This window comes from Rhipicephalus microplus, chromosome 4, assembly GCF_043290135.1.
Source record: "Rhipicephalus microplus isolate Deutch F79 chromosome 4, USDA_Rmic, whole genome shotgun sequence".
Lineage (NCBI taxonomy): Eukaryota > Metazoa > Arthropoda > Arachnida > Ixodida > Ixodidae > Rhipicephalus > Rhipicephalus microplus.
The window spans coordinates 185,726,206-185,798,294 of record NC_134703.1 but is presented as its reverse complement, the minus strand read 5'-3'; the positions used below and the strand labels follow the sequence as shown (position 1 = coordinate 185,798,294).

The 72,089-nt window shown below is 46.2% G+C and overlaps 1 protein-coding gene across 1 annotated transcript; it reads left to right on the top strand.

Moving 5' to 3' along the window:
* The first annotated feature begins 37,089 nt into the window (after window positions 1-37,089).
* Window positions 37,090-64,403, top strand: LOC119173010 (uncharacterized). Its single transcript, XM_075893220.1, has 3 exons — window positions 37,090-37,211; window positions 63,267-64,006; window positions 64,120-64,403. Exons 1-3 carry the CDS (start codon window positions 37,090-37,092, stop codon window positions 64,401-64,403), a joined length of 1,146 nt encoding a protein of 381 aa, XP_075749335.1.
* The last annotated feature ends 7,686 nt before the right edge of the window (window positions 64,404-72,089 follow it).

Below are 72,089 nucleotides of genomic sequence, written 5' to 3'. Positions count from 1 at the left end.
ACGGAAGTCCAACGTTCCTACGTGGTTCAAGGTATAGAAGCTGCCTTGACCTGGCCTTTGTCTCACGAGGCCTCGTCAGGCATGCTGAGTGGTTTACAGACAGAAACGCATGGAAGTGACCACATTCCAACTTACGTAAAAATCGAAGGATTGTCCCATGCTAAGATACGTGATAGCATTCAAAGAGTGCACTAGTTAAAATTTCAGTCTCGCATGGAAGAGCAATGTGAAGCAAACAGGTCCCTCGACATAGAGGATATAATTAAAAGCACAATACACGACACTACGTGTACCCTCTCGTGCTCTCCCAATGTAACGAAATTTGACTTTGAGTTAGAACGATTTCGAGCAATCCGACGGCGTGCTGAACAAAGATACCGACGCACAGAGGCAATGAAAGACTTACGGATCGCTCGACGTATGCAAAAGAAGACTAAGCGCCGAATAAACAAACTCGAGTAACAACGTTGGACTGCTTTTTGTGAGTTGCTTGACCCACGAAAACCTTTATCCTTATTGTGGAATATGGTACGAGGTCTCCGCACAAAACCCTTTAATTATTCACCGTTCAGGGTTCTCGCACTTTCTGAACAGAGACGCGGCATTGACGTGGCAGAAGACTTCTGTGCCAGAGTATCTGGGTCACTCGCAGTGCCCAAAAGCCTATTGTCCTCGACCAACTATTCACAAACACTGTATTCCCGCATCGATGTGCCTTTTTTCTATCGTTGAGCTAAGAGCAGCACTAGCTTTGTGTGGACGCACGTCGGCACCAGGGCCCGATGGAATTTCTTATAAGGCCCTGTGTAATCTGGGTTACCGCGCGAGAATTCTGCTCCTGGAGTTGTACAACAAATCCTGGCAAGATCGAACGCTCTCGACAAGCTGGTAGACAAGTCGCCTAGTTCCACTTCTGAAGCCAGGCAAGCCACCGTTGGAGCTCTCATCTTATCGCCCGAACGCATTTATTTATTAGAATACCCTCAGGGCCCGTAGGGCATTACAGAGGGGGTGGGTACAACATTTATAACACACAAGAAAAAAAAGACAAAATAAAGAAACAAGTGTCAGATGCGCAAATCAGGAAGGCAACATAAGTCAACTAAAAATGTATAAGAATTCAAGCACATACAAGACAAAGATAGATAATGGAAACTGCGTATAGTTACAAGCATTGCTGAGAAATTGCAGTCTTGAATAACAAAGGGTCTGTTATTGTTACAACAGAAGAGGGAAGGTGGTTCCAATCGGCGGCTGTTTTCGGTAAGAAGGCTGCTGAAAAGAATTTGGTGCGGCAAAACGGAATGGCAACCTTATGCTGATGATCAATGTGCGATGAGTGGTATGACGGTTGTGAAATGAGGTCTCGCTTCATTGATGGATTATGAAAAAATATCTTATGAAAAAAATGCAGTCGCGCCAGTTTCCTCCGGACAGTTAAATTGGGTAGGTCAAGGTTAGATTTCATTTCTGATATGCTAGCAGTACGGCAATAATTAGAACAAATGAACCGAACTGAGCGGTTCTGAACAGATTCTAACGCGTTAATTAAATTTTGCTGCACGGGATCCCATATAGCGGACGCGTACTCAAGCTTTGGGCGAATTAGTGATCGGTATATTAGAATTTTGAGGGACAGCGGAGCGCCTACACAACTGGCATTGGCCAGTTGTGTAGGCAAAGTTATGGAGAAGATGGTCTGGCGACGCCTGGAGTGGTATTTGGAGTGTAACAACATCTACCCAGATACCAAGGCAGGATTTCAGCGTGGTCAATCATCGATTGACAACGTAGTCGACCAGGTCACTTACGTCTAACACGAGAAAGGCCGTAAGCGTCTCTGTGTGTCTTTGTCCTTAGACGTCAAAAGGGCATATGACAACGTTACGCATGAGGCTGTTCTCACCGCTCTCGAAGATGTAGGAGTAGGTGGTCGGATGTATCGCTGAATACGTAGTTATTTGTCAATGCTCCTTCTTTGTGAACACTGAAGACGGTGAAACCGCTCCACATTACAGCCACCGTGACGTCCCCCAGGGTGGTGTACTCAGCCCTGTGCGGTTCAATCTTACGTTAATTGCTCTCACTGAGCATCTGCCAAGCACAGTCAGGCTATCAAGGTACGCAGATGATATCTGCGTTTGGGCATCGGCTGTAGCACGCCTGCAGTTACGAGGGAGAATTCAAAAAGCTGCCACTGAAACATTACGTTACCTCAAAATTGAGGCTTGGAAATTTCTTCCGCGAAAGGAGCTCTCGTAGCTTTTACACGAAGCCTATGAATAAGTACACTATAAGCAACAATGGTCAAACTATATCATACGTTCGATCGCACAAATCCTTGGGCGTCATAATTGACAGGAATCTATCATGGAGTGATCTCGTTTCGTACATGAAGAAATGGTTAATAGACATCTGTAATATACTGAAAATATTTGCATGGAAGACTTGGGGAATGTCTCCCAGTGTAATGCTACAGCTGTACAAGGTACGTTTTCTTGGTTTCCTGTGGTACAGCTTACCGGCATTTACCAATGCAAGCAAAACAAGCCTTCGAGCGCTACAGAGTGTTCAGTCCCAGGAAATCTGGATTTGCCTCGGCTTGCCTCGGAGTGCGTCGACAATGGCTACTATAGCAATCACCGGTGACCACCTCATCACGACACATATCGACGTTGAGGCACTCAGGACACATATAAGGCATATTGCTCAGACACCTTGCCACCACTTAGCTTCTTTACCAGTAGATAGACCACGTTCGTCATTTTGCCAAACGGTAACCACATATCGCGATTCCTTGCCAACATGCTTCACACCCGCCTCCAAGCCTTCGACTCCTCCTTGGTGCCTGACTCAGGCTATCATCAGGCTAACTCTACCTGGCATCTAGAAAAAAAGCAGATATGTTGTCACCTGCTCTTAGGCAGCTTGCTCTGCTCTTGTTATACGAGACGTATCAAGGTTGTATGCACGTATACACCGACGGCACTGTTTTACAGAAGCGTTCAACGGCATTATTTGTTATGCCAATAACAGACACGACCGGAAAATTCAAGACGTCCCACCTTACATCAACGGGAGCAGAGCTCACAGCTCTTTGTGCCGCATAGCCATTCATCAGCGATGAACAGCAACAAATAAATTGGCAGCATATCCACGGAGTGAATGATGGTGAGCAGGGCAAAGCATTCGTCCGTCCATTCGTTCGTGCTTTCATCCGTCCATGCGTCCATCCGCCCGTCCGCGCGTGCGTCTGTTCGTACATAAGTCCCTGCGTTCGTCCATGCATCCTCCCCTGCGTCCGTTTATGCGTCCATCCATGCATCTGTCTGCGTGTCCGTTCATCCATCTATTCAACATTACAAGTACCTCCATTTGCCATCTTTTCATCGTATATTTTCCATACCGAAGGGCCGCCATCCAGCGGACATTCCAAGAACTAAACTAGAGGTGGCACACGCACACTTTCATAAAGCTTGCGCTTCGGGTCTACTTCCCACCTTTAACCACCTGGTGTTCATGGTATATACTAGTTCACTGTATTCATGGCACTGCGGCCCAACGCTCGCTAAACCTTTCTGAAACCAAGGAGGTTACGTCTAGCGAGTATAACGTAGCAACCTTTTCCTGTCAGATAGTGCTGAATGTACATGCCAATGGCTGCTAATGCGAAATGAGAGACAGGAGAATTCGGCTTTTACTTTCTTACGGCTTGCGCTTCGTATCTACTTCGCACCTTTTACCACCTCTGAATCATTCAAGGTATATACTAGTTCAATGTATTCATGGCGCTGCGGCTCAAGGCTCACTAAACGTTTCTAAAACTAAGGAGGTTACACCCAGCGAGTGTAACATAGCAACCCTTGCTTGTCAGATAGTGCTTAATGTACATGCCAATGGCTGCTAATGGGGATCGCAGCATGCGCGTTAACTTAAAGCCGAATGCTCCTGTCTCTCATTCCCCATTAGCAGTCATTGGCATGTACAATGAGCACTATTTTTTATAGTGCAACAACGCACAGAAGAAATCTCTCACCGGCTCCACCTTGGAGGTCAAAATGTTATATTTGTTACATACCACAACGGCTACGAGGGATGAACGGGTGCCGCTATAAGAGGCTTCGCCCCTTAAAGTACGATTTTCAGTGACTCAAGTTGGCACTGCAATCCCTTTCATCACCTTTACGCCACGGCCCATACGAAGAGCTGGTACTCGAGATTACAGACAAGACTCACCAATTCTTTAAAAAAGGACATGAAATAACCTTTCAATGGCTTCCAAGTCATTGTGGAATGACTGGCAATGAAGGGGGCAATCGAGATGCCCATTCTGCCCGTACTGAAAGCGATCAAATATCCATTTCGCTTTCCAGAACTGATGCTGTACGGAAACTCCGCATGCTTACTCACAAGCGCACAACGTCACAATGGGACGAGTAACACTTCATCCGTGCACTGTTATGTACCTTAGATCCAACTCTCAGTCTTCAAATTCCTCCGTAATTACGCCAACGAGACGCTGCTATGCTGTGCTGATTATGTTTGGGCGTCGCATTGACCAATGCGTACGGGTTCCGCATAGGAATGGCTGGCACTGCTGCATTGTGGCAGTGACGAAACAACTTGGCACATTCTGTGTGAATGGCCTCAACACTGCAATGTACTAGATGAACTGGACAACCAGCCCCTTTCGGAAGAAAGAATCCTGTGCTACCGACAGGACTTCATGTTGCGAAAGAAGGCTGTGAAGGCACTCCTGCGCTTCTTGCGTTCAAGCGGCCTGTCCAAACGACTGTGATTGGAACTCCCTGATCGTGTGTGCATGTGATTTTTTTTTCTAATTTATTTTATATCTCTGTATCTCTAACTTTTTTCGACCCTTTTATTCACTCCCATATAGGGTAGCGAACCTGTTCTTCTAGGTTAACCTCCATGTCTCTTCCTTTTATTTCCTTCTCTTTCTTTCTTTGGAACTGAAAAGTTCTTGCAGAAGCTCAGAATTCGGCCAAATGTGAACTCCCCAGCACCTAAGTCCCACCTTGTGTCCCCTCTTTGGTCACATCGAGACCTACAAACAGAAAGATTTTTTGTGTGTGGAATGATGCCCTGTGACCTCCTTTGAAGCCCCTGTATGATGGTCTAAGTTAATCAGCAGCACAACTAAAAACTTCCGCTTGCAGATCAAGCACCCGCAAGATAGAGTTTTCACCAACGATCTCAAGCCTGCGCATTTGCACACTGACATATTAGAGTCACATCTTACAAAACTTCGAATTTTGATAGTCCCCGCGTGCATTTTGCGGCTCAGCAGTTGCGGCTGCTGCAAATGCTGCCGCTCAGCCTTTTGCGGCTTAGCTTCTAAACACCTGCAACATATGCGCGGCTTCGTCGCTCGATTGAGAACTCTGTAGCGCCCTAGCGCTGGCTACGAGTATTTGACCAGAAGAGGAGGAGGACCACGCATCAAGCACAAGATAGATATAAAACTGTTTTAACGCCGCGCTTTCTTCATTGATAGGATGCGTCGGACAGCAACGAGCTGCTTCAGTAGTAGCGTGTCTAAGTGACTCTGTTCAGCCGGCAGAGTTTTCAAACGGCAGCACACCATCAAATTCCACTTGGTGGAATGAAGACTGTACGCTTGCGTATAGGCGAAGTCAGGCTGCTTGGAAACGTGACTCCGAAAAATTGGGTTGACTGGTTGACCACAACCATACTCCGAAAAATTGTGTTGACTATCAATTTCACGCAGCGCTGTTCAAACGTACAGTTGATATAGCTAAAGATAAATACAATTCTGAGTTACATTTGCGTTTATCAAAACCTGATAAAAGATCTCCCAGTACAGGTTTCTACGGAACAAAAAGTAGACGCAGGTACCAGCATACTCGCATTAAGCAGTGCGGTCTTCTAAAGATTCAACAGATTTGTTAAAGGGCATCGCGAAAGGACTTGAAGCGAGTTTCGCTTCGTCATGTTTGAGACCTGTGACATTCAAAAGCGCCACCTCGGACTTCCGGGAAGTCACTATGGCGGAACTGGCAGATGTCATACTAACAGTAAATCAACCGGCTCTCGGTCCAGATCAGATTACAAACTCTAAGATTAAAATGATATATAATTCCCATCCCGATGAGCTTTTCAATATTGTTAACTGCTCCTTACAGCACACAATGATTCTAAGTTCATAGAAAAATGCTAAATTTGTGTTGTTGAGAAAAAATTCAAGCCTCGTATATGTCCTGGATAACATTGGGCCGATTTCGCTCACTTGAAACCTAGTTAAAATATTTCAAAAATTCTTCATAGAAGGCTCTGTGAATTCATTGCTCGGCAGGACATCCTTTCACCAAAGCATGTAGGATTTAGATAGGGGTGCTCTGTATGGTCGGCTCATGTTGATTTGGAAAGCCGAATTCGCCTTGCAAAAGTATCTGGTGAGCTTTCTGCATTAGTCACGTTAGATATTGCAAACGCATACAATAGTGTAAAAAACAGTTCATTAGTTTCAAGATTAGTGGACTGTGAGGTGCCCAAGTACATTATACCTTGGCTTCAGGAGTTTCTCTCTGAGAGACAATTCTTTTATTTCCACGAGGGAATTACTTCTGCCTCATATAAGCAAACAAGAGGTGTTCTGCAAGGATCAGTCCTGTCACCTCTTTTATTTATTATCTTATTATCATCTATTCCCGTTCCTAAAAATGTTCTTCTTTACGTCTATGCCGATGATATTGCTTTTTTTTCGTCGTAGCAAGATATCAATAGTTTTTATCAAATCTTAGTCATATTTGAGTGAGCTTATGTATGGCTTCACGGGCTGTTTTTTTTTCACTTAGTGTTTGCAAATGGGCTCTGCTTGTATTCCTTCTATCCGTTCCCGTATTTCTTTCACTGTTTTATCGAAATGATCCGATTACACAAGTAACAGCACTAAAATAACTCGGCATTGTTTACGTTGACAGTTTGCATTGGCAGCAACAAATAGAATCAAACGCCCGTAAAGCAGAAAGCGCTCTAGGATCACTACGCCAGTTTTGCAATAAGAATTCAGTGATGCGCAGGGATACGTTGCTTATGATACACAAACTTTACGTACGCCCAATTCACGAGTTTGGTTGCGTTCTGTTTTCCGGAAGTGCTGAGGACAAATTAAGACCTCTTACATTGCTAGAAAGATAACCTCTGCGGCTGTGTCTCGGGCTACCTAAGTGTGTCGCGAATAGCGTGCTTTATTTGGAAGCTCAAATCATCCCACATGATGCTAGATTTCGACCGCTTACTCTGCAAACATTTTTAGAACTTTACAATGCGCCCCTCTTGTGTTCACAGACAATTTTCATCAAATATCCAGTTTCTTTTGTTAAGCGCCCGTGGTTTCGTTATCAAACACCCCAAGTCATTTTTGTCAAGTCTCTGTTATCAAATCTTCACGTTTCTCTCCAGCATATTTAACTCCCTAAACCTAATTCTCGGTGCCAGTTAACTTAATATTCAATAATATTTTACCTAGAAATGCCAAAATACTTCCAAAGCATGTACTGGAGGGCCTCCTTCAAGACCATCTCAGTCATTTTCCCAATTATGTAGTAATTTTGACGGATGCAACGCAAAATCTGCAGAAGGCTGGAGTAGGTATTTTTTATTATCAGCTTAATTGGTCTTTCGCACTCAAATTGCCTGACTTCACACCAATTTATCTCGCAGAATTTTTGGCTATTACATTGGCTGTTTGAAAACTAAATTTTCAGCAATCAAAAGCTATTATTATTTCGGATGCTTTGTATGTACACATCTAACGTCCGCAAAGCAGTCTCTTTCCCAGGATATTTTTGTTTCTTGTACTTCCAAACATGATAGCCTATCATAGCCTATCAGAAGTTCGGTTTATTTCGGTCCCCGGGCATGCTGGAATTGTACTACATGAAATTGTTGATTCGGTCGCTTCAGCCAGCTGCAAGAATGGCATGTTCTTTGTGGTTCCTCGACCAGCAGCAAGTACGTCTTGAAATTCCGGGAATCAAAAAGAAAAGCAATCACTCCAGAGTAGTATTGAAGCAAGCAACACTGCTATTATTACATGAGCTGTACTTAGACCGAACGCAGATATACACTGATGGGTCCGTCTCGTCCAGCAGCTCATCAGCTGCCACTGTAATTCCGGCTGCAGCAACGACAATCAAGTTTGTTTACAGCGTACAGTGCTCGCGTTATAGTAACGTAGCATCGCAGTGCCCGGCGTGCGCGCGCGTCAACGCTACATTCAAGACTACTGGGCCCTCTATGATAGGCTCGCGGCCGTTTTGCTAGCTCAACATGTACCGAATTCGTTGTTAAGTGAAGTCAATGAATGACAAAAATATATTCACGAGTTGTCGCATATGACTACATCTACGGCATCAGAGCTTGCTGCTATAAGGGCTGCTTTGCAATATCTCGTTCAAGAACGTCCAGGAAAATGGGTCATATTCTGTGATTCGAAAGCAGCGCTTCAGAGTTTGCAGTCTGCCATGCGTAGGAGGAGTCATGACCAATTGGTACAAGAAATAAGACATTGCCATCATGAAGCTCTAGCACGAGGGCATGATATTATATATCAATGGCTGCCTGGACATATCGGTATTACCGGAAATCAATTAGCCGATGATGCAGCCCGCTCAGCCCATGAAGGAACCCGCGTAGTCCTGATTCCTCTATCAAGGAATGATGCAGCAAGACAACTTTACTTGCTGGCTCGAGATCTCACACGCCCGTTCTGGTCGTCTACCAGCTTCCAAAGGTCTCAATTTTATGAACTGGATCCTTCGCTCAAGGTAAAGCTACCATCACAACTTTCCCGCTCCGAAGCGACACTGTTATGCCTGCCGCCTTTGGTTGGGTGTTGCATTTACGAAGGTGTACTCCTTTCGCATTGGTATGACAGACACTCCTACATGCGACTACTGCGGAGCTGAAGAGACCATCGAACACGTCCTGTGCAGCTGCGCTTGCTACGACACACAGCGATGCCAGCTCTGGATGGTTTTGAATCAACTTGACCCCGGACCATGTTGTATGCAGAAGATACTAGGACTTTGGGCATCTGCCTCAGTTGCGCAGAAAGCAACTAAAGCACTGCTACTTTACCTAAAGTCAACAAACTTGAGCGACCGCCTGTACACTGTGTGTGCTCCCCGAGTGTGCTCGTGATTGTGTGTACCTTCTCATCTCTCTGCAACCTCTTTTCTCCCCTTTCTCCCTTCCCCAGTGCAGGGTAGCAAACCGGATGTGCGTCTGGCTAACCTCCCTGTATTTTCCTGCATCTTTATCTCTCTCTCTCTCGCTTCAGCATCTCTAAATTTCCCGGTGGTGCTAGTAGCTCCACAGTTTCCTTTTATAACTGCCGAAGGTTTCAAACCCCTGTTAATCTTAAAAATCAACAAAACATCGCTCCTACAATCTGAAGAATTTTGGTACTTGCAATTCACATCGAATACCGCAAAATGCCTTTCCCGTCAATGTGAGGTGACCCTCACAAGCTTTCGTTGTAGAGTTCCTCGGTTAAATATTCATCTCCACAAATGAGGATTTCCATTAACTAACCTATGTGCAGTTTGCAATGAACCGGAAACAATAGATCACTTTCTTCTCACACGCCGCCGCTTCGCCTCACTGTGCCGAATAATTCTTGAGAGACCGATTGGTGTGTTCGGATTGCCTGTCAATACATCCACCCTACTATCGTTTGGACCGCAGTGCTATTCTGTCAGCGCTACATAAATTTATTAAGGCAACCGGAAGGATAGGCTGCTAGTGGTACTGCCAGATATATTCAATTCTTTGTCCACTTTTCTTATTCTGGTTAATTTGTTTTATATATTCTGGTTTATGAATTTCTTCTGCACTTTTTCATGTATTCTCAAAGGAGCATTATTATTGTTCTTATCTAATTTCTCTGTTTTTTAGCAAGCGTTGTACAAAAAAATACATTACAAGGTACAGTGTGGCCAATACCCCTTGTGGGTATGAGCCAAGATCTCCTAGGCGACAAGACAAGACAAGATAGGTGCACCTGTTCTGCTTCGTGTCAGCGAAAATGACTTCACGCACAAAATGGAAATTGCAGAACCAAAGCAATGCCCATGTCTTCCTGTTTCAACAAACACACAAGGCTTGCCCGGCGTAAGGGATGCTAACGCTGAGGTGATCATAATATTTGCTAGCGCTGGCTAATGGTAATAGAGAAACGTGGCTAGATTTTCTGTAACTTTCTTCGAATTAGTTTTCTTCTATCGCATGATAGCAGTCATGAACACCGGTGACGGCGGTGGACAGGAATGCACTGCCACTATTGTTGTGATCTGATTATAAACTTTCGCTATGAACAAATTGGCAGATTCCATGCACAGGGGGAATCGATGATATGCGAAGCACGAAAGAGAAATGCTGATATGTCACATTAAAATCAGCACAACGTTACCAGATCGAGGTAAATGGTGCCGTACATATTTTCCGTGTCATGAATTATTATGTTTAGAAGTGTCGTTTACCTTCGCAATTTATTCACGTCACGTTATACCCAAATTAGTATGCGTGGAGCTAGCGAAACGACCACGAGCTTGCTAGGAGCGTGGTATGTTGTCATGTTCTTACATGACACATATTTCAGGATTATCATGTTTGCGCCAGTCATATATTTTTGTCATTCATTGACTTCACTTAACAACGAATTCGGTACATGTTGAGCTAGCAAAACGGCCGCGAGCCTATCATAGAGGGCCCAGTAGTCTTGAATGTAGCGTTGACGCGCGCGCACGCCGGGCACTGCGATGCTACGTTACTATAACGCGAGCACTGTACGCTGTAAACAAAATTTACCCAACTGGGAGGAACCTGGAAGCATGCGCCTGGTCTTCTCCGGTGGCGTCACTCGAACCGGATTGTACCGGAGGAAATACATTCGTTTTTCACTGTTTCCCTCCGGTGATCGCCGCACAAAGGAAACTGGAGAAACACAGGGCCGATCCCCAGATTATGCTCCCATGGTTCCTCCGGAAATGCTCCCGCGCATCGCTTTTGCCTCGTTGGATGGTCCCTAATTGCTCCGGGTAAGCGCTCTCTGGTTTTCATTGGCTGTTCGAGGAGTGACGTAGGCAGCCTTACTGCCAGGACGCCATTCCCCACAAAACCAACATGGCGCAAACCAAGACGGAGCAGTAAGGATTGTGCAAAGCCTTCGGCCGCCTTGGAGAAAATTTGGCCGATCCCATGTAGAGTGGGAATCATTCATATGCGAAGCACGAATGAGGAAGGTTGATATATGTCTCTCTAAAATCAGCACAATATTACGAGGTGGAGATATAAATGATGCGGTACATGACCTACGCCTTATGATTATCTAGTTTGGGTGTGTTGTTTACCTTCGTCATCTATTTACGTTACGTGATGTCAAATTTAGTATATGTGGAGATAGCGGAAGGGCCGTGAGCATGCTATGAATGTCATATGTTGTCGTTTTCTTAAATGACACGCTTGTCAGCATTATCATGTTTGCACCAGTCATATACTTTCGTTATCCATTGATGTCACGCAACACCACATTTGGTATATGTGGAGTAGGCAAAGCAGTTGCGAGCGCATCTTGAAGGGCCCAATATACTCCAATGTAGCGTTGACGCGCGCGCACGCTGGCCACAGGGATGCCACGTTAGCGAAACGTGAGCACTCTACAGTCTGACACCAGGCGCGACGTGTGCGACCAGCGTCCGTCGGCGCGGCCCGACAGCAACCGGCGCAAAATGCAACCTGCTGCATTTCGCGCTGATGCCTTACCCAGACAACACTGCGTCTCCCTCTTTTCGTGACGGAGAGATGCTGGACGCGCTGAAATGCGCATGCGTGAAAGCGACGCAGCGCGGCGGGCGCCAACGAGTATATGGCAGGACCGCCGCCTGGCGTGGCGACGCCGGCGTGACGCGACGAAATGAACGCTGGTGAGCGCACGCACCGCGTCACGTCGAATTGTATTGGCGCCTTGACTGTGGTATTTAGTCATGTTCTCACATAACACGCATCTCATGATTATCATATTTGCACCAATCACATACCTTCGTCATGCGGTGCCGTCACGTAATACTAAATTTGGCATTTGTTAAGCTAGTGAAACAGCCGCGAGCGCATCATGAGTGTGGCATATAGTCATGCTGTTACATGACACGCATCTAATGTTTATCGTGTTTTCACCGATATCATACCTTCGTCATCCATTTAGGTCACGTAATACCAAATTTGATATAAATGAAGCTTGCGAAACGGCCGCCAGCGCATCATAGGCGTGGCATGTAGTAATCTTGTTAAATAAGGCGTATGTAAAGAGTATGATGTTAGGGTCCCTCGCTTGTGTTCGGCATGCAATCATGTCATTTCGTACGAGATTTGCAACATGTTATGTGAACGAAGCCACCGCAAGTGCGGCAGGACCCTCAAATGTAAATCATGACATTCACGACATGCACGCCATGATTTTAATGTTATGATTAGTCAAATGTGTTCTTCATACAGTCATGTTTTGCCTTACCAAACTTGGTATGAATACTATTATCTAAACGGCCAGGAGAGCTAAAAGTCGTAGGCGGCTATAGATAGATAAGTACGCTCAAAGTCACCGAAGTTCGCTAATAAATGCTTTGCATTTAAAAAAGGAAATCGTTCCAAGCACCTTCTGGATATCACAAGCGACAAACAGCAACAAAGGTTACCAACGACAGAAGGGAGTTGTGCGAACTGTAATCGTGTGATGGTTCCTGGCAGCGAATAGCACATTTCGTGAGTGTTGAGAAACCTGGCGGTTGCTGGTGTGGCGAAAAAATTGTGAATGAGCTCTCCTTGAATTATCTGTGTTATTCTTGTCAGGTAGTGCTAAGATGGAATAATCTGGGTTTGATGAACCAAACATGAGATCAATATTCGGCTGATTTTGCAAGACGTCCGTAAAAGATCAGTGGAATCCCAAAAATGCGTTGTTTGAACTACGTGTTTGTTGTTTCTTACCATAACTTCAGTAAAGCAAAACAGAGAGGTGAGCGAGTTCGTACTGATTCATTATGGCGTAAATGTAGCGCAAGAAAAGTGAACACCACAAGCACTTGTGGTGCTTTTTCGCGCAGGATTAACGCCAGCATAACGCTTACATAGCGCGGGCATGGTATACCGAGGAACAGCTCGCACATGCTGCGGCGTGAAGTGAAATTCAGCCCCACCACGGTGGTCTTGTGGCTAAGGTACTCGGCTGCTGATCCGAAGGTCGCGGGATGAAATACCGGCTGCGGTGGCTGCATTTCTAATGGAGGCGAAATTGTAGGCCCTTGTGCTCAGATTTGGGTGCACGTTAAAGAACCCCAGGTGGTCGAAATTTCTGGAGCCCTCAACTATAGCGTCTCTCATATTCATATGGTGGTTTTGGGACGTTAACGCCACAAATCAATCAATATCAAGTGAAATTCAGTTTGAATAGTGATGAGGTACGCTGGCGTCAGAAGGCATCGGTGGTCCACTGACCATGCGCTCCGCGGCTCAGAAAACGTATAGCGGCGACCTCCCGCCGCTGCAGAATCCACGAATCCTGCGCGCAATCCCAACCGCTGATCGTTTCCGTCTCTTTCATTAAAACTGTATAGGCATGCGGTCCTTTCTCACGATACTGCATGGCACTGGTTAAGTATTAACCAAGATAGCAATCGTATGTGGCACTTGTTTGGTTACTTAATTAGAACATGAAGGCGTGTAAACCCTGCACGTCTGTAAAATGTCATGCTTTCTGACCATATACACAATTAGCGCTGGTTTTAACGTTCAAAACTAAATAGTCGCCTACGATTTCGCCAGCAATAATTGGTTCCTGACATCGTAAAGCACATTTCATTAGCTGACTTTGTTCAATTCTAACAATCTCAGCCATACTCACCCTGGCGTATACACCATCCCTCTTCCCTCTACAATAAAATTTGGATTTTCGTCGCTGTGGCCGGTACTCACACACTTTATTACTGAACCAGCGAGAAAACCCTTTCAACACATAGGGCTACTATACGGCCTGTTGCGGACAGTTTTAAATCTGGACATGGTAAGCATTTGTCAGGAGGGATAAATTTATTTTATTTATTTATTTATTTACAGGTACCATACAGGCCCTTGGTTAGGGCATTGAGTAAGGGGGGCTAACAAAGACATATACAACAAGTAAAAGGGCAAAAAGTGCCAAAACGTAAGCTCAAGACATGAGTAACAAATAAACAAGAAATAAGTAAGTATAAATTGACATCCCCCGCCGCGGTGGTCTAGTGGCTAAGGTACTCGGCTGCTGACACGCAGGGCGCGGGTTCGAATCCCGGCTGCGGCGGCTGCATTTCCGATGGAGGCGGAAATGTTTTAGGCCCGTGTGCTCAGATTTGGGTGCATGTTAAAGAACCCCAGGTGGTCTAAATTTCCGGAGCCCTCCACTACGGCGTCTCTCATAATCATATAGTGGTTTTGGGACGTTAAACCCCACATATCAATCAATCAATTATAAATTGACATCATATATCGTTACCAAAAAACTAGAAAGATGCAGTTCATGGCACGCAGCAGTTAGGAAGTGTACAATACGTGTAAGTAAAATGGCACAGATTGTGGTATAATACACTGGGAAAATCATGAAAGCGCTTACAGGAAGTGTGAACAGTTCGTCCTAAGCAAAACAAAAATAAAGCACAAAAAATAAGGGGGCAATAAGCGCATTAGAAAAAAAACTTTTTGCACAGCATTATGAATGTCATATACATACAAGAACAAAACTGTGAACAAAAAATTATCAACCAAAATGTAAGACCGATTTGTTGCGGAAGGAAACAGGGTTAGTGTCAGATACCAAGTTATCGGGAAGGTCATTCCACAACGTGATGGCACGAGGCAAAGCGGATGCGTTAAAAGAGTTCGTTTTGCCGTACATGCGCGAGAAACTAAGCCGGTTGTGTAGTCTAGTTAATAAATAGGAGGGTCGTTCAATTGGAAGTCTGGTCATTTTAGTGCTATTGACGTATTTATGAAAGAGGCATAAAAGAGAAATGTTGCGGCGAGTGGATAATAATTGAAGTGAATAATCCATTTTAAGTTGTGTTACGCTGCAGCAGAAATTATAATTACGAGAAATGAATCGGACTGCCCTATTTTGAACTGCCTCGATCATGTTGGTTAAGTAAGTTTGGTGAGGGGACCAGATTGGTGAGGCAAATTCAAGTTGAGGTCGAACAAAAGTTTCGTAAGCTAGTTTTCGGACGTTAGCGGGGGAGGAATGTAAGTTACGGCGTAGGTATCCCAGTGATCTCGAGGCGTTTGCGCAGATGTTAGTGATATGAGAGGACCATGAAAGATTTTGTGTGAAGTGTAGGCCCAAATGTTTGTATGTGAAAACATGCGAGAGCGGGTCATTATTTATACGGTATGAAAAAAATGGAGGGGTCATGCTTACGGCCAAATGAGATGGTTTTGCATTTTGATGCGCTTAGAACCATTCGCCACCTCTCACACCATTTCATAATTACATCAAGGTTTTTCTGTAGTGCGTAATGATCGTTAACCTTTTTTATAGGGTGGTAGATTATGCAGTCATCGGAAAATATTCGTATGAATGATGTAACGCCATCAGGCAAGTCGTTTATAAATATAAGAAATAGCAGCGGGGCGAGCACGCTGCCCTGTGGCACCCCGGAAGTTACATCGCATATTGACGACGAATCGTTATTAATGACAGTGAACTGTTTCCGGAGAGAAAGAAAATTTCGAAGCCATGATAAGGTTAGTGAGTCTAATTGAAGAGCAGATAGCTTTGAGATTAAGCGGCAGTGGGGCACACGGTCAAACGCTTTCGAAAAGTCAAGAAAAATGCAGTATATTTGGAGGTTAATATTCATGTTCGAGTGAAGGTCAGTCGTGAATTCTGCAGTTGTGTCTCGCATGACCAACCTTTCCTAAACCCATGTTGATTGCGGAAAAAGAACTGGTTAGACTCGAGATGGTTGTAAATGTGCGAAGCGATAATGTGTTCTAATAGCTTGCAGCAAATAGATGTAAGTGAGATTGGACGGTAATTTTGGGGTAGATGTTGGTCTCCAGACTTGAACAATGGGGTAACTTTTGCAACTTTCCAGTCGTCAGGTATCTGCCCAGACTCTAAAGATTGTTGAAAAATATAGCACAGATTGTTATTGGTAATGGAAATTGTGTTTTTTAGTATTTTTGAGTTAATATTATCAGCCCCAGCGGAGCTAGACAGCTTCAGCTTAGTTATCAGACATTCTATACCTTTAGCTGTAATTTCGATAGGTTTCATGTACTGGTAATCATAATCGGGCACGTTAGGTAATGTGGATTTGTCTTCCCGAGTAAACATTGAGGCGAAAAAGGAGTTAAAAGCAGAACAGTGATAAATTGCAGCAGCTAAAACAAGGTGTCTGCTCTATATTTCCTGCATAACCAGCTGGTTAAATTATAAACGTTGCTCAAGTAGTAATGCACACACACACCCGTCACAGGAAAAAACCTTTAATACTGTGTCTACTTCTTTCAAGCCAACATCAAAGCCAGAAAGCCGTGTATTTTGAACGAAGCAGCTATGACGTCGTCAGCACTTATTTGAAGCAACTGGCTATACAATGTACAGTAAAAACTTCATGAAAACGTGCGCATCACTGCGCGTATTCCCTTATGTCCTAGTCATATGGCACTGTAAAAACGCACTAGAAAAAGTATTTGTGCTCAACGTGATTTACTCAAGCAATTAACATGTGCAGTATAGGAGACAAACAAAACATGAGCAAGAGGGTGCTAAATATTATCCACGTAAATAGTGTAAATGATGGCGGTATTTTTCGCCAGATGATTGAAAGAGTTACAAATCATGAGACGATTCATTTCTGGAAGCCACATCCATTTCGCAGCTCTTGAGCTCCAGTTATTCCAGTTTTGTCAGTTCATCCACTCGTAACAGCTATTTGGAAAGGCTGTTTATCGTCTCTTGGGCTGTCATAAAAATTTTGCTACCATTTCTTTCGTGTGAAACAAGATATGGGGTGCACCATTCAGCACTGCTTGCTCTCTTCAGCTGCCGCTTTATGTGTCAAACACAAGTGCCACCCACCACTGACAATGTAAAAAATAATTCACAGGCTGACAAGAAACATACTAAATGATCGCTTGGTGCTGCACCCAACCAGAATCAGGTAAAGAGATAGTGCACATTGTCACTTGTTAGTCAGCGATTGTGATGTCTTGACGTACTTCTTGTGTCCTTGTTTCCACGCCCTGTTTTTTTTATAATGACAGAGCACTCTTCCAAGATGCTGGGCATCAAAAAGGAATATACAGCATCTTACAAACAATCAGCATCACATGAGCTAGCACACACCAGGTTCAACAGAGTACCTATACACTGCTCAATTCACTGACACAACTGTCACTGCAGCTGCTGGAGTAAAATCCCAGAGTAATTATGATGCTGTCTTGCGCGCTTTTGATTGCACCATTCTGCTCTCAGGACTCTTCTTCAAAGCGCACTACATGACTGCAGTCGTGCGCCAAGTTTTCTGGAGTCACAAGAGCAATGGCTTTGTCCAGAAGTGCTTCGACTGCAGCAAGAGTGAACGACCTGTTGTTGACTGCAATATACCCCTTGACTTGGCTCCACACCATTTCAATCGGGTTGAATTCACGCTGGTTACGAGGAAGCCAAACAATATCATGACCAGCAACCTTGGCCAAGGCATCAATCCGGTATCCAGGAAAACCATGCTTATTTTGCTGAACCAGCTGAATTAGTAATAAAACAGAGCGGTCAGTGCAAGTTAAAAATAAAACAATGCTAACTTATCCCGAAAACTATTTTACAAAGAAGATGAAGCTAGGTTTTTCTTAAAGGGGCTGTGAAACACTTTTTTGAGTAAGTATAGAATTAGTTCACTGAAATAGCGTATTAGCTCACAAAGTGAACGCCGCAAAAATATTAAGAATCAAGTACGAGCATATATATACAAAGATTTGTCACACGCTGCAATCACATTCTCTCTTCTCTCGTCCCAACGAAAGCGCTGGAAGCTCAGCAGGAAGAGATGGGAGTGGCAAGCAAAAAAGTCACTCGCGCCTCGTGGCCTAGAGCATTTTCTTCTTTTGTTTTTCGGACACGCGGCTTTTTCAGAGCAGTCGCGCGCGAATGCGTGGACAAGTGAAGGCCTTTCGCGGCAATGTCTGTAACAACTGATCGCGCCATGTTGAAATCAGCCAATGGCTGATAGATGGGCTTACTGGAATTTTTTTCCAGGATTTGTCGAGAGAAGAGAACGCTTTTTTTCTGAGTTTCATAATTTAATGTGAATTCCAGACCACGTGCTGTGCTTTAATATTTGGTTCGCATGTTGTCGGGAGCCTCTGCTATTGATCGGCAGCTTTTTCTGACCATGCTCAAAAAGTGTTGCAGGGCCGCTTCTTAAACTGTCCACAACCATGCAAACTGTAAGGGCCCACTTTGCTAGAAGTATGACGATGAGTACGCACTAAAATTCGGCTGTAATAAACAGAACTATTATTTGATGCCATTGACAAGAGTGTAAAAATACGATAATTTTGGTCCGAAATTGCTTTTAAATTTTTCAGTTAAGGTTGAGATATCGGTTTAGAAAGATATATTGAAAACTTTCGCCCGTTTCACGTCAGAAAGGTGTGTTTTATCATATTGCGGCTGTCTCACACCGGATTACGTCGGATGTGCTTCTTGATAATGAACGCTCATCCTGTCTGTCTGTCCGTGTGTGTGTGTGTGTGTGTGTCCAGTTTATCAAAAGTTCCTAATTTTCATACACTCACAGATAGTACAGTACGTGGCTTGAGTCTTCTCAGCTTTTGTGCCTCTCGCGTGATTTGCAATTCTCGTACCTAATTATTTTTTACTAAATTATGCAGGAAGCAATCAGCTCAACGCTTCCGTATTCAATGAATTTGATGAATGGTCCTTCGGGAATGGTGAGAAGTTGTTTTCGGTGGCCATGTTTTTTCCGTTTGTCGTGCATCGTTTTGCAGCATTCTAGGGTCCATTTTAGAGCACTGTGCTTCAAACTTGAGTACTGTTGATTTCATCTGATCTGGCTTATTGTGTTTTGTTTTTGGTGGCTTTTTGCACGTTTCTTTATGTTGCTTTTTTTCTAAATGCTGGGTAATCACACAGAATTAGCACCTTATTTTGATAAATAAAATAATATTAACCTAAGAGTTTTCTTGAAGTTCGTTTGCTAGAGCGCCGTAAAAAAGAATACACAGTATCTCTGCAGTGTTTGCATGAGAATAGCGACTTCATTTATATAACCAATGCTTGAAACGATCAGCATACAATAAAGAATTAGCGGAGCAAACTCTATAAAAAGTATTGATCCACCTCACTAAAATTCCTTCCAGACGAAGTAAATACATTCGTAAAATACTCCGGAGGTACCACACAAATGCTCCAGATATCTGGAGTAAAAAAAGCGCGAAAAAAGCTCCGGAAGTGCCACGTAATCGGTCGGGCCAGCTGGAAGAAAATGCCAGTAAAAAGTACTCCGGCGGTGCCACGGAATCGCTCCGGTCAGCAGGAGTGAAGTATTTTTAAAAGTACTCCGGGTGCACCTCGTGATTCCTCCGGAGAGCCGGAGCAAAAATTGCTCCAAATAGGGGAGACACTATAGGACAAGCGTTTTACTCCGATCTCCGAGTAATTTTTTTTACAGTTTATAGTCTACCGCCAGGCGTGCCCGGCGTCCGTCGGCGTGTCCCGACGGCAACTGGTTCGAAATGCGACATGCTGCATTTCGCGCCGATGCGTTATACAGATAATACTACATTTCCCTCTTTCGTGACGGAGGGACGCTGGACGCGCTGAAACGCGCATGCGTTAAAGCAACGCAGTGCGGCGCGTACCAGCGAGTATATGGCAGGACCGGCGCCTGTTGTCACAATGCCGGCGTGACGTGTCGAAATGCACGCCGGCAAGCACGCGCACCGAGTCACGTCGAAATGTATTGGCGCCCAGACTCTAGCATATAGTCATGTTCTCACATGACACACATCTTCTGATTATCATGTTTGCGCCAGTCACATGCCTTCGTCATCTATTGGCGTCACGTAATACCAAAGTTGGCATGTGTGAAGCTAGCGAAACGGTCACGAGCAAACCATGAGTGTGGCATGTAGTCATGTTGTTATATGATACGCATGTCATGATTATCATGTTTGCATGTGTATTTACTTATGCCATTCGTTCACGTCGCGTAATACGGGGTTGGGCACATGTGTAGGTAGCGAAACGGCCGCGAATGCATCATCAGTGTAGCAAGTAGTCATGTTGTTACACGACACGCATCTCATGATTATGTTTCCACCAGTATCATACCTTCGTCATCCATTCTTGTCTCGTAATACCAAATGAAGCATGAGGGAAACTAGCAAGGCAACCGCCAGAGTATCATGAGCGTGCCATATAGTCATGTTGTTATATGACACGCATCTTATGGTTATCACGTTTGCACCAGTCACAAACATTCGTCATTCATTTACGTACCGTCATACCAAATTTGGTGTATGTGACGCTAGCGAAACAGCCGCGAGCGCATCATGAGCTTGGCATGTAATGATGTTGTTAGAAGACACGCATGACATGATTTTCATGTTTGAGTCTGTTGCTTGTGTTTGCCTTGCAATCATATCTTACCATACCAGGTTTTTGAACATGCCATGTGAACGAAAACACAGCAAGAGATGCAGGACCATGAAATGTAATTCATGACATTCATGACTTATCATGATTTTAATATTATGACTAGTCAATGATGTTCCTCATACAGTCATGTTAAGTCACACCAAGTTTGGTATCGATAGAAATATTGAAACGGCCAGGAGAGCTAAAAGTCATAGATGGATAGATAGATAGATACGCTCGAAGTCGCTGAAGTTCGCTCAAAAATGCTGCGCATTTAATATAGTCAGGTTTAAACAGAGTTCGAACCTGCCTCTTTTCTGTGTCAGCCAAGCATTCTACCACACAGCCGCGTGAGTGCTTGAGCTCCCCTGCTATCTCACCATGTGCTAGATTTCATTTCGGGTAAGGCATTGTCTTAACATTTGTCATAAGCCGTTTTTTCAACAGTAAAGCAATGTTATTCAAGAAATGCGTGTCATCTAAGAACGTGACTAAATTCCACGCTCATGAGGCGCTTGCCAACGTGTCGCTAGCTTCACATATACTAAATTTGGTACTACTGAATGGGAATAGATGAACAAGGTATCTGACCGGTGTAAACATGATGATAAGGTATGCGTGTCATATGCGCACATGGCTAGATGCCATACTTATGATGCACTCGCGGGATTTTTGCTAGCTTCACATATACCAAATTTGTCATTATGTGACATGAGTGGATGACGAAGGCATATGACTGGCGCAAACAAGATAATCATCTTGTGTTTCAAGTAAGCACATGACTAACTACCACATTCATGATGCACACGTGGCTGTTTCGCTAGCTTTACATATACCAAATTTCGTATCATGTGACGTCAATACACGAAAAACATGACTGACACGTCCAAACATAACAATCATGAAATGCGTGTTATGTAAAACATCACTACAATCTACGTTCCTAGCGCGCTCGTGGCCGTTTCGCTAGCTTCACATATACCAAATTTGCTATTACGTGATGTGAATGAACGACGATCCGAAATTCCAGTTGTGATCATGATATTCAATAAAATAAGTCATATACAAACAATTTACGTCAACCCCGTCACGTTGTGTCAATAATAATGTGATCATTCAAGCTTGCACATTCGTCCTTTGGATATGGTCGATTTGCATTGTACGTGGGATCTAGCAATTTTTCGAACATTAAAGTAAGATCCAAGCGTCACACAGTGAGAAATATTGAACGACTGGGTCGTTGATTGCTTCATCCCATTATGAAAGCCACTGAGATAACTATTCATCCTTCAGCCACAGTATCAACAATGATACGAAATTCCTCACATATGCGTAGCGCAGTGCCACGCTTCGCTGGGGAATAACAAAAAATAGCATCAGGGACACTTCAAATAATATATGGTGCTGTGGGTACCATGCAAGCGTGTTTCAGGCCATTGATAGTTGCCTCAAAAGTATGTAAAAGAAGCTTTAGGAAGGTGGGTCTAGCTTTATTTATGATATGTTACCCGGTTCGCTCAGGCCTGGCGGTTTTCGTACCCAATGTATTGCTCCTTTTTGTTCGCACTCGTCCAATTGCAAGGGGATAAGGAGGCACTGTGGCAACAAGTTTCATAAAGAAACCAGGTAAGGTAATCTGCGGGAGTTCTTTTCGTACCGTTTTCGAAAAGTAGGCTGTTATCATGCTGTAGCATATATATTTACTCTAATTGTTCGCTAGTTTCGGCTTTTCCAGCAGCAGTACGCTTGATGCGTCCACTTTATTTTTAAATATTCATTCGTGACTACGAAATCCCCCAGGGCGCGTTTGAGCCAGTGTTGCCGGTCATTGTCGTCTCCAGTAACAGCGTTCCACAAGCGTTTCATAAACAGTACACTGCTTAATTCCGAAGAGGAAGCCATTTTCGGTTGCATCTGCGCGTCAGATACGGGTAAAATGCTACAGCCGGATTCATATGCGCACCTAATAATCAACTATAAACAGTTGCAACTTTGTTTACAGGGGCAGCGAAACCTAGTAACTGGGACAATGGTCTCTGCAATGATGCTGGTGCAACGACCGCCTCGGCTCCAGCTCCTTCTGGAGACTTTCGTGGCGTTGCTTTGTGGTAGCACTCTTCAATACCTGCTGGCTTTGTGGTCTACTTTACGCCCAGGACACATGGACTCAGCAGGCGGAAGTAAACTGTGGAGGCCAACTCCAGTGGGGTATCGTATTCGAACCGCCGGCTGCACGATGCCGCAGTTTGATCCGTTTGACCCAACCATCAAGCCTTACTACCGCCGCCGCGATGACCGCAGCCCCTGCCACGGGAAGCCCAACTTCCTGCACATAAGTTTTGACAGTCAACCATGGCAATACGTACTATTACAACGAACTATATGACTCCTAGTGGGCTCACTGCAATACAGCAGAAGCAAGACAGGCGAATTCGCTGGTTTCCCAGGAGTCAGGCTACTTTCTCACCAGCATTACGGATAGTAAACTCAATGAAAAACTTATCGGTTAGAGGTCAATATCCACACGAATATTTGAAATCAATTTCCACCTTTTCTTCACCCTAATCAATTTCAACTTTTTCATTTATTGAGTACGGAATCGCTTCCCCAAAGCTACCGTTTGGCCGGCGCACAACAGTATGAGGCGAGCAATGCCGACAAAATCCAGAATTCAGGCGCACCTATTGTTTTAGCGGTGAAGCACCTCAGCTTGTTGGCGAGTCGCGTGCATCGTCATCTGCTATCGTGACGGCTAATGGTCTTGCCTCCACGGAGAGGTATTTCCTGCACGTGCTTATCAAATTCATCAGTCGGGAAGCACAAAAGTCACTTAACTTGCTGCTGCGACCACGCCTAGGAGATGAGCACGCTGCTCACACACGAAGGTTAAGAATTATGGCAGTTGTACGGCGTGTCCTATGCATACTCCGATGTTGAGTTCTTGCATCTTTATTCCTACACTCTAAGGCAAAAGGGTGTTAAAGGGGTGTGTGGTTCGTCCTTTTTGACACTAATGGGGCTGGCACAATCATTAATCCCTTCAAGAAATAACGGCACCGGGTCTAGCAGTTAGTCCCCTCAAAGGACTAACATTTAGTCCTCACATTTTCACTTTATAGAGCAACTGTGTTTCCCCACATTTACAACTTACCGGGCAACCGTTACTCTTCACAGTTGCACCTTGCCGGATGAACGGTTGATCCACCTAAATACTCCAATTGTATGAACTTTTTGTCCAAAGTTCAAACATTGTTTTTTGTTTATTTTCTAGGCCTAATACTTTTTTTCGCCTGTTTTTCTGCGCAGTTAGGAACAAATTCTGCAGCAAAGAACACGCGAAGAAGTAGTTAGCCACCTATGTGTAACTGCTTTCGCTGTCACGGCAACAACGAAAGACAATAGTGAGACATCGAAATCTTTTATTTTTCTACATACACATGAATATTATCCATTCTTTTAAGTGAATTCAAGTGAATTCATGGTACAAGTCCAGTCTAGTTGTCAAATCTTGTCCACTCCTTGTGAGCTCCTCAGACGGAAGCGATAGATGACAGAGATTGCAGACGCCAGTGCAGGCAGCCTTCTGCATGTTGTGTTCCCACGGCTGCACGTACAATACTATAGTAAAAATCGTTAGATGCACGTGACAGAAGACGACGATGCACGCATATGACTAGTACATGCACGTTAATATAAAAAAACAAGCGTTAAAATATGACACACAAATAACTTTACCTTTACATCTCGCACAGTCCTGAAGCTGTTTTGACGAAAGAGATGGATTACAGGAATTGCAGACGCCAGCGCACACAGTCTTCAGCACGGTGTGTGCCCATGGCTGCACAATAAGTATGTGAAATAGTGAGTCACACGTGGTAGCGGATGAACACAAATGCATATTATCAGAATTACGTGTAAGGTGAAACGAAAACATACGTGAGATATGACATGCTAATAATTTCACCGTGATGTCACACATCGTCAAAGACTCATTTCGATCCCCGTAGCGCAAAAGCTTAAGAGCAGCGGCCGCAGCCACCACTCCGCGGACTACCGTGGCGCTAACAAGTCGGCGAGTCCTAAGCGAGCAACGTCGTTCAGCTCGAGCAAGCGAACGCGATACCAAACACGGTCCGTACGCGGAGTGTCTGCCGCCAGCGAACTTCGAACAGAAGAGCGAAGCTACGCTTGGCCGCTGCTACAAACAGCGCCGACCTGGTTTGGAGCTAGCGCCGAAGAAATAGATTGTAATGCGGCCCTTTTTCACAAACTCGAGCGAGTAGAGCGCGCAAACGCGAGTCCGCCGCCATGGCCAATGGACGGCGCCGAGCTGTTTGCGACCGACTGGCAGGAAAGCGAACTGTAATGATGACCAATTTTCAGTGAGTTACGACACTAGCGAAAGCCCCGCCAGCCTGTGCTCGTGCGCTTAGAGCGCGCAACATACTACAACCAAGCTCTTTACGAGAACCCGCAACGTGTTTTCGACGACTCCCAACACAGCGACGAGGTCTCTGCCCAATATTGTCAGCCCGGAGCTCATCACGGTGGCGGAGACAGGTGAGCACTCGATGAACGAGCACACGGTGGACCGACGGGAATGGCGGCGAATTTCCAGGCGGTCGCAAAGCACAGGCGAACTGCAGACGCCGAAGCTGAGCTTCGCGATGCATTTCGTGCGTGCGATATACAACACGACCGAGCCCGTTACCGGCACTTGCGATCCGTATCGTACACGTGGCGAGTAGAATAAAGAATTACAACCTACATGCTAAAGAATCCAGCGCTGATTTTTGCCCTGAGTCGGACTGAAGTATATATCCTACAGGCCTGCTACCTTCTCGGACGCCATATTGGCCTTCCCGACTGTTGCTGCCGTGTGTTGGTCGTGACTACCTTCAAGCCAGATATATACAGCGCGGCGTGGAGACATGTCGAGACTTGCTCCAGAATTTATGGGTGCAGCGATTCGCGAAAGCAGCAGCCCACGCTCATCCAATTGTATAAAAAAGCACCACGTCGTGATTCTTAGATCGTTGAATTCAGGCGACCGAGGTCAAGCAATCCGAGCGCGATGAAACGCGAACCATCACTAGCAAAATACGTGAAAACACTGAGCCAGCAGAGCAGGAGAAGGAGGAGGGCTTGTCACCTTGGCAACGCTTTTTGCGCTGCCTGCATTCCCCGTACGGTTGATCCTTTTGGAGCGTGAAGGAAGACTAAATGCTTTCGCGCGGCACGCTTCCTTCTCTCTGTGGTTGCTCCTCAACGGTCCATCCATTCATCGCACGCGCCTATTGTCTCCGTTACTAATTTATGGGGTAATTTTGCTTTAGAGTGTAGGTGAACAGCGTGCTTCAAGTGACGAGCTGTGACGCACTAATACCGTGTATCCTGATTTCGTGTCTGCTTTTTGCTTGAGGTGCGAGCTCCAACTTTCGAACGGCTTGCCGTTATTTGCTTCAGTTTGCAATTTGTTGCTGTATTACATTCATTCCTTCGCCTTTGCGGCAAAATAATGCGCAATTTTGCTAAACTACATCTGTGAAGACGCGTCTCACTTCTTTGGGACACCCATTCCTTGAAAGAGAGATTAGCTACGTTATTTTTTTTTGCACAATGCTGCTATGAAAGATGTTTTCTACGGCTTACAGCGTAGTACTGTAGGCGATTTGCGATGCGGGCCGGCATTGTAAAGTAGGGCTTCTATAACTTTGACGCATTCAATCCCTCATGTTTTCATTTTGTTAAGCGTAGCCTGAAATTCGAATGATCAGTGACAAATATGCAGCAATGACGCCTAATAATATTGTCCTCAATATCTGTTGCAATGCGCTACCGGCAGGGCGTTCTTCCACAGCCGCCTGGATCTGGCACGCGCAGCGGTGTTTCTCCGGCTGCTCCATTCGGCGCGCACCCCATTCAAAAAATGTAATTGGAGAAGTTCCGCCGCGTGCCGTGGCGCTCTTCTCTTGCTTCCCTGCAAGGATCCTTGTACCTACAAAGATTAGAGGCCAAATTCGAGGGAAGTGGTCTTGGCTTAAAGCTCCATTTCGTCAAACAAGGAAAACTCATTGAACAGGCACTACAAGCATTGATGTACGCAGATGATATAGTGTTAATGGCCGACAACAAGGAAGTTTTGCACAGATCAATGGACATCTTCGGTAATGAGGGAGATATATTAGATTTGAGATTCAGTAGGGATAAATCAGCACTCATATTTTTGAAAAATAATCAAGGTAGTGAACTTAGAATACAGGAGGTCACGTTAGAGATAACTGAAAATCACAAATAACTGGGCGTATGGATAAGCAATGGGACCGAGTACCTAAGGGAGCACGAAATATACGTGATGACTAAAGGTAACAGGAATGGAGGAGTGATGAAAATGGGGCACTGCGGAATTACAATATGTATGTTGTTGTGAGAGGAATATAGAAAAGGGTTATGGCTGCTGGTCTGACGTTCGGCAATGCGGACTTGTGCATGAAATCATAAGTTCAAGCAAGTTAGAAATTAGACAACGTGTAATAGGTAGGCTTGCTTTATGAGCTCACTGGAATACACCTAATCAGGAAGTACAAGTTGATATGGGACGGACGTCATTTGTGGTCAGGGAAACTAGCAGCAAGATGAAGTTTGAGAAGCGATTGAGAGAAATGGGGAAGGAGCGTTGGGCTAGGATGGTTTTCAGCTACTTGTACATGAAGAATGTCGATACAAAACGAAGGAAACGTACCAGAAAATTGACGGGTAAATAATTAAAGAACAGCAGGGGGCAAAACTAAAAAGAATTATCGGTTAAGAAGAAGGTGAAGAAAGCTGAGATTGATATGTGGAGAATTGACATGATTAAGAAGTTCGCTCTAGGGATCTATTGGCGTTTTACAGGAAATTACCAGAAAAGGATCTATGGTAATACTAGGGGAATTTCTACACTGTTTGAGGCAAGGACGGGAGTATTGCGAACTAAGAAACATCGAGCCCAATACGAAGGGGTAGACACGATATGCAGTGCGTGTGGAGAGAAAGAGAAAACTGCAGAACACTTGATAATGTTCTGTAAAGGGCTTCACCCTATTGTTCAAGATGATGGCGCAGAGTTTTTTATAGCACTGGGGTTTAGGGACAGGAGGGCAATCTAGAATTTAAGAGGGGTAGAATTAAGTAGTAGAAGGAGGTTATCTCATTGGTGGATAAAGTCAAGGCACGAGTGAAAAGTAAACCCTTCACTGCAAAGTACCAGTCCTCAACCTCACTATTCAAAGGAAGAAAAATATAGTTTTGGTTAACTAAGTATTACTGCTTAGTGGCGTTAGCCACCGCCCAATCTAAAGGGTACAGCCTTATCAATCCATCCACCCATCCTGCAGACGACGCTGACTTCACCGCGCCGTAGACATGCTTGAAGAAATGCACATTGGACGTCGTTCACGTGGTGACTGGAATAAAGGAACGCTAATATGTGTTCCTAATCGAGCTTGACACAGTGAGTGTTGTTTTCTGCAGCATGCTATAAGCGAGACAGAGCCAAGTAGGGTGAGGCGACTTCGTGAGGCGCAGCTTGTTGCAAATTTGGCCTCCATGACATATACATTAAGCTGACTGACTACATGATCTTTCCCGCTTTTCATTCTTTGTTTTAGCGATCGTTTCTCCCACTCCCGCCTGAATTGGTGCGCGTCCATTTAGGTGTCCTTGTTCTCTTAAAAGGAATGCAATTTGTCGTTGTTGACCCTGCATATATAGCTATGTTACGCAGTCAAGCTCTATCATCAGAGCATCACATTGCTGGAAAACAATACCGCAGTGCTGGTAATGCTACAGTGGTTTTCACCTACACCTTGATCGGCGAAATTTTCTTGTGAGCACGACACTTTGCATTTCTATGTTCCCCCGGTACGGCAATGAAGCGAATGCGACATTCATACCTAAGCGCACGCCACATGTAGGCGAATATGAACTAGAAAATGATGGGCGATGCTAGTCGCCTGCGAATTATAGGGCGCCAAGGCAAGGTCAGCCATCACCAAAGTACTTTCTTTCGCTTGGGTAAATGTTGTCGTTCTAAAGCGCGACCTTAGTAAACAGCTTGTTCCGCAGAAATATGTCGTTGGCCTCTGTGGGTGAGCGGAAAAGCTGCGTTGGCCGTGAGCGAAAATTCGAGGTAGATGCAATGAAGCTAGTGCGTGCGATTCGGTCTTTCTTACGGCAAAAAGTGGGTTTCCGCCGAGAAGCGAGACCCTCGTGCTGGCGATTGGGGAGGCGATTGTGGGTGTGTTCCTCCATGCGTGAGTGCGTATGTGTGTGTGTGTGTGTGAGGTGTAGTGTGTATTCACCGTGTGTGTGTGGCCTTCGGTACGTGCACGTGCGAATGTGCGAGTATGTGCGCGCGCTCTCGTCAGTCTGTGTGCGCACGTTTGTCTATGTGGGCGAGTGCACGCTCTCGTGCGTGTGTTCTTTCGCGCGTGCGAATGTGTGCTTATGTGTGCTTTTTTGTAAGTGTGCGAATGTGTGTATATGTGAGCCCGTTTCTGTCTGTATGCAAGTGTGTTCGTTTGCGCATGTTTTTGTGCGTGTTTTTGTGTCACTGCGTGTTTCCCCGCGTGAAAAAAGAAACCGCATTCTACGTGTACCTAAAACGCTAAGCACCGTCTGTGTCTATGCAAACTAACGCTGGGTGCACTCAGACATCACTTTCCACAGAATTACGATACGCCTGCCAGGCTAGACTGCTTCGAGTGGGATCACATTTTCAGGAAGCTCCGCTCCTGTAGCTTTCCCTTCATTGCCTGAAAATGTTGTCTGCGAGTAAAGCAGGTATCCTTGCGCACTGAAGGTCTCAGCACCCCAAGGTATCTTCACCGACACTCTCGATGCAGCTCAGTTATCCTTCAAATCGTTTCCCTCTCCTGGAAGCGCTCAACAAAAAACAAAATTTATAAATGAATCGGTTGACTTCGTTCTCCTGTGAACTTTTTATATCTCATGTGCTGCACAAAAGCGCATCAAAATTTTCTCGAAAACTGGCTCACAGATCTGGTCACTTCGGTCGCAATCATCGCGACAGCCGCTGGGGCATGAAGAAAAAAAACAATATAGCGCCAGACACCATCAATTCTTCTATTTGTTTTATTTTAGGCGGTTGGGGGGCGAGAAAATATAAGGTGCCCAGCTATTCAGTGGTCTGCGGTTTCTAAAAAGCGACATATTCCAGCACCGCAAACCATCTCGCATAGACAGCAAAGGAAAGGAGGGGTAGTAGGCGTGCGCCGCCATGCGGCGAACGAAGCGGTCAGGCCCCCTTTTGCAATTGCGCCTCCTCCGTCCGATGAGGCGGCCGAAGAAACACCACCACGCGCGCCCGATCCAGGTGGCCATGATTGTGCAAATCACCTAGACAGTTTTAAACTGTCAAACTCCTGATGCTTTTTCTGTTTCAAAATATTATTTCGTTTCTCAAAAAAGTAAATAGCATCGCCGCTGCTACATCACCAAGTTTCTGAGTATCAATATACTGAGTACAATATATTGAATAGGCTGAGCCTGGAGGCAACATTGGGTAATTTGGACTTGAGGAGAGCTAGGGAAGGTTTTTGCTTTATTGCCCAATAATATGCTTCGCCTTGTCATATGGTACCCCTCAGCGATCCCAACTGCTTGAACTAAAACTGAAAATGTTTCTTACACCTATACGTAACCATCTCACTGGTTGCTGTAAAGCCGATGCTATAGTGTGCTGGCGAACTGCCTTTTTGATAACAATAACAATGAAGCACTCTGTGGCCATTCCAAAAGAAGTTAGGTGGCTGCGGTGTGCTGCGGCTGATCCGAAGGGCGCGGGTTCTATCCCGGTCATGGCGGTCATATATTGATGGAGGCAAAGTGGTACAGGCTGGTGTCTGACGTAATGTCAGTGCCTAATGAAGAACACGGGATCATTGAAATTTTCGGAGCCTTTCACTTCGGCCTGCTTCACAAACGTATCATATTTTCGCTACTGCGAACCCCAGATAATATTGTGCTAAAACAGAACGAATTTTTCAGCATAGGTTTGCATTCGTTTGTTTCCACATGCCGTTTTGATGCCACGAGGTTCCTCAGATTTTCGACGTCTCGTTCTATGCAAATGATTTTATGGCACACCAAAATTTTTTTACGAATAGCGAACAACCAATGGCCTACACTATGCCGTTATGAAAGCAATTTATTGTCGTATACTTTTTAGTCGTGATATAGTCATTTTGACTTTATAAATAACTTCGCGTAAATTTTGCTGCACTATGTTACCAGGAGGTGTTGTGCACATCATCTACACTGTTTTAAGGGCTTACATGAAAATCGCTTACGCAAAAAGGAGCAATTTGGGGTAGTATAAAAAAGTGTGGGGCAGTTTAACGATAAAGAAAATTTGAGCTTGGACTTAGTTGTATTTACTTGGTGAGGGCGAAAGTCAATAGTAAACGCCCACTGCCACTCATACAACCGCCTCCGCTGCCTGAGACATCACTTGTCTGATGGCGAAAAGCAGCACCTAGTATTCTTCTTTGTAGTCAGTCATAATCCTGTATATTGTCACGGGGTCGTGACGTAGACGAAGAGAGCAGACCGGATGATAAGGAGAAACACTTTGTTTGGCTGAACTTGTGGCCTCGCAAAAGGAAAATCCGATTATAGCAAGACACTTGCACTGAAAGCGGTGTACGAGCATCAGTCGTCGATCGACTGAAAAGCGGTGAAGGATTTCGGCATTTATACACGTGCCGTGGATTATTCCAGTGTTATCGCTCGGAAGTGAATAGCTTCCAGAGTAATCTGTAATGTTCGAGAAGTGAGCGCAATTAAAAAAAACGATCTGCTAGAGTCCTAAAGTTTCTCGAACACAGCAGGTGTCGTTTGCACTGAGAATTACTAACGTTGTAACTAGACGACATTGAAGAAGGAATGTGGCATTGCCCTTTTTTGAAAAAGACGTCGTCCAGATGTTTCACAAAAGATGAAAATACAGTAATAGAGTAATGAAATAAACTATAAGTACAAGCAATAGAGCACGTCACCAAAAACAAAACTACAGTCCTCAATGTCATTGACGCGCATGAGATGGCTTTAGGTGGACGACATGCATGGACGACTTCAGGTTGCGCATGGCGCCGTTGAGGTTTGAAAACCTTCGGTGACAGCCTTGCAGTCAAGTGGACCGACAAGTTGAACTACCCTGTACGGTACAAAGCACCGTGGCAGAAGCTTTCGCCGAGTCCATGCTGGCCTGTTTGCGTCAAAACCCAAACGTCGTCAAGGCCTGTATTCCACGAAGCTTTGTCCAGGATTGTGATGGCAACTGTTGGTCGTCTGTTGGTTCTTGATGTGGAGGTGGATAAGTTGTCGGGCTTCTTCGGCGCGTTGCAGGCAGGCGGTGACGTCAAAGTTTTCTATGTCAGCGACGTTGCGCACCATGATATCGAATGTCGTTGCCAGGTTTCTTCGGTAGACCAACTTTCCTGGCGTTGTCCGCGTCGTCTCCGTCATGGCTGTGGTTAATCTGAGTCAAGTGTGCAAAGATAGCATCCCACGTCCTGTGTTCGACGTCAATGTGCATGGCCAGCATGTCAGTGAGAGTCTCATTGAAATGCTCGCTCAGGCCATTGGTATTGCCCTGCCCCGGTCGCTAGTGGCTAAGGTACTCGGCTGCTGACACGCAGGTCCCGGGATATAATTCCAGCTGGGGCAGCTGCATTTTAGTTGAAGGCAAAAATGCTGTAGTTTCATGTGCTCAGATATTCGTGCAGATGAAGTAACCCCAGGTGGTTGAAATTTCATGAACCCTTCAGTACAGCGTTTTGTATAATTATATGATGGTTTTGGAACGTTCAACCCCACATCAATTAAGGCCATTGGTTTGTGAGTAGTGCGCTGCTGTTCGGTGGTGGCTTGTCTGGCAGTATCTCAGGGTCGCCTAAGTCAGGTCAGCAGTAAACACCGTAACTCTGTCGGTGAATAATACATTTGGGGCACCATTTCAAAGGACGATGTTTTCAATGAAGAACTTAGCCAAATCGGTGGCACTTAGCGAAATCGGTGGCAGAGCTCTTGTTTAGGCGTAGCGGTCGAGGTAGTCACTGTAGCTTCGACAATGCATTTATTCTCGCAAGTTGACTTTGGGAACGGCCCCAGGAGGTTCTTACAACAATTAGACATGGTCGCCAGAGGGTGTCGATTTGTTGGAAACAGCGTGCTGGTGTTGTGGTCGTGATCTTTTGTCGCAAACATTCTCGGCACGTCCTTACGTAGCGAGAGATGCTGGCGGCTAGGCGCAGCAAGTAGTACTTTTTCTGTACTCTTGGGGCGTGCGGGAGAGTCCAAGATGTCCAGCCATCGGGTCAACGCGTAGAGCCAGAAGAATGTCTGGTCGCACTGCTGACGGTACAATATTGAGATAGGTGACTGCGGCTGAGGAGATGAACAACAAAGAGGATGCTGTATTTTAAGAAAAATGGCACCTGTCCTCTCCTGAATACTTGAGAGATGATGGTGGTTCGGCCTTCGGCGTATTTCACTAAGCCCCTCAGTTCCGTGTCCTGCAGTTGTGGGTCGACTGGGTCGCGAGACAGGCAGTCATCGTCACCAAGCCAACATAGGACGTGGTGGCCGCTCACAATATTGAAAGGCCTACCATAGAGCCAAGGGCGAAACTTTGATGCTGCCTATATGATGGCAATGCACTACTTTTCTGTTGTAGAATAATTGGCCTTGATTTCAGTTAGCGACCGGCTAGCGTAACTGATATCTTTTCCATGCCATCGGTCCTTCGCACAAGAACGGCGTGGAGTCCTACGTTGCTTGTGTCTGTGTGTTTTTCTCTTTCGGCGTATTCGTGGAAATGCGCAAGTGTCGGCGGTGTTGATAGGCGCTGCCTAAGTTCTTAAAACGCGCCCTCTCGTGCTCTTTCGCACCTGAATTCAACGGCAGTTTCCGTTAGGTGAGTTAGTGGCTCGACATATTGTGCGAATTTTTTGACAAAACGCCTTTAATAGACAAACAGTCTGAGTGATCGGCGTACTGCCTTTTTGTCCGTGCGCGGCGAGAAATCAGCGATGGTGGATTTTTGTACGGGTCAGGACGGACTCCAGATTCGCTATTGACGTGTCCCTGGAACAAGAGCTCCTCGTACGTTAAGTGGCAATTTTGTGGCTTCAAGGTGAGTTTGGAGGCCTTCATAGCATGAAATACTTCATGGCACCAGAGATGCTCTTCGTAGCTCGAGAAAAACACGACGATGACGATGTCGTCCATGTAAAAGAGGTAAGTCTTCTATTTTAATCCAGCCAGCATGGTGTCCATAGCGCGCTGGAACGTCGAAGGCAGGAGAAAATACCAAAAAGCACGACCTTGAACTCAAACAGGGCATCTGGTGTGTTAAAAACAGCCTTCTCTTGATATTTCTTGTCGTCTTCGATTAGCCAACAGGCTGTATTAGGGACCATCGACGAATTGCACTTTGCTCCATGAAGTCGATACAAGGCGTCGACTACACGTGAGAGGGAATACACATACTTCTTCGTAATTTTGTTCAGGCGGTGGTAATTTTCTTTAGGCACAGTGACTTTTCAAAACGTGATTCTGCGGCGTCGTGTACGGTTGCCGCCAGGTTATTGTTACTCATTAAAACCTCAGGTCAGTGACGGTGCCTTAGTGGTTAGGAAGTCTATTTCATTTATCATGTCTCTAGAGCAGTGTTGTAGGATAAAAAAGCTCGCAGGATAAATATGTATGTTTATTCTGAGTGTGGCTGTGCAAACTGCTACCGGCGTTAACGGGTGGCCTTCAGCAGTCTGGATTTCGGGTTCATTCTAAGCAGTTATTTACTTCTTCAGCTTGGCAATGATTGGCTCAATGATGATGGAATAGTCGACGCTAGTGTCAACGAGAGCAGTGACGTAGTGACCGTCGGTGCGAATGTTGAAGTCACTAGTTCATTGCTTGCCGTTGCGCTTGGTTCGTAGCGTCAAATCATTACTATGACGGTTAGTGCAACTGTTCGGACATTGCGTCATCAGGCCTTATTCTGATCGCAATGTGTGAGCGTCGAATTGACATTGAGGTGGCGTGAGGTTCTTTGAGTTTAGTCATGGCGTTGTCATCGTCGGCGGGGCATCTTCGGTTTTTCGTCATACAGCAACCACATTTCCATCGGTTGCTGCCCTTAGTTTTCCGAATACTGTCTTGGATATCGAACCCGAGCAGGGCTGGCATACTGCTTGCGATGGGAGTCCTGGCGTACTACATACTGCCTGGCGAAGGCGAACGGTAAGGTCGTCGGTGTGTTAATGGCGCTACTGCGCGGTAGATGGCGATGTGCGGACGTTCAGCCTGCTTAGGACACGGCGCGTTCACGTCGAAACCACGTAGTGCCATATGTCAGTACTGGCAGTGGCGATGGATGTTTCCAGCTCACCCGCAGTGGTAGCAGAGTAGGTAGTGGTGGGTGGCACGTCATACATTAGTCTTCCTTGGCGTGTATCGATGGCCGGCTGACGGGTGGTATGACGGCAGTGGGGGCGGCGTTGTTGTCTGGCGGCGAAACTGTGGCTATTTAGCCTCTTGGCGTGGGAGTATAGGAGGGGCTGATTGATTGATTGATATTTGGGGTTTAACTTGCCGAAATCACCTTATGATTATAAGATACGTCGTAGTTGAGTGGTCCGGAGGATTTTAACCACCTGGGGTTCTTTAGCATACACCCAAATCTGAGCACATCAGCATAAAGAAATTTCACCTCCAAGCTGCCGCAGCCGGGATTCGATCCTGCGATCTGCAGGTCAGCAGCCGAGTACCTTAGCCACTAGATGGTACGGCGTGGAAGAGGGGACTGATGGTGGATTGCTGCAGCATAGCTTTTGGCTTTTGGTTTGCGCCTTCGACTCGGGAAGCTGAGGAACATCCAGTGATTGTTGGATCTCCTGGCGTTAGACATCCGTGATGGATTACATTTAAGGCTGCGCGCAAGCTAGCAATTGTCACAGCTCCTCTTGCGTGGCCACTCGGATTGTCTCACGTAGGTCTGTGGTTCCTAGCCCTTGGATGTCGGTGTAGCTTGTAGTCTAGAACTGCGGTTGTAATAAGGTATCCACAGCTCCAGCGCCTTTTCAATTGCAGAGATAAAGAAGCTCACTTTCTTCTCCTCGGTCATGTTAGGGCTGGCTTGACGGAACAACCGGGTTATCTCTTCGGCGAAGACCTTCACGTTTTCGTTAGGAAGTTACATACGTGTCTGCAAGGCAGTATTGGCACGTTTCTTGCAGACGACGCTCATAAGGGTGCTCAAGAACGTCGTTCAAAAGAGATCCCAAGTTCGTAGCGTAGATTCTGTGTTCACGAACCTCGCCTTCGCGGCGTCTTCTAAGTGTAAAGTAGACGCGGCGCAGTTTATCGTCGGGGTCTCAGCTGTTTAAGGCGGTGACTCAGTCGTATGTTTCCAGCCAGCTTTCGGGTCTTAAACGATGATTCCCGAAAGTGAAAGAATCCATGGTATGCCGGAGAAGGATGGTTGCTGGTGGCACAGGTGCTGTCATCGTCGCTGCGGTCGAGGTCAGAGTTTGTCTTCAGGATCGGGTCAGGTCGTCTTCAGGATTGGGTTAACTCTCGCGAGAGACCTTGCTGGCGGTGGCTGACTGGCCGCTCTGTGTTGGTGTCGATGTGCCCTTGGCGGTCTGGGCTCGGCTCACGGCTGGAGGGGGCAATTTGGTACATGGGCCGGAAAGCACCTCCACGAGATTTCACGGGGTCATGACGCGGATGAAGGGAGCAGGCTAGAAGGTCAGTGGTGCAAATATATACAAATTCTAAATCTGGACGGAGGTGGTCTGTCGGTGACATCAAAAAGTGGGTGGTCCGCAGTGGTCGCGAGGATGAAGGGAAGTGAACAGCCAATGAGGGAAATGAAGCCTTGCGTCATCATTTTGACGTGGACTTGGGGACCGTATAGCAAAGTGAAAAGTGTTTGTAACCTGTTGAAGAATGTTTAACTTCTATTGATCACTGTGAAAATGTGTTGGCACAAGTTTTCAAACGTTCAATAAGGAATACGGCACAATATAAACGTATTTTTCTCGTTATTGTTTCGAAATGAGGCTAAATTTAGCGGGACGATAAGTAGTGGCGCTAAGTACAACCCCGTTTCAAGCAGTTACTTTTTCTATATCTCCACCACTATACAAACCTAAACGGCGCAACTTTCAAAGTAGTTGGCTCAGTCGAGCGCAATCATGGTTGAGGGCAACGGCACCAGTAGCCAACAGCAGTAGCGGCTCATCCGCGTTTCCGAAGCTCAGCGCGCACTGGTCCTCGCCTTTATGGACGAACACCCCAAGCTCGTGGCGAAAGCCATCGAGCTGCGGCACGGTGTCCCCGACCGGCAGCTGATGTGGCAAGAGCTCAGCGACGCACTGAACCATGAAGTGTCTGCGCAGGAGTGGCAAGCTTGGTAGCGCAGGCCGGTGCACGAGGCCCGCCGTGACGCCGCTGCATCAGAGAGGCACAAACGTGAGTGACCATCGAATGGCGCGGGCGATTTGTTCTTTGACATTGGTGTATATTTTCAGGGGCACTGGAGGGGGTTGGATGCCTGGCTTCCGCGGCCGGGTTATAGAGTTCACTGGGATGACACGCTTCAGCGGCGTCTTTGGTAACACCTATCTACAGGTAAGCACTCTGCCGCCGCAGTATCACGGGTTCCTGAGCGGTGCCATGACCGAGTTTGATATCCTAGGGGAGCCTTTAGCGAAACCATGTTAAACGGGAATATAGCGCAGGAGAAAGTATTAAAAAGTGGGTAGGTTTATTAACTAAAATCTCAGTTTGCAGCCCTTGCAGTACAAGGGGTATTAATTTATCATAAAACACGCAATGCCCGTGGGCAAGTAGGTGGGCGGTAATGGGAAAAGCATAGGCTTTCTAAAATTACACCCTTTATGAATGTGGTTTTCTAGTCATCTTTTACGTCCACCATCGTCGCGATTCTTCGAGGCGATCGCTATTTTAGGATTAAATTGCGCCTGCGCAACACTGACGATGTGTATGCACTAAAATGGTAATACATGATATTAATGACCACTGAATAGCTGCAGAATATTTCCGCAGATGTTTAGTACGTAAGGTTGCAAAATAGCAAGAGTAACGAATACGCACTTTCTGAAAGATCATGCTTACTACACTTTCCAGCAGGCGGATGTTCCCATTGCTGCGGTGGAAATGAATGTGGAGGCCACTGAAGCGGCTGAAGATGGCAGTGACACAGTAACACGCAAGAATCTGAGAGCTTAGTGCTTTATTGAGTGCAGGACCAGAACCTTGAGCAGAGCGACAAGGTGCTCAAGGGGAGTAGACCCTTTGTTTACATTTTACATAAGGGGTGTAAGCATCTTCCATGCTCTATTATGATGACTGAAACCAACTTGGGCTGTAAACAAGAACCATGCATTGTATTGCAGGCATGGTATCGGGTGTCTGCAATGATAAACTGCCGGGCAAGATGTTGGTTAGCCCTGAAAAGGGCTGTTTCATGGTGAGAGATTCATTTTAGGACATTAATAAAGAATAGTTACAACAAATGTTAGTTGGTCCGCACGAGGAAGGCATAGCTTTAACGCAAACCTTCACACTTTCAAAGGATGCCATCAGGTCAGTTGATCTTCAACTGAGGGGAAATTGTTGTGCCCATTGCAATTTTTGGCATCAGCAGCAACTTCCAGCCCCGAGATGGTTAAGGGTTTACCGGCAGCTCACTTAAACATTTGCACTATGATGATTCACCGCAGGTGCTGCCGGAGATGAAAAAATCAACCACCCGCATCTCTTCTGCAGCACGGCGTGTGGCAGGGGCACAGGAGAAGGCGGCAGCGGTGCAGGAGGGCACTGGCCATGGCTGAGGGCTTTCTGCGAGAAAGGAATACGTAGTTTAGTTTAATGTTTCGTCATATGTTCAATGTTTTTTCTTGTCATCATTCATTAATGATTTGTCGGTTTCAATGTGTTTAGGTGCTGCTGTTCATGTTCAATTTTATACGCTTCGGGAGACATATGCATAGTTTAGTTTGTTTTTCGCCATGTTTTCAACTTTTTATTATTCATAATTCGTTTAGTGTTTTTGATATGTTTACGTGTTGCTGTTCATGTTCTATTTTATACGTTTTTGTTTGCATTTAGTACATAATACTAGATTTAGGTTAGCATTTACTTTGTACAAGGAGTACAGCATTTTTATGTTCGAGATATGCATTTCTCAATGTATGTGCGAGCTGTTCCAGTGGCAGTGTTTTTCCCCAATTTCAAAGGTGTCTAGTCATTCACACGGATACCATGAGTGTATAATTGACATTTTCTGTTAATGTTTCTGTGATATTTGTATTGTCTCACTGTGTTTTCTAGCTCACTGTGCTTTTTATGCAGCATTACCACATAGTGTAGTAATGTGATATCTTTTTGCATCACACTGTATTGCAGTTCACTGTGATATTTTCATTTCAGCACAAAGAGGCTAAGGTGCAACAACTACATTCTGAATCTTGTTTGAGAGCTCTAAGCTAGTAAGTGGTCATCTCGCACAGTTTCACAAATGAAAATGGTCATCATCACAGCCACATGCCAGCGATTGTTTTCATCTAGTTTTCATTGTAAACTACTCGTTGTGGGAATAAATTTTGAACGTGGTATGGTTTAGGAGCTGCGAGATGGCTGAGCGAATTATTCATGCTGTATGTTATCAAAACAACTCGCCTTTTGTTTGCCATCTTGATTTGCGTGTTTTTTAGCATTGCAGCATTACTGCACTCAAGAATTCAAATCAAACGTTATTTTAACATTCATACAATGTTTAGGACAATGAGCGAAAAATCAGCACAACTTGACGAGCACAATTTTTCGTCAAGCCCGGCGTGCACAATTGAATGCTTGTAGTCGGTCACTATGAGAAGATATGGTCTTATGTATCATGTGTTCTTGCAACATGTTACTAATAGAATCACGATTTTTATGCGTTCTGGCGAAAGAAATTCTGAGAGTTTGCTGCATTGTTTACACAATTTCGTGATAGCAACATTCAGCACAGAGCGCCGCTCATATATGCTTGCTCCAATCTAGTCTGTTGTGACTGTGATCACTGATATGGAAAAGGGTGTTTCTGTCGCATGTTTCATGTGCCATTTAAAGAAAATGTAGCATTTTGACATTGCCACCTTGCTTCATATTGAAGCATGAGTAAGTACTTTGTGTATTCAAATGTGGCAAACACAGCCCTGTTATGTCTAGATGCACTAGAATCAGTGTAAATAAATTGTGTGGGATATGAAAAGATGAAAACTCACCGTTACTGTGTACTTCAAAAAAGGTCCAAGACAGCGCTACGCTGCTGCCCTCTCTGAGCAGCACGTTGCGTGGTGTGAGCATCTGGCTCCCCCTTGGCTCCCCATCGTCATCCTCAGCTGGTGACATGTCCACAACATACTCGTTCAAGGTCCAGTCGCCGGCATGCAACGCAATGTTGTGGAGAGCAAAGCAAGCATAGATGACTTGCGCTGCCTGATTGGAGTTGTAGAGCATCGTTCGAAAGGGCTGCAAGCAGCGGAACTCGCTCTTCAACACGGCGATACATCTGTACACACCATTGCGCATGGATGCGTGCTCCTTGTTGTATCGGCCTTCGGAAGTGTTGCACGGTTGACTGCCAAGGACTGGAATTAGGAGCCATGGCTTGAGGGGATAGCCTGCGTCTCCTGCAATATAAGCATAAAAGCTGAGTGCTCTACCCAGATAGTACACATTAATACTTACCAGGCAGATATTCGCCAGACTGCAGATGTGCAGCTAGGCTTGCACGCAGTCGGTTGTGTTCCCACACCCAGGAGTCGTGGCACGAATCTGGGAATCATGGGTCCATGCCAAGAATGCGCAGCCATGCTTTGCACACCTGCGATGAGGAGCGATAAAAAATAGTACTGCATTTATACTCAGAATAAATCCCTTTTTTCTACGCATGAGCACGAAACAATGCGTACAAGTACAATCATTGGTACAAGGAGCATCGATTAGAAGGAAAAACAGGGTGTAGCACACTGAGAAGGAGGGAGGGTAGGGGCAACGACCTCACCTCTGCTGTACACATAACTACGACTTACACTGAATGATCGATAAGTGAAAACCTACGCGTTGCTCTGGGGAAAAACACTCGTAAATGCCAAAGCCAGCTCGTGCAATTGTGATTTTAAGCACTTTCGTGTTGGAAATACTTCCCTGTCGCGTATATACTTCTGCTACGTCTGCTGCCCATATTACCGATTACCTCTAAAATGCACAACTCAATTGCGCATGCATGCCAGTGCAAAAACGGCAACTGGCTCACACACAAAACACTTGCCACTTATTATTACCGAGGCCTTGCGAGCCACCAACTAGCTCGCACCCTATTCCCTGCAGGTTCTTTTTCATTCGTTGCATTATTACTTATACCAGCTTTGGCGTCACAACTGAACAATTGCTCCGAAGGGCGAGTAAGAAAGGATCCTAACGGTACTTACGATCATGACGTTCATGACATAATAGCCCTTTCTGGACATGATGCTCGCCGTGTCGGCCAGTCTGAATCCCTCTGGCTTGCGAATAGGGACCAACGTGCCATCGGCACACGCCAGCATCCCTGGGATGCAACCGCGAAGCACAAACTCCGCCTTTGCCTCATCCTTACAGCTGTTGTCAGTGGGAAGTCCACCAGCTTTTTCCTAGCAGCCACGGTGATGATGGCCTGCGTCACCTTGTGGATAGTGTTTCTCACGGCCGGCTGAGACTTGCCGATGTGCTCCTCGCAACCAACGCTCCTCTAGAAGCAACCGGTGGCGAAAAATCGCAGCGCACCCAACACTTTCCTCTCTGTGGAAAGGCCACTGGCTCGCTGGCATCCGATGACAGGGACAAGTTCGTCGCACAAGCTACGGACTGTTTGTTCGGACAGACGAGAACGTTGCCGGAACTCTTCTTCGGTGAACTTTTCAAATGCATCTTTAACCTCGCCTCGTCGTGTCTGCTTAGCTGCAGCTGCCGCACAGGCGAGACAAAAAACCGTGGCAGTGAAAAACGCCATGTTGTCCAAGTGCCCGGGTGCTGAAAAGTCGTGAAGGTTTTACATTTCAATTCAACCCAGGCAACCTTGCAGCCATTTCAATCCATCCGGTTGCCATTTTTTTTGCAGCCATTTCAATCCATCAGGTCACGTGACACCCCAGCTCACGTCACTCAGAACGTCACAGCTTTTGTCACAGCTCGTATAGGCCAATCGCGTGCGACTCAATGGAACAGACCGCCTTTGTCCGGATTTGGAATTTGTATATAATCGCACCACAAATGAAGCTTCATTTAGCCATCTTGTGGCCACGCAAAAATAAAGTCAGATTACAGCAAGACACCACGCCTGATAACGGCGAACGGAGCGTCGGCCACCGATAAACTGACAAGCGGTGAAGCGCGTCGGCATTTACACACGCCGTGGAACATTCTAGCATTATCGCTAGCAGCCACGTTAGTTCCAGAATAATTTGTAATGTTCGCGAAGTGGGCGTAATTTTGACAAAAATGTACAGTTGGGTGCGATATGAAGGTAATCGCGCAAGCGTCGACCAAGAGCGAGAACAGCGCCGCGGCCCAGAATTCTTTTTTCAGTAGAGGGAAGCAGTAGGTAAGCTTCCCTCACTCTTTTTGTTGTTCCTGAAGCTGCAGTCACTCCTGTCCGAGGAAGGTGTTTTTTTATTTCTTTTTTTTCTTTACTGGCTTCCAATAGAAGGGCATGGTGTTTCATGTAACGCATTCTTCACTATTATCAGTAATCGGACGGCATGAAGGCTGCATCTAGCGTGTGCATTACGTCACTGCTGCCGTGGAAAACACTGCCCATGATGACTACATAATGTGCGGGCTCTCTTCAGTTTTAATTTTGCTTTTTGTTTCGCAGAGTCGCGTATTTCACAAAAAATATTAGGAAGGATTGTTGGAAACATGATTATTTTTGATTCACGGTCGTCGAGAAGTTTGAGGAACTCAGCGCGTTGCCCCGCCGTGGTGGTCTAGTGGCTAAGGTACTCGGCTGCTGACCCGCAGGGCGCGGGTTCGAATCCCGGCTGCGGCGGCTGCATTTCCGATGGAGGCGGAAATGTCGTAGGCCCGTGTGCTCAGATTTGGGTGCACGTTAAAGAACCCCAGGTGGTCTAAATTTCCGGAGCCCTCCACTACAGCGTCTCTCATAATCATATAGGGATTTTGGGATGTTAAACCCCAGATATCAATCAAATCAGGAACTCAGCGCATCACGAGAGAGCATGACTTATCTTATATTATCATAACAAAGGAACATCTGGAAATGAGATATTTTTGCCGACACTACAGAAATTAATATCCAATATTCTTTATCGGAGACGAAAAAACTCAGGGGTCTCTCTAAACTCACTGTTACCATACATTTAGTGCTTACAACTTAATCAATACTTCAATACGCCACCCGAGCTCTCCTTCACGTCGTTCAGCCTTTTCGGGATAGAAGCAAACAGAGATTTCACCAAATCAGGGTCTTGTCTGAGAGCATTCCACTCCATGTCAACATGTTTCCACAAAGTGTCTGCGTCATTGTTTATCAAATTGGCGCGAGCCAATCGTGCCTTCATTAATCCCCAAATATTCTCGATGATATTGAGGTCGGTGCTCTTAGGAGCCCAGCTGAGCTGTGCAATGCCAGAAGCATTTATATTTTCTTGCACTGTGGATGCATTGTGAACAGGGCAGCCATAGTGTTGGAAATAAAAGCACTCGTCAGGAAATGGTCCATTTATGGAGAAAGATAGGAGAACATTGTCGATGATCTCATTGTAGACTTCGGCCGTAAGTCTTCCGAGGATGCGGAAGAGCGGACCCAGACCAGCATATGTTATTGCGCCTCAGACGTTGACCGATACACGCCCGCTTGCACCAACACTGCGAAGGTTTCATGCTCGTACCTGAAATAAAAGCGATAAATCTGTTTTTACGCACAACATTCACAGCGTGGTAACTATGTAAGATCCCTTTCGTCGAGCCACAAAAATGGCATAGCGGGTCAGAAAAAAACGTGAGTTACTGGCTAGTCGAAATGGGGAAGTGGGCCGAACATGAAATGAGAGAGAAGGATAATCAATTGTAATTAATGAAAGCAGAGCGGATTGCAAGAAAAAGCAAGCACAGCTCGGTACGGCAGAAAATCAGTTCGACGGATGAGATTAAGAAGCTTGAGTGAAGTACGGGACCATGGCCGACAACAGGACCGGGTTATCTAGAGTAGTACGGGAGAGACCTTTGCTGCAGTTGTCAGGGTGATGCTGCTGCGGACTATGATTATGAGAACGCTCCTAAACCTAAGAGTGGTGCCGAACCGCTGCCTGCGTGAAATGATACACAAGATATATAAACCTCATCGGCTGCCACGGACTCTCCAAACACGAAGTCGCTGGTTCCAGCAAGATCTGAACGTCGATTCATCACTGAAGATGACCTGCTGCCAGTCTTCAGCCCTCCAATGTTTGTGATGACGCACGAAGTGCAAACGTTTCCTTTGATGTTCACTGGTGAGAAGCGTCTTTCTAGCCGCCACGTGGCTTTTCAGACCGACAGCACGAAGTCTTCTTCGGATAGCCGAAAGACTGAAGGAAAGGCCAAGCTCTTCTTTAATTTTTTTTTGTTGTCGAGAAAGGGTCTTTGAACACGGCAGCTATTATCAAGGCATCTTTCTCCTACGTTGTTTTTCTAGGCCTCCTTTGGTGTGGTGCATCTTCCAAGCGGTTTTTCTGGTAAAACGCTCGAAGAATGCGGTTGATTGTCTTCTGTGGCCGGTTCAGCTTACGGGAAATCTCTCGCTGGGACATAAACCTTCCAAAGAAATAATTTCACGGCGTTCTTCTAATGGAAGCCGTAGAGGCATTTTTTGTGACTTTTGGTCTGGGGTCACATCCAGCATTGCAGCATTGTCACCCCTGTGCGAAAACGTTTGGCACAATTCTATTGGCTGGTGAAGTCAGCATTACGATGCGATGCCTATATTTTGCGCGACATAGCACGTCACTCAAATGAAGGTTGACAAGAGCTTTCCCATCAACTTTGTTGTCGTGCGGAAAGAGAACAGCCTACCAAGTTACGCTTGATCGCAACGAATGTAACACTTAGAATAGACAGAAAGGGGGGGGCACGAGTTCGTCAACGGGGTGATTGTCGTAGCATAGAACAGCCAACTAGAGAGAGAAAAAAGCGAAATCTTGATTTTTATTCTTCCTAAACGTTCTGCTAGGGCCTCTGAAAGCTTGGCCGGTCGACGCTCGCGTGATGACCTTCAAATCGCACCCGACTGTACAACAATACTGAAGCGTCTCAAACACTGCAGGCGTGGTTGGCACTGGGAATTATTAACAACGTGACGGGGCGATAGCACAACTCAAGGAATATCGCAGTATGTAATTCGGCGAATAAGGTTATTATAACAATAGATCGGCGAAACTTCACGGCGTTCTTCCTCAGAAAGACTTTGTGTGACGGGATTTCTAGAGTAAAAAAATTTTCAGTCATCCTATTCTGAAATTCATCTGCAAATTACTTCGCTTGATCTGAGTGAAAATTTGAGGTATTCTTGGCATAGCAACCCCTACATAGAAGGCTGGGTGAGAGAGAGGCTTGCAGTTGGAATACTACTAAAAAAAAGTTGTATGTGGTGCTCCCCCAAGAAACATTTGGGGATCTTTTGTGTCTTGTGACTCTCAGTTACACGATTGCAAGCAACGATAAAACACTGAAGGGATGCATTGAGATACCCATTGAAGAGTAGAACGTTATAGAGTATATGTACTTTGTTCACATCGTCAATCCCATCACTGGCCTAGCTTTCCTTCTCGGCAGACACCTTGGCGCAAGGAAAGGGGCACCTGTGGGAATCGAGATTGGTCTTTCAATAGTATCTTCGCTACAAGTACATTTGGGAAGTATTCACTACGACATAATTCTTCCTTTCGCCAGTGGAAGGTGTACGCGTCAGTAATAGAACGCTTGTTTCTGGACATATGCACACGTAGAAGCTATTGTAGATCATGATGGGTATGTGTGTGTTCAATTTTAGTTCTAGAAGAGTAATAATTCGCCGGCCTTCGAACCGATCAACTACCCATTGCGCTATTCACAAGCTTTCAAGAGACAACGTCCTTCGTGCAGGCCGCCTCAGTAAATATATGCTTCACGAAAATCCATAAATAATCCATGAATAATCGTTAAAAAGCACCCGAAAAATGCATGAACGATCGTTAAAACATGAAATAGGAATGAAATATTCGATCTTCAGCTAAATTGACGAACCATTAACAATTTATTGACTAGAAATTTTTATTACCCTCTTTTTCCGGCACAAGGTTGCTCCTAGAACTTCGAATAAATTTTTTTTTGTTAGAAGGGTCTTCCCGCTCACGCAGGCCGTCACCCTATGCTACCGAAGTCAGGCGTCCCTGAACAGCACGTAACCGAAAATATACCTGAATTATTTTTGTGATACCTCCGAAAAAGCTTTTACATTGTCACAGATTCTTCGAGAGTGCGGGTTGTTGGGACTGAAAAACAGTGGAGTTGCGCTAATGCGAAGCACCGTCTTTGAAGCTCTATCCTGGCCATCGGCAGGCTAGACCTCACGGTCCCATCGTGGTATTAGCTGGGTGCGCACTTTATTGCATTTTGCAGGAACCAATTAAAGCTTATTCACACACTCGCTCACCCAGTTGACCTCCTTGGCAAGCAGGGAGGTCACATTGACCTCCCTGCTTGCCACGCTTGGTGCACAGCATTGGCAGAGCGTAGATAAGATGGAAAAGAACGAAATGCGTGCACACTTTGACGCACCGCATGCATGTCCCGACCATCGAGGTCAATTCATCTTCTGTGACCGACGCTTACTGTGCAAGAAGTGGACGACGTCATGTAGTCGAGGCCAGCAAGCCCCCGACCTTTGTTTCGTAACACTGTGTGCAGCCGAAGTCTCAAACTAAACATTTCTTGGCAATGAAGTGAAACGTACGGGATTTCACTTCAACACTTGTACTCCTACGCAAGGTAGTAAGCCATGGCACGCGATTCACACAGCTATGGGCTGTAGAGAGTGATGGCTGCGCGCTCTTCCATGACGATGCAGACATCACTTATCGTTGGAGGTAAACGTAAAAGGCTCAAACTTGTCACATGAAAATGAACGAAAAGTTACAATGCATAAATTCGCAAGTATCACATATTCACAAGTGTCGCTTCCTTTCCGTCTTGAAGTGCTACATGAAAAAAATGAACATCTGCTTGCATACCTCTCGCAGGCAATGGAAATACTGTTGCGTTGATACACTCATTGGCCATGAAAGAGTGCGACGGTGCTCCATAGCCATCGCTTCATTGCTAAGAAAAATAGTGCGCGAGTATACTAGGCCAAAGTAACGAATTCATGGCTCACAAGTGCCGCGCGAGTGAAGCGAGTAGGAATAGTAAACTATCAACAAAGAAACACTTAGTGCTTCTATTTGAGAGAAGCGTTCGCCAATATATTATATAGGAATCAGTTCGCAAGGGGATTTGACGTCAGTTTTAGAGAAAAAAAATATTGCCTCGCCATGGTGGTCTAGTGGCTAAGGTACTCGGGTGCTGACCCGCAAGTCGCCGGTTGGAATCCCGGGCGTGGCTGCTGCATTTCCGATAAAGGCGGAAATGTTTCTTGCCTGTGTAGTCAGATATGGGTGCAGGTTAAATAACCCCAGGTTTCCAGAGCCCTCCACTATGGCGTCTCTCATAATCATATGGTGGTTTTGGGACGTTAAACACCATAAATCATTCAAATCAATTAGAGAGAAGCATTGATACTGACTTCAATAATTACTGCAACCTGGACGGCCACCCATGGCTATGTTTATATCCACGGTAAACTTTCGGCGCTATACAAAAAGCCTGAGACCAGTTCCGTATGCGGTACAGTCTCATGAGAACACTTCAGAATTTTGTGAGAATACTTTAGAAGCCCGTGAGAATATTTTAGCATTTTTTAAGAAGTGTATACATGGCATGACTAAAGAGGAGTCAGTTAAAGGACTCATTTTCTTGTTACACACAAAATTATTTTGTCCGTCATGTGAATACAACTTTAAGTCCACGCAGAAAGCAGGCGCTTGCACGCCTCTTCCCAACTACACGATTTGCCCACTTATGCAAAGAGGGAGAGACGCACGCGTCTCGTTCCCCATTGACGGACCTTGTCTCATTATTGCACTGTTTCTTCGTTAGGCATTACGTTCTGGCACTGAAGTCACAACGTGAAACTCGACTGCACGGTGCCTATTCTCCACCAGATAGGTCCTTCACTCGAGGTCGTCGGCACGATGGCTTAGGTGACGAGGGCTTACACATTCGCGAATAGAAGCAGGCAAAGAGTTGTTGGCTCCTCGTGGCTTTTTCCATTGGACAGAATCAGGGTCGTGCTTCGTGCCAGGGCTTCGCAGGCCTCTGCTCTCATTTGCATGATGACTACAGCCCACTTTGTAGCGCTGAGCGCTGCCGCGAATCTCCGTATGCCATATGCTAAAGTAGACAATGCATCCCTGTGTGCGTCACAATCATGTCACAACTCCGTCTTGCCAAAGCAGTTTGCCGACGATTCGACAAATACGCCAGTGCACAGCCTCCCAATCTAAGTGAGAGTACAACGCTGCTGTCCTGACCACTTTCCCTACGTGCGATCCTCTTTCTTACCGCTTTCAGTGAGGCGCAGCCCTTTCGCTTTTTAAATAAAAAACAGAAGAAAGCGACCATATACCTATTGTCATTACGCCTATTATTACGATTATCATCGAAAAGAAGACATTGCTGACCACTTCGTCTGAATAATGTGTATATTAACACAAAAGTAAAACGCTTCCATACGGAAGTACTTTAATGTTTACGACACATTGACATAACATAGTTTATGCAATATTTGTTGGGGTTTGAAAGCTAAATTTATGAACGCCTTTTGGAAAATGCATCCACAATAGCACTTAGTGATACATCTGCATACCGATGACTTACGTTCATGATTAATGATTGATCAATTATTAAACATGTCCTTGTTGTCAAGGGTGTGTGGTAGATCTAAATGTGAATGGTCAAATCTGAGTCAGAGAAAGTGGTATGACAGCTAGAAGAGCTGACTGATGGCATGCCAAACTTGGGCTAAGGTCAGCTACTGGCGACTTTGATAGTTAGAGGAAGGGGAACCTAAGCCAATGGGACCCCAAGCTGCGTCTGGTAGGCTCGGAGAAGCAGCACCATTACAGAACTGTATCAAATGCAGGTTAAGTTGGATAAAACGCACAGGTTGCTACTAATAATGAAATTCAAACTATGCAATGCGTGGGCAAAACAGCATTGTGGACCACGCTGCATTTGCAGTGTTTTGCTCTCGACACAAGATACTTTGGGACACATGCTAGTTTTCCATTTTTGGGTCTTGGGACAACGCGAGCTCAAGCGCCTATGAGCACCTTAGGTTCTGCGCATGAGCCCTGGTGGGTCTCATACATGTTGGGTTCCCAAGCTTTGAGGTTTCAAGTGTCACCTCCATTTAACTCCACTGCCCGATTAGAGGGAAATGACACCAGCGTTGGATCTTCCTTGTCGGCCTCCCATGATTTATCACGTGGTGAGCTGAAGCGGAAAACTTGGAGTTACATCAAGGCGATACAAGCACGTTGCTCTATTCGTTCCGAAACTATCGTTGGTACGGATGATTACTATAAGCCATGCTGACGCTTTCTGTACTATAGGGTCGGCACCTGGCAGTGTGTTGAAGCGTTGGCGCAATTGTACGTCTATTGAAAAGCCACCAAATAGGACGAACGCGTATAAATGACGCGTTGAAGGAGCTAATACTGAATTTCATGGACATGATGCATTATTACATTTTACCAAGGGTACTGTAAGAGGGCAGTTGTAGATATAAAAGATGTGTTTTTAACTCCTACGTAGCATTTTATCGTGGCCCCCGGGATAGTGTGCTCGTGAACTCTATATAAACTTTTTAGCACGTGAAACACAGACCAAGAAACAGACAGATGAGCACTAAGACAGATTTCACTCTTTCTTGTTCTGTGTTTTGTGCGTGCTGAAAAAGGGCTTATTATGGTTACGTACCAACTCGCCCAGCTATCTCTTTTACTGCTTGTTAGCTGTTGGCGCTGACCGAGAGGTCATGAGTTCGATTCCTGTTGACGGAACATTTGTCTTCTGAAAGCTACTTTAGACGTATTTTCGTGACGAAAGTACGTCACTAAAATCTTAATTAACCCCGGCATAAACATTTTGTATTTAAAAGAGTGAAAAAGTGAAAAAGGAGGCATGAGCTATAGACGGGAAAATTTCGATTGGGCACGGGGCCTTCTTTCAGAGATTTCGACGGTTACAGCACTCTATTGCCTGAGGTGCCTTCATAGTCACACCTGAACTGATGAGAATATTCTCTGATAACTGCGTAGTGTACACAACAAAAAATAGCAAGGAAGATCTAATGAAACAATTTCTTTAGCCTTCATACAGAATAGGTTCGATGATTAGAGATGAAACTAAATGCGACTCAAACAACTAGTACTTCGTTCACACCTAAAAAGCCCGCCTTTGTTTCAGTGCAGAATAAAGAACATCCCGCTGAAAAAGTGGCATTCAGTGAAAAATCTCGGGTCACTTCTACAATAAAAATAAACTGCAAATCTCATGTAAATATCATATATGAGTTGAGCTTCCGGACATCTTGTTGACCTCTTTTTATTTCACAATTTAACGCAACTTGTGAAGGAGCGCTCTCGAATTAAAAAAAAGCAACTCAATTCTGAATCATTTTCTTGTCAAAAGCAGAATAGTGTGTCGCAACCCACAGGTTGAGGTACTTTAAGGCATATGTGATCATAAAATGGTGTGTCTAGGTTTTGTTAAGAAACAGGAAGTCTGGAAAAAAGAAGAGTTTTCTCTTCTCTCGTGGTAATGACGTCGGCATTTTAAGCGCTATGGACAAACATTTTTCCGAGTTTATCTGGTTTTATGAATCTGCTGAACATTCAGTAGATCACTTATGGTCTCTCTTTAAAGAAGTGGTTTTAAAATGCCTACATCATTTCGTTCCATGTAAACATAAAGTACTGCGAACAACAAATCTTTGGACTACTAAAGAAAACTTTGGACTACTAAAGCTGAACAAAGCAAGAAAACAGCACAAACGATACCCCTCAACGAACAGCACCAATAAAGTGCAAAGATTGCGCGTGGAGCTGAAAGACCTATTTAAAATAGCTGTGAAGAGGTTTATTAGTCGTTAACGACAACAGCAAGACAGCGTGGAGAACGATCCAGCAGAGATCAGCACAGCAGCGACCCGAAGCACGCGCCGAGAGAGCCGAGCGTTGGCGATGCTGCTTGCTGCAGGCACATCTTCCTCTTTACAATCACCCCCGGTGAAAAAGGAGCCATCCTGGCGACTTGACAAGTTTCAGGCAGAAGCTCATGGTCCCGTTTCAGTCGGGAAACATGGACGATGTCACGTTCATGCCGGCGCATGTCGTCCGATTGGGAAACTGGCTCATTTAGAAAATTAACCGAAGACGTTTTCTCCAAAGTGGTGTAAGGCCCCTCGTACCGGGGGACAAGTTTCGAGGAGAGTCCCGGAGTTTGGTATGGGATGGCGAGCCACACAAGGGATCCTCGGGGATAGCTTGGATCTGAAAGGGCGGTGCTTCGGTGTTCTCTCTGGAGTTGCTGCTCTTTCGAGGTGAATGTACGGGCGAGCTGGCGGCACTCTTCGGCTTGTCGAGCAACATCGGAGATAGATGGACACTCGGAAGCATCAGGACAGTAGGGTAGTAGGGTGTCGATTGTATGGGAAGGCTCGCGTCCTTAAAGAAAAAAGAAAGGTGAGAATCCCGTGGTGGTTTGTATTGCGGTGTTAAATGCGAATTTGACGTACGGGAGAACACGTTTCCAGTTGCTATGACCAGATTCCACGTACATTAAGAGCATATCACCCAGCGTGCGGTTGAACCGTTCCGTTAGCCCGTTAGTCTGCGGGTGGTATGCTGTCGTTTTCCGATGAATAACGTGGCATTCCGAAAGCAGAGTTCGACAACCTCGGAGAGGAGAGCGCGGCCTCTGTCACTAAGGGGCTCTCGAGGTGCACCATGTCGAAGGATAAAGCGACGTAAAATGAAAGAGGCGATATCCTGAGCTGTAGAGCTCGGCAAAGCCGCTGTTTCGGCGTAGCGTTTCAGGTGGTCAACTGTCACTATAATCCACCGATTACCATCTGGTGTCGATGGAAGGGGGCCTTAGAGGTCAACACCGACACAATCAAATGGCTTGGCAGGGCATGGGAGTGGCTGCAATGCGCCAGTTGCACGTGGTGGTGTTGATTTGCGTCGTTGACAGTCAGGACAGCACTGCAAGAATTTGCGTAGAAAACTGTACATTCCACACTAGTAATAGCGGTGGCTAAGGCGTTCATATGTTTTGAACACCGCGGCGTGGCCATATTGCGGATTGTCGTGAAGAGAGGCAAATACTTGCGATAGTAAAGTGCGTGGAATGACCAGTAGCCACCGGCGGCCATCGGGAGCGTAGTTGCGCCAATGAAGAAGTTGATCGCGGATGGCGAAATGGAAAGCTTGACGTTGGTGGGATCGAGATACTGGAAGGTTGGACATGCCAGATAGATATTCGACAAGAGATGCGATCCACGGGTCATGACTTTGTTCGGTGGCAATCGAGTCGAGATTTAGCGATGGCAAAGTATGGAGGCGAGTGTTTCCGCACGTCGTATATGGTGGTAAAGGTGAGCGGGGCAAGGCATCAGCGTCAGACAGAGTGTTTGCGTCCGCAGCGGTACACGACGCGAATGTCGTACTCCTGGATGCGGAGTGCCCATCACGAAAGGCGGCCAGAAGGGTCTTACAAAGTATAGTGCCAGCAAAGCGCGTGGTTATCAGTTACTAGATCGAACGGATGGCCGTATAAGTATGGCCGGAACTTTCCAGGCGCTCACACCAGAGCCAAACACTCTTTTTCTGTCCCGCTGTAATTAGTTTCGGCTTTCGTCAGAGTGCGGCTAGCGTAGGCTACAACGTATTGTGAATAGCCGGGCTTTCATTGAGCTCAGACAGCGCCTAGCCCGGCGCCGCTAGCGTCGGTGTGCACTTCGGTAGGAGCCATTGGGTCAAAGTGGCGAAGAATAGGTGGGGAGGTAAGTAGGCGCAGAGTAGCGAAGGCAACGTCACATGCAGGGGACCAGGAGGAGAGGTTCAAGTCACCGCGAAGAAGCTGGGTTAATTATGACATGACTGGTGCAAAATTGCGAAGAAAGCGCCAGGAACAGGAGCATAAGCCTACAAAACTGCGAAGTTTTTTCATGGTCGTCGGCTTGGGAAAATCTGCGACTGCTCGAAGTTTTGCTGGGTCAGGTAATACGCCATGCTTGGACACGATGTGGCCTAGGATGAATAGCTGGCGTGCAGCGAAGCAGCATTTTTTCAGGTTAAGCTGCAGGCCAGCATTGGTCAGACAAGTCAAAACGTGCCTGAGGGGAAGGAGGTGCGTAGGAAAATCATGGGAGAAAACCACTACATCGTCGAGGTAACAGAGGACCATATTCCACTTGACGCCACGTAGCGCATGATCCATAAGGCGTTCAAACGTGGCAGACGCGTTACAAAGCCCAAAGAGCATGACGTTAAAGTCGTATATTCCGTCTGGTGTAATAAATGCTGTTTTTGGCGATCGGCTTCAGCCATTGGAACTTGCCAGTAGCCAGATGGCAAATCTAGTGACAAGAAGAATTCCGCTCTGTGAAGGGTGTCAATGGCGTCATCAATGCGCGGCAAAGGATATACGTCCTTGGGGGTTATCCTATTCGAACGACAATAGTCCACAAAAAGTCAAATGGATCCGTCTTTCTTACGCAGGAGGACGACAGGAGACGCCCAGAGACTGTGAGATGGTCTAATTACGTCTCACAGTTCCTAGTCTCACAATCCGTCTCACAGTCTCATAGTGGTAAAGACCACTATGAGAAAGTGTCTTTAACAAACTTTCTTCTTTCATATCGCGCAAACATCTGGCGTCATATTGCGCTAAAAAATGAAGCTTCATTTACTCTTTCAATAAAGAATACAAATGTAACCGACAGTACAGATATCGCAGACACGTTGAACAACTACTTCAGCTCGGTGTTCCCAAATAATAACGGAATTGCCCCGCCTTTTCCATCGCTAGGCGATATACCCCCCAATAGATGACATCAGCGTATCTGGGGAGGGCATGCTGTCGTTAGTGCTGAACAATGACAAAAAATCGCAGGTGACTAATGCTTTAACCAACGCGTTTCCTGTTTGATATGCGGAATGATGCATTTAACACTTATAATTTCCATATCATTGTCTAGTGGCAAGGTCCAGAGTTACTAGAAATATGCAAGAATACTTCCAATCCGTAAATCTGAAAATGCGTGGCTAATATCATCATACAGGCCAGGCCCATTTTGTTGTTGTGTGCATGTGCAAAATTACTTAAACACATAATATTTAAACACATCTCAGCGTTCCTTGTGGCTAATAATATCATTGACTCGAGCAGCACGGTTTCAGGAAAGGGTTCTCCACTACGACACCACTGCTCGAGATAATTCACGACTTCGCTGGCGCCTTAGATAACCATAGGGAAATTGACTTCATATTTGATAATTTTTCAAAAGCATTCAACCCTGTTTCCCATCAGGAGTTGCTTACAAAAGTAAAACCAATCCTAAAAAATGATTCTTTACTAGCACGTACTCGGGATACCTTTCCCATATGTACCAAAGTGTTTTCGTAGAAGACGTAAGCTCCACTCCAACACCAGTCAACTCCAGGATACCATAAGGCTTTATCTTTGGCCCACTGCTGTTTTTGGCCTTTAATAATGATATACTCTGTGACATACACGTTAAAGTATGACTTTTTGCAGATGACTGCATGTTAATGTCATCAATCATCCTAACGACCAGATAACCTTAAACAAATTCGTGGATACAATACACTCATGATGTGCCACGTGAAAAATCAACGGTAATAAGAAAAACTGTCGCAATGAGAATTACACGTAAGAAACGCCGCTTGCCTTTCTTCTATTGAGTTAACAATAACAATATATCTCTCGTTCACAGCTATGAATACCTAGGTGTTACAATTATCTCCGATTTAGGATGAAATGAAGACATAAAATGTACGCGAAAAAAGGCACTGAAAACACTCGGGTACTTACGAAGAACCGTTGGGAAGACTACTAAAGAAATTAAATTGTGGGCGTATAGAACGTACGTGCGGCCCTTCTGGAATACACATCTGCCGTATGTGGTCCTCACACTTTGGCAAATATTTAAAAAACATGTATCTCTACAAAGACAGTAGGTGAGGTTTATTTACAACTCTTACATGAGAGGAACGTGGCCTTCAGCCCACCTGGAAAGCTCCAACTTTGGAACCTTAGAGCGCAGGTGTGCCTGTGAAAGACTAAAATGTTTTAATCAGATCGATCACAATAACCTAAAACTCCATGGAGGCAAATATATTCAACCATCAAAATCTCGAACAACACGGTCACACTACAGGAAGAAAGCTGTAAATTTTCATGTAAAACAACTACCTTCCAAAAATCATTCTTTCCCCTAACAGTACGTAGTTGGAACGCACTGCCCGATGAAGCTGCATCATCCACAACTATTTCTTCATTCATGAATGCTGTAGCGAATCTGCCTTCATTCCTTTGATTGACTTGTTGCCATTATTATTATTATTATGATTATTATTATTAATATTGGCACTGCATTTAAATTCTTCTGTGTGTATAAGTTGTATAGCTTTGCTATATTAAGCGTAAGCTCATTTCTATGTTAGCATCGTGCAAACTTGTTACTTTTTGCTCAGTGTGACAATTAGTCATTTTGTTCGTTTTTGCTCATTGTTTTGTTGTATAAGCAGTTTTTGTCTTCTTTAGGTAAAAATCACTCATTTTGTCCAAAAGATGTAGAACATTTTACATTGACTCATCTTTTGAATGTTTTAAAGTTAGAAATCTTCAGGATTTTTTTTCTTCGACGCATTGTTTTTGTTATAAATCATTCCTGTTGTTTTCTACCATTGTAAAGTGTAGTAATAAATGTATATATATATATATATATATATATATATATATATATATATATATATATATATATACCCACTCCTTCCTACGACTTCGCACATAGAAGTTGGCAGTATTGACTAAATGAATAAATATCAAAACACTCTAGATAAGCCGCGACTTTACGGGAAGACTAAAACACACGCCTCTGAGCGTTGAAATGAATGCATATAATATTCGTATTGGGCCATTTTTTGAGTGTGCGGTGATCGTATAAGCACGCCATCAGAAATATATAACCAATATATTGAAACACATAAAGAACATTGGATCGCGTTCTTATATATATAGATTATTCACGAGAGGCGTTCATTACAAACTTGTGAGTCAAAACTCACTTCAACCACTTGTTCAACGCAGAATTGTTTCGAGTATTAGCTATACGTACCTCTTTTACCACAGCTATGATCGAATACCCTAAGCGACATACATTCAGATGACATTTAGGCAATCGAACATTCCTATTGAAAGAATGATGATAAAACAATACGCCAGCAACGCTGCCTTAATAACTATTACAAGTATTCTTTATTGTCGGACACCATTTTCTTTGCAATATTTGGCCTGCTAATGTTTTGAACTGCTCCTCTGTTGATAAATTCATTATCGGTATTGATAATTTAGTGTGCAGAAGGTAGAAATAATGTGTTATTGATATTTCATACACAAACCATCTAGCCTGCACAGGTATTGTAATGAAGCTTCACTGTTTGTCCTAAAATTTTATATATATTGTACCGTTTCTATCTGCTCCTACAGTTTACTCTGTTATGGTGGCTGGATAAAAAAAGTGTGACCTGTTGCGTGCAGCCGAAGCGGTGTCTCAGACGTAGTTCTCCTCACGCCCCCTCTGGCACCGAAACTCCTCCCTGTAGAAACGCTGTTGCACGCATGTCTACGCGTGACATTAGGCCTTAAATAACGTGTTTCGTAGGTGCACATTATAAGTTCGATTCTTCATCGTTATTAAAATTGCAAATTATACCCCAGTGTGAAAAGTTAGTTCAAAGTAGGCGAATATTAGGTAGAGTAGGCCTGAATACACTGCGTCATTGATGTTAGTTTCGGCTCGCATAAAATTGAAACATTGACTGATTTCGTTCAAAAAGAGGCAATCACCAAGAGTATTCCAAAAGCGGTGGTATCGAACTTTTGAAACGCACCACCACGAAACCATGAACAATTTCAAATTAGGCCCTTTTAGACCAGCAACGCCGGCTGTGCTCCAAAAACAGTGTACAGCCAAGAGCCTACGACACAAACAAGATGTATCCTTGTTAAATGTTTCACAAAAACTTGCATACCTGGCAGATATCAATTAAACTCACAAAATCACTTAGAAGGTATTTAAAACTACGGCAACAAGCCTAGCGCACTACAAGTGCAATCTCACGCATTACAAGCTGCACAAGAGCACAGAGGCCTTGAATGTTCACCACACGTCAGAAGTCCACAATTATTCGAACATTTCTCGGATATTTCGACCTCAGCAAGGAAATCTTCAAACCAACTACAACACTGGGCGTTGCTCCAGCGACTATCTTCAAAACAATGCTCCTATGATAGTATAACTCGATTCTTCACTATCGACTGACCGCACTACGTGGCCCACTGGAACAACACGACCACTTCAGGTTCTTGGCTGAGCTCAGGACCCGTCACCGTCAACTCTAGTTTGTAGTCATTCTGGTTAAGCGAACATTCTAAGAACTATTACGGCGTGTAGCACGTGCCACGTCGACAGCCAGGGAAAAGGGTTTCGTCTCGCCGGTTCGTCTGCGAGAACGGTAGCCGCTAAAAAGGCTTCGCTTCGGTTTCTAATTTCTCTCAATGTGTGTGAGATGTCGCGTGTGGGCAGGATAAGAGCACGCCCTGGGCGCCTTTCGATGGTTGTTTTAGGGGCAAAACTTCTCGTATGGCGCATTCACACTTGAGAACTGAAGAGAAACGAAAACGTCAGAGCAGCCGGAAAACCGCTGCCACGCGCGTCGAAGATGTTCATATTGTCACAGGTAATGGGTATGAGCTATCAACTGTAGGGGGAATCCCTTGGAAGTGAAGAAAGAAGAGGGCTTTTTACGTCCTGGTCTGAGGTCAAGCAAGACGTCGTTTCATCGCTCTCTGTTATTACGTTCGTGGCACTGGTGGAGGTGCTGGGTAAATGCGCCTCGGCTGCAGATTTTCAGCCGACACCACGAGCTACTTGGAAACAGCTACATCTCCCGAGTACAGTCCCCTCTCTCAAGACGAGATGGCAACTTCAACTAACAACCAGGCGAGTCAAACCAACGACGCCTATTCTTTTCTCCCGCATGTTTTTCATGCGCCGCAAACACCACGCTCATTTCATGGAGACATTTATGAAGATGTTGACGACTGGCTTGACCACTTCAATCGAGTTGCCAACATCAATGAATGGGATGAAGCTCGCAAGCTGCGGAGAGTTTACTTTGCGTTAGAAGACTCTGCCAAAACGTGGTACGAGAATCACGAGGGTTCCTTTGCGACGTGGCATGAGTTCAGCCGACAGTTTCGTGATGCGTACCGCAGCACTGAAAGGAAAGAGAGAGTGGAGCAGGCTATCTCGTCTCGGAACCAACGACCCAACGAGAGAGTTTCGATGTTTGTAGAGGACATGCTTCGACTCTTCAAGCGTGCTGACCCTGCAATGTCCGAGGAAAAGAAGGTGCGGCATTTAATGCGTGGGGTAAAAGAGCAGCTCTTCGCCGGACTCGTGCGCAATCCACCGACGACTGTGGCAGAGTTCATAAATGAGGCTACCACAATGGAGCGTACTCTCCAGTATAGGTCGTCACAGTATGAACGCCACGACCTGACCCCTGCTGCATGCTTTATCGGGGCTGACAGCGAGAGGCATGCCCTCGCTGAGTTCATAAGAAGCGTCGTGCGGGACGAGCTGCGCCAACTCCAAGCAGCGGGACCCCAACCAACCGTAAGTGATCTCGCAGACTTAATCCGAAATGAGATCCGACACGTGGTCACCCCACTCGCGCAAACAAGACCTGAGGCTCCTGTGCTGACTTATGCGGCGGCTCTGCGATCTCCTGCACCACATGGCCCTGATCCCACCATGGGGAGAATGGATCAGGCTAGCCATCGATTCCAGGGCACCTCTTCGACTCCGCCACCCGTTTCAAGGTTTCAGAGTGCACCAACTTATCGTCCGTCTGGATCGCGGCAGAACGCCACAAAGGCCAGCGTGTGGCGTACGTCCGATAACCGTCCTCTCTGCTACCAATGTGGCGAAGTGGGTCACGTCTACCGTAACTGCCAGTACCGCCAACTTGGTCTCCGTGGCTTTCACCCAGATGCTCGTTGCCCGCGTTACGGTGAGCGTCCCCGCGACATCGAAGCGTACCTTACGGGCCAGAAAGCTCCTCGCCTTGGTCCACGCCCCCAATCACAATCTCCATCACCCCGCACCTCCACCAGTGCCACGAACGTAATAACAGAGAGCGACGAAACGACGTCTTGCTTGCCCTCAGACCAGGACGTAAAAAGCCCTCTTCTTTCTTCACTTCCAAGGGATTCCCCCTACAGTTGATGGCTCATACCCATTACCTGTGACAATATTCGTTCTGCCCCATCCCGCTGACGCTGCCTTCGATATATTGACAATTATTAAAGACCACAGTCTTTCTTCGAGACCTTCGACGCAAAAACTTTGGTCTGCCTGCCTGCCTGCCTGCCTGCCTGCCTGCCTGCCTGCCTGCCTGCCTGTCTGTCTGTCTGTCTGTCTGTCTGTCTGTCTGTCTGTCTGTCTGTCTGTCTGTCTGTCTGTCTCTCTGTCTGTCTCTCTGTCTGTCTGTCTCTCTGTCCGTCTGTCCAACATTACCGTAAATTGGGTACTCTAAACAGCACCAGCCGATAACCTAAACGGCTGACCCCATCCACTGCGCCCACCAATGTTGCTCAAGTATTAGCGCTCATACGTGTGTGATTGTCAATCAAAAAGCAATATTGCGCATATCTGAGGCACCATAACAACACGTATATATTCTGCATGTTCATCTTTTACTGAAAAAAGCATACATAAGTCATTCTAAGGACTGTAGCGCTTATCACACGTCGCTGACCATGCAACGCTTGCACGAAAAGGTGAGTGTTTCCAATGATTTGCTAAGACGCGATGGTGGTGTCACCTACCCGCCACGTTGCGTTCCTCAGCTTCTCATTTTTGAGACGGGTGCGTGTGCAGATACGAGGCCAATTTTTTTCTAGTTTGCCTGCTTTCTGAGAACTAAAGTTCGTACCAAATTTTATTTATTCACGCAAAGTAGTGAAAAGAAACATCCCGCACCTGTTTAAACGTTGTTTCGGAAGATAAGCCAGCAAAAACGACACCAGCGAACACTCCCGCAGCGGTGGCGGCGCATTCAGCTGGCTGTACACCAACGCACATTACGTTAGGGCATGCTGACTGGCTTCCGCTGCACCGCCTACTTCCAGAGTTCTTAACGATCGTAAGCCAAGTAAGGCTCTTGATAACGCGTTCTCGTTGAGGTCTTCACGCTTTGTCATTCTGTACGGGTAGTTTGCGGTTTGAGCCGATGCGAGCCACCACCGACGCCTGTGCTGCCACATCAAATCGGCGGCCAGCTGGTTAGGTCACGTGGTTTGATGTAGCGTAGCCAAGGCTGTAAAGCGGAAACCAGTTCTGGTTTCGCGTAGCGGGAAAATTGGTCTCAAAGCAATTCTTGCGCGCCGGCCGCGTGGCGTGGTTTTCCAGCCGCTTGGGCGGCGAAACGAGTCAGTTTCTGGATAGTTTCGCCAGTTTCGCTCTCTTCAACGCCAAGTATGAACGCACTATTAGTCTAACCTTGTTCTGCGACAGGCGTAACCGGCAGGAGAATAAAACGGTAAAAAAGACAGTAGCTTCAGCACATTACAATAGATGGCGCTGTCTCACAAGTACGTACAACAGCAGTTGTGTGAAATAGCGCTGCATGGCTACACTCCGATTGGCTGCTCCGTGGGCTGTGCCAGGGAGAAGTGATGTTTAAATGAGAGAAAAGAAGAGAAAAGTGAGCCCCGCTACTCTCTGAATTTAACTGCGACACCTCAGCAGTGCTCGCGCTGCAGCTCTTATCACTTCAGCAGTGGTTAACGAGGGAAGGGAATAAGAAGGGATTCAAAGGATAGATTGAGAAGTAAACATAAGAAAGAGAAAGATGAGGACACGGTCGAAGGAGTCCAAGGATGCGCTGGAAAAGAATGGCTCTCTTAGCCTCCTAGATCGTCACCGAACGCCGTGGTTCATTGGTGGAGCATGGACGGAGCAGAAAGGCGAGCGTACAGCACCGCGGCTGCTTGAGCTCATCGCCTCGTTCGTGGCGCATAGACGTAGTGGAGCTGAAGCCCGGGATGGCCCGGGCTTGTCGCCAGGCCGACAAAAATACAGACATACACAGAGACAGACCGACAGCCGAACGGACACATGGACCGACGCTTGAATAGATGGACGGACAAACAGACAGACGCATGCACAGAAGGACGAAAGCACGGACGTGTACACGGACGACGAAAACATACACGGACGGACAAACAGACGCTTCCCTCCACTCATCATCATTCACTACGTGGATATTCTGTGATTTTTTTCGTAGTTCGATGTGCACGCCCTTGAAGAGAATGATTGGCTCGGTGACGTCGCGTTGTCGTCTGGAAGCGGCGGTGCGCATCTGATTCAGCGCTACGCTGAATTAAACGCATTCCGGCACCCTTCTCCCCACTGTAGATTGCAGACAAATACGTCGTACTTCACAGCAGCGTATTTGCATTAAAGCTGCTCAGCGGCGCAAAACTGCTTTGCGGCATCATACCACAAACCATAAAAATAGGCACACACGCGCGCGCTAGAGAAAGATACTTGAGCAAAAAAAAAAAAAAAAGATGAGGCAAGCTACTCTTCCCTTGCCCCTATCGCATACAGCAACAGCACAAGAAAGTACATAAAAACTCACGCGAACACGCACAATTACTATAGAAACCCCAAAGTACCACGAAGTGTCTTCCATTTTTATGCTTCGAGTGTCCGCACCCAAACAAAATAAGCAGCCTCAACTGTCAAATCAGCGGAGAGGCACACGCCAGTTCACGGCGACGCGATGAAACAAGACACAGCGTTGCTATTCAGCGGCCGTGGCTCTGTACCTACTTTTTATTTAAATTTATAGAACTGTATTCAAGTTCAAGCCGCTCCTGCTTGGACGCCTGAAGCCCATGTAGCATTGGGAAATAAATAAACAATTACATCAAAGAATATATTCCATGCAGTGAGTTAACGATGAATATGAATGTGCAAATCGCAAATCTCCGGTGTAAGCCTAATCAAGACGCACAACAACGATAAAGCAAAAAATCAAAGACTTTATTGTGACCTCATGCGTCCTAAACGCCAATGCCGACTGATGAAAGAATACCCAAACTGCTCGAAGCCCAAGCTTGGCACAATACATGCGCAATCTTCGGTCGCGAACCTGGTATAAAACGTCATGGCGGGTTATCAGGAGCCTGCAGCAAAAACAGATGCACGCCTTCTCTTTGGAAACCTTTCTAACTGTAGGATCTTACTTTACTAAATGACCACATGAATCACTGTTTCTGCGTGCTGCTGAAATACCAGCAGTACAACTACCGTATATTGATATACATGACCCTAAATCGAAGCTTGACGCTCCCTCCACGCTAAGTAAGCTCATGGTAGCATTGGCTCAGAGCAAACAGAATTCCTCTCGTGGATACGACGGAGTGAATAGGCGAGAACTTCGATATCTTTGTGACAAAACACTGACAGAATTTACTGTAATTGATGAATTACGAAAATCTGGCCTTGTCCCTGACTTGCCAAATGTTTCGTTCATCTACCTGTACCAAAGCCCAGAAAAGGCTGTACAAAGTCAGTGAATATACGACCAATACCTTTGACTTCAGCAGTATTCATCAGATTTATCTCTTAGCCAGTAAGTCTCACTGATACTCTTCATCTCGTCTACCTTCACTCTTGCACTTGTCAAGAAAAAGCGGATGATGTTTTTGCGGGATGAACATTGGCTTTAAACAATTCCGCCGTTAAAAGAACGATAACCTTCGTGCTAGAAATGTTAGCGTGCAAGGAGCATTTTACTTTTCTTCCTTAAAAACTTGCCGTCATGCAATGCACAAAATTTGTCTCCTGGCCATAATACGTTTTTTTCTGTGTTCTTTTCTGCAGGGATGGATATCCGATGGTCCAAAGCGACAAACTCAGGGAAAATGGCGTGATTCTGGAGGACCTCGTATGCTACTACAAAGAAATCTACCGAAACGAGTCTTTGAAGAAACCCGACGAGGAATACCTGTACGGGAGCAGAAAGCGACTCCTGTTTGACGAGCTGCTTCAGAAGGAGTTCCTCTTTGTAGAATGCGCCACAAGACAGTCTCCGGACAGGCCATTTCATGAGCAATTCCTTTTCAATTCATTATTGAAAAAGACTGTCGAGGAACGCTGTAGCACAGCTTTCGGAACGCCACACAACATGAGTGTTCTAGTCCTCGGTCTGGACTCTGTCTCATACCTAAATTTTGACAGGCACTTGCCGAAGACAGCAAAGTTTGTTCGCGAGAAACTCGACGCTTTTGAACTTTACGGATACAATAAGGCGAGGGACAACTCGTACCCGAACCAGGTTCTCTTGATCCTGGGTCTCAAAGATTACGAGGCCACCCAGGCTGTCTCAGGCGGTTTTTACGACAACCTTAGTACCCGTTTATTATGGCACATGTATGGAGAACGGGGATACCGGACTATGTTTCTCGAGGAATCGCCACACTACGGCATATTTGATTACATGTCACCCGGCTTTCAGCGTGCTCCGGCTGATTATTACCTGCGCCCCATCGTAATGGCCATGGATGACTCGCCTAAAATTACCGAAGATTGCAACGTGTCCCCTGTTTGGGACTCACGATGCCGTTCGTAGAACGGCTCGACTACCTCGCCCATTTCACTAACTTGATGGCCAAGAGACCGTTCTTCTCCTATACTTGAACAACCGATATCGCGCACAACTTGCTAAACAGCACAGGCTATGCGGACGAGCCGTTCCGGCGACACTTAGAAACCCTGCACACTTCTGGTACGCTCAACCACACTGTTCTCGTTTTCGTCAGCGACCATGGCATGCGATTCGGAGACAACCGGGCAACCTACATGGGCAAGTTCGAGGACCGCCAGCCGTTCGCCTTTGTCGTCTTCCCACCATGGTTCCTCCAAAAGAACCCAGAAGCGGCGCAAAGTCTCCGCACGAATCAGCACCATCTGACCACTCACTTCGACATTCACGCCACGCTCGTCGAGCTGCTCGACTAGCCAAACGCCCAGCAACCCAACTCCACGTACGGGCTCAGCCTTCTGCACGACATACCCGACACAAGGACGTGTGCTAACGCGTCCATTGCTCGTCACTGGTGTGTTTGTGATGCACGTGCCGACGCCAATGTTACGGGGGACGTGGTCTTGAAGCAAGCGGAGCACTTCGTGGCAAACCTGAACGAATGGGTAAGCGAGGGAGGGAGGAAGTGTGAAGACTACCGTCTGCTCGAAATCATTGACGTAACTCCGCTTCGGGAGACTCCTGCTGAACGTGCGGAGAACACGAGCCATTACTGGGTGACCATCAAGCTTTCGCCTGGCGCAGCAGTGTTTGAGGGCACGGTGCGTGCACAAGGTGATAATATGACAATGCTTGACGACATCAGCCGCTGCAACTGGTTCTCACAGCAGTCCTACTGCGTCAGCAACTGGCTTCAGAAGTACTGTTATTGCCGGCGCACAGCAGGAGAGCTGATTTGATTATGTGGGTCCTTGTTTAGCGAATTTAATTATCGAACATTTAGCACACTTACCCGTGCAGTTGTTAACGCAAAATAGGATGAGTAGGTGTTGTGTGCTAATGCGACAGTGTAAAACAGCTCGTTTCACAGAAACTTCTGCGTCGGCATCGGCGTCGTTGGTTTTCAGCGAAAAACTATCATCTTTTTTGTGTGCGAGAATCTAGAAATATGCAAATTAGGTAAATAATGAAAAGTTCTACGTATGAGTGGGGATTAAACTCGGGTCGTTTGCGCTGCAAGCGGGTGTTTTACCACCAAGCCAGAACTCGGAAGTGGCGCGCAATGTCCGCACGAATCAGCACCGGGTGACTACGCACTTCGACATTCACGCCACTATCCGAACGCCCAACTGGGTCGTTGGGTGTTCACTGTAGTTACTCAGTAATCACTCTACGTATGGGCGCAGCACGGGATGCTCTTGCTTATGTAAAAAGTGAAAATAACTTTCTGTGCTTCTACATGAAGCGAAAGTAACCTTCACGCTTCACAAACAAACGCGTGCTGTATAGATGTCTCACAATGGAACGTGAAAGATTGACGTGGTAATGCGTGGTACAAGCGTACATATTCATCGGGCATCAAAACATGGGATTGTCACCAAGACTTCATGGATTAAAGCCAGTGACTATTGTAAAACGCGCACACACTACTGCACCTTTAAGGTTAAGAAGTAGGTCCATAGCAAGTTCAAAAATATTTCAGGCACTATTCGTTTGATGTGTGCACTTGGAAGAGAATATCGCTTTATCGTTCGTTTCTTGAAAAAGAACGTTAAGGGCTACCAATTTTTTCGCACCCCCCTTTGTTTCTGCGTAGTTCTATTAAATAAAGCACAAGAAATAATGTAACACATCTTCAATGCATATTGTAACACATCTAAGTAGTACGATAGCTATTACGGATGGTAGGACACTTCTACAGGCCATGAATGTAAAATATATAAAACAATAGATACAAGTTACAAGCCGTTACAATGGTTTGACTACATGCAGCACGTGTGTTAGCTACGCTACCTTGTGAAGAACCTAACCATGCTTGAGTGTCATCAGTGTTGGCTCTATAGCCTGCAAATTATAATACATAAATGAAGAGATACATGACGTTTGCAACTATGTTAAGTAATAAATTCAATAAGAACTTACCATCAACAGCAGCTGGTGTCAAAAGCACATCCGTCCGTCAGTTCCGTTCGTCAGTTGCTCGTCAGATTGCAGCCAAGCAGGAACTCGCATCTCGTGTTCAATCGTCGACGGAGTCGTACGTCACGTACATCCAAGACGTACTGGCCCTGTGCCGGAAGACTGACAAAAGCATGTCCGAGGCGGAAAAGATCAGCAACATGTTGAAAGGCATTGCTGATGATGCTTTCAACATACTAATGTGCAAAAACTGTACCACTGTCGACTCCATCATATCTGAATGCCGACAATTTGAACAAGCTAAAAGCAGGCGAATAACCCACCTTATCACGAGACTACCAAACTCTGCTGCGACTTCGTCTTGCGAGGATTCTCCAGCGCCCCGTTCACTTGAACCTCCTGCCAATATCGCAAGGATTGTTCGCCAGGAGCTGAAAGCCATGGCACCCGCTTCCTATCAGCCCCAAGCGCAAGGCAACTGGGCAACAGTCTCGCTTATTCAAGCCGTCGTAGGTCAGGAGTTTGCTAACCTGGGCGTCCAGGTTCCCGAGCCCGCCAGAGTTATGCAGCGGCCCATGAGCACTTCCGTCCACAAGGCTGACCACCACTCTGCTCCACTTGTCGCTGCGGCAGTTTCGACTCCTCGGTTTCCACCACGCTACCGAAATCCATCTGAGTGGCGCATGCACGATGATCGACCCATCTGCTTTTCTTTCTCTCGAGTTGGGCACATCTACCGCCATTGCCACAACAGGTGGTATTTCCGGCCAAGCATTCCTAATGTCGACCGCCTTCCGGACCATGGACACTATTGGCAACCCGGTTTTCCGGATGACCATATTCAGGACCCTTCAGCTCACCGTTCATCTCCACGCTCCGAACCGTCCTACGCTGACGTCGTCGCCCAAAGAAACTGGTCTAGCCACTCGCCGTCACCTCAGGGTCGGCCTTTACGCTCCCCTCAACGCGACCGCTCTCCGTCACCGGCTTATTCTGGCCATTCCCCGGGAAACTGACGAGTGCAGCTCCTGGAGGTGGCGCTGCGTTGATGACTTGGAACGAAAACCCTCAAACGGCTACAAATTCAAGACGCAATTTACTTCGGGTGTTTGTTGGTGGCCACGCCGTTACTGCTCTAATTAACACTGGTGCCCAAGTATCTGTTATGAGTTCTACACTTTGATCTCGCCTGAAAAAGGTTCTCACACCGGCTTTGTTCTCTACTGTTCGAGTTGCCAACGGAAGTCGAACATCGGTGCTTGGTATGTGCACTGCACGCGTAACTGTGGCTGGCGTTCTCTTCGCAGTTCTCGATGCTTGCCCAGACGACGTCGTCCTTGGAATTAACTTCTTAACCGCCCACTCTGCCCTCATTGATTGTTCTACCGGTATCTTACGGCTCGAATCGCTTTTGTGCTCGGATTTCACTCCTCCAAGTCGCACTCGGCTACGATCCCTGGAGTCTCTAAGGCTACCGCCCCAGGCTGGTATATACATTCCTCTGTCGCCCTTTCCGTCAGTTCCTGATGGAGACTATCTGGCGCCTCCCCTCATTGATTTGACCCTTACGAACCACATCGTACTACCACATACTATAGTGGTTGTTGCTAACAATACGGTGCTACTTCAACTTCTGAACTTCTCTACGTCGACCCAAGTTCTCCCCAAGGCATCACTTTAGCCGATCTTTTCACCCTTGTTGAATGTTACATTTCTTCTTTTACCCCTGACACTAAGACCATGGCGAAACTTGTCATCATGTCGCAGTATAAGGCGTTGCTCGACAAAATGATATCCAGCGACCTCTTACCTTTCAAGTTGTAGTGCTCCGTGGTGTTCACTTTTCTTACCTGGATATCTTTGACTCGGATGACCATCCCCTGAGCTGCAAAAGTGTCGTAACCCCCCGCATCGACACCGGCGACGCCAGTCCACTCCACAAACGCCCTTATCGCGTGTCACATGCTTAGTGCCAAGTTATACAAACGAAGGTCTAAAAAATGCTGAGTAAAGACGTCATTGAGCCTTCATCGAGTCCTTGGGCATCCCCCGTGGTCTTAGTAAAAAAGAAGGACAACACCTGGCGCTTTTGCGTCGACTATCGCCACCTGAATTGGATCACCAAGAAGGACGTTTATCCTTTACCCCGAATCGGTGATGCGCTCGACTGCCTCCACGGCGCCAACTATTTCTCGTCCCTTGCCCTTCTACCCGGATACTGGCGAATTTCGGTCGATGACCGCGACCGCGAGACGACAGCATTCATCACAGCCGACGGCCTTTACCAATTCTAGGTCTTGCCTTTTTGGTTGTGCGATGCCCCGGCTACTGTTGAACATATGATGGACTCTCTTCTTCGCGGTAACAAATGGTCGACCTGCCTTTGTTATCTGGATGATGTAATCGTTTTATCGCCCTCCTTCGAAAGCCACCTGTCCCGTCTCTCGGCAATTGTTGACGTTTTTCGTTGCGCTGGTCTCCGACTGAATTCGTGGTGCTATACTCGCTCCAACTGAATGGCATTGGTGCTATACTCGCTCAGATACAGAATGGCACCAACCACTTGATAGCCTACGCTAGCCGCCTTTTGTCGCAAGCGGAACATAATTATTTCATCACTGAGCGGGAATGCTTAGCCTTCGTTTGGGCTATTGCGAAATTCCGCCAGTACTTTTATACGGACGTCCGTTCGCAGTCATCACGAACCATAATGCGCTTTGCTGGCTGTCGACGCTTAAGGACCCTACATGAAGACTCGGCCGATGGGCACTTCCATTACAGGAGTACACGTTCTCGGTTGTTTACAAATCTGGAAAGCTGCACAGTGGTGCCGACTGCTTATCGCGGCACCCCGTTGATCCACCTAGCTCCACTGATTTGGAATCCGATGCCTGCGTTTTAGCCATCACTGACTTTCTGAACGTGGCCGACGAACAGCGCCGAGATCCATCGTTGCTCACCATCATTGACCGCCTTCAATCGCGTTATACTGACCCTTCTCTTAGCAGATACCTGCTTCAAGACAACGTTTTGTACCGCCACAACGTACACCCCGACGGTGCGGAACTTTTACTCGTCGTACCGCATCACCTGTGGAAGGATGTTCTGCGACAATTCCACGACGCTACAACTTCTAGACATCTAGGAGTCTCCAGAACTTACGACCGCATTCGATGACGAGTATTTTAGAAGGGTCTCTACCGCTCTGTTCGCCGTTACGTCGCATCTTGCGACTTCTGCCAGCGCGAAAAGAAGCCTACGACTCCCTCTGCTGGTTTTCTTCAACCTATTGAAGTTCCAGCCGAGCCGTTTTATCGAGCGGGGTTGGACTTGCTGGGTGCCTTTCCTGCTTCTACAACTGGAAATAAATGGATTGCAGTGGCCACAGAATATGCCACTCGGTATGCAATCACTCGAGCGCTACCAACCAGTTGCGCAACCGACGTTGCCGACTTCCTGCTGTACGACATTATTCTTCAGCATGGCTCTCCGTCTCACCTGCTCACAGACCGTGGTCGCTACGTTCTATCTCGTGTGGTTTATGATCTATTCCGATCTTGTTCTACCCGTCACAAGTTCACCACATCTTACCACCCTCAGACTTACGGCCTTACGAAGAGCGCAAACCGCACCTTGACAGACATGCTTTCCATATACGTATCTACCGACCACACTGATTGAGACATATCTATTCTGTTCCTAACCTTCGCCTATAACTCGTCGCGTCATGAAACAGTGGGCTACTCCCCTTTTTATCTACTCTTCGGACGTCATCTCTTACTGCTCTCGACACACTGCTTTCCGCAGACCACCCAGCATCCACTTTGTACTCTCAGGATGCGATCACGCGTGCCCTCACGGCACGCGCGGTTGCCCGCGCTCGTTTATCGCCGTCGCAGACAGCACAGAAGTCCCTTTATGACCGTCGACTTAGAGATGCCGTTTTTTTCAGCGGGACCTCTTCTTCTCCTGTGGCTCCCATATCGACGTGTTGGCCTCTGCGAGAAACTACTACCGCGATACGCTGGGCCCTACCGAGTCATTCGTCAGGTCACACCTCTGACCTACGAGATTGCCGCTACCACAAACTCATCAGCTGCTGCACCCAGAACGGAAGTAGTCCACGTTTCTCGTCTCAAGCCCTACAACGCGGACTTGCTCATTTAACAGGCACCGAGATGGTGCCTTTCAGGCCGGGGTGATGATACGTGTATGGAACTGTCGCCTCGACACAGCTGAATTGGCACCCAAATGCAGAAGACGACAACGTGGTTCGTTGGACTCTCGAGCTTATCCCGTTGGCCTGCACGACTGTGCACTCTTTAAGCCGTTAGCAGGGTCAGTTCTCGGTGAAAAAATCTTCCCCGTAACAATAAAATGACAAGTACACAAGCCACAACATTTCCACCTCTAAAATTCAGCCGCCGCGGTTGGCATGGATCAAGCCAGAGACGCAACGTTTGCATGGCACTAAACGCGGCACTTGTTTGAACTGGAATGCACGTTTACTGTGGACGTGGTTACTCCCGTTGTGTTATGCTTGAACTTGATAGAATTGAGCACGCTGGCACTCACCTCTCAAAGCCACGATGGTACAGGTTCCTAGTGAGTCTGTCCGATACGCTGGAGCCACACTTCTTGCCAAGCGGTATTGTCTTTTTGTCACAGAAGCAAAGCTAGCTTTTTTCCTTTGCTGTACCTGCTTTTGCAACTACTGGAACAGCAAGTCGGCATCCTGAATTGTGCAGGGACACCGTGAACGCACTGATGTGCGGTTGAACACCCGCTACACAACAGTACCAACCACGCACGCCTAAACGCATGCCTAGCCACAAACAAACACCACGAAAGTCGACAAATCATATGGAGTTGGTGATACCTTCACAAAAGCTAGTGCGTCATGCTGCAGATTTTTAGCAACACCGAGTTTACACGGACAGCAGTGACGCTGCCATCGAGAGCGTTACCGCTGAGCGCGTCTGCACGCAAACGGTAGGCTATTGTGTGGAGTATTGCGTGCTTGCGGTGACGTTTTAGGGGCGAAGCTCCCTAGGGTATGGGTCTGCCTTGCTTTCGTCGTTATTGTACGTAGCCATCGGTGGCACATACCCACTCTAGAGCAGGTATGTGACACAGGTGATACGAGATGGGAGATGGCGGTACTTGGAGTGTTCACTAGATGAACGCACGGAAAGATGCAATGACAAATGGACAGACTAGAAGACGGAGGGGCAGATGGATGGACGCGCGGAGCGTGTAGTTGCCACAGCGGATGCGAGATGGTGTTACTAGGAGTGTTCACTAGATGGACGCACGGACGGACGGACAGACTGAATGGAAGAAGGACGGACAGATGGACGGACGGCGGACGCATGGACGCACGAACAGACGGACAGACGGATAGACGGACTCACAGGCAGACGCACGGATAGATGGACGGACGCATGAATGGACGCACACATGGCCGCTCGAATGGATAAAAGCAAGAACGGACGGACGTATAGAAACACGGACGCGCCGACGGACGCTTCGCTCCACTCGTCATCATTCATTCCGTCGTTATGCTATGTTTTTCTTCTTTTTTTGCCACTGCATGCCATTTCCCTATATACACGTCAAAACGAATGCTAGAAAACGTCCGCTACAAAACGAAAGCTACAAAAGCTTCAAAATTAGGAAAAAGTGTCTTACTAAGAGCTTAATATTTTGTAGGTGCAGCGAATCTTTCGATGGTCTCCAGAATAGGTTACCTTTACAAGACAGTTTTGCGCATTCCTATGTCAGTGCAAACAATGGGCAAGGTATTGTCTTTACGCAGACATTCCTAGCTCACATGATTGCGCTATAATGCGCTGCTGCGATACGCGGAATCGGAGATCTCAAACTTGGTGCGGTGAAGTTGCACATTAACTAATACTACTCGGCATTCTCGACACGAATGCTTACGTTTTAAAACCAAATGAGGAGGAGGAAGCTCCTTCTAGAAAAGCCAGCAGTATTTTAGTAAGTCGAAAAAGCCCGCT

Bases quoted from the DNA above. Each gene is read 5' to 3' on its own strand.
- LOC119173010 (XM_075893220.1), top strand. From the start codon at position 37,090: ATGGACGAACACCCCAAGCTCGTGGCGAAAGCCATCGAGCTGCGGCAC. The intron at 37,212-63,266 runs GCAAGCTTGGTA...TCTTTTCTGCAG, and splicing joins GAAGTGTCTGCGCAGGAGTG to GGATGGATATCCGATGGTCC. The intron at 64,007-64,119 runs GTTCGTAGAACG...TAAACAGCACAG, and splicing joins TGTTTGGGACTCACGATGCC to GCTATGCGGACGAGCCGTTC.